This window comes from Zootoca vivipara, chromosome 9 (assembly GCF_963506605.1).
Source record: "Zootoca vivipara chromosome 9, rZooViv1.1, whole genome shotgun sequence".
NCBI lineage: Eukaryota > Metazoa > Chordata > Lepidosauria > Squamata > Lacertidae > Zootoca > Zootoca vivipara.
In genome coordinates this window covers 76,105,333-76,175,335 of record NC_083284.1, presented here as the reverse complement: position 1 = coordinate 76,175,335, position 70,003 = coordinate 76,105,333, and the positions used below count along the sequence as shown (strand labels likewise).

Sequence of the window (70,003 nt, the reverse complement as noted above, 5' to 3'; positions counted from 1 at the left end):
CAACCCTGCATTATCAGGCATATTTAGCCAGCCACTGAAAAATGTGGGGCTTTTGATCACTCAAGGTGACCCATCATTCCTTAGATTTCTGATGTTTACCCTGCGAATGCTTTTCTTGGGCAGCCCTAAGAAGCCCTGGTGTTTCCTACTTGGCAGGGGGTTGGACTGGATGGCCCTTGTGGTCTCTTCCAACTCTATGATTCTAAGAAATTAAGAAGGGGGAATTAACAGCAGGCTTGGGGGGAGGGGATTGTGAGGTTTGCAGGTGTACAAAAAGCCATTCCCAATGCTTATCAGGGATGGAATGTTGGGTGTGTTTGTGTAGGAGGAAAAGAAAGCATGCATTCACACCACATTTAAAGAACATGGCTTCCCTCAAAGCAAGCATCCTGAGAACTGTAGTATGATAAGGGTGTTGGGAACCATAGCTCTGCAAGGGATAAACTATGGTTCCCATAGATAGATGATAGATACGGTATGTAGATAGATAGATAGATAGATAGATAGATGATAGATAGATAGATAGATAGATAGATAGATAGATAGATAGATAGATAGATAGAGCAAGCAAGCAAGCAAGCAAGCAAGCACTGGGTCTAATTTTAGTGTTGTTTTTACATTTGATTTTCACATTTCTTTTTATTTCTGGTTTTATTCTATAAGTTGCATTGAGACACATAAGCACTCTAAATGAATGAATGAATGAATAAGGTATAATAGGAAGTTGCGGGGAAATTCTAAAATGCCGCTTCATTTTTCTTCTTCATTGATTAGATATGGAATGATTACAAACTGAAATGGAATCCAGAGAAGTATGGAGGTGTTCAGTGTATTCGAGTGCCATCGCAGAAGATCTGGAAGCCAGATATTGTGCTATATAACAAGTAAGATTATACAATCTGGTCTATTCTTAAAAGTTTACTTTATGTTTTAGCATCTTTCCCTTTCCAAAGGTGTGGTAAAATCCATGGTATGGAAGCTGAGTCCCACCAGCAAGACCACTGGGTGGATGGAGTTGTAATTCGCCATCATCTAAGAGTGGCTTGTTGCCCAAGACCCACATAACCAGAGACCCAAGAGCATCCACAATCAAAACACAGGTTCTTATCCCAAGGCACAGCACTCTCCTTGTTAAATGCTCATTTGGAAAGGAACGAATCCCCACATACACCTGCTCATCCTATTTCTCTGTAGAGTGAATGCATCCATAAACATAAAACCATAGAACTACAGAGTTGGAAGGGACCCCAAGAGTCATCTAGTCCAGGGGTGGGCAACTTCCAAGAGACTGCGATCTACTCACAGAGTTAAAAACTGGCAGTGATCTACCCCATTTTGGGGGGGTTCAGGTCAAAGTTGTTGAGCTTTTTTTTAAGAAGGAAAGCCCTGTTTCTGGTGGTTCAGGTCATTTTAGGGGTGCAGGGCAAAGATGTTGAGCTTTTTTTAGGGGAGCCAAAGTTTTTTAGCTTCTTTGGGGGAAGCCACTGATCTACCGGTGATCTACCACAGACATCCAGTGATCTACCGGTAGAGCACGATCTACCTGTTGGACATGCCTGATCTAGTGCAACCGCTTGCAGCGCAGGAATCTCAACTAAAGCATCCAGGACAGATTGCCATCTGACCTCTGCTTATACACCTCCAAGGAAGGAGAGTCCACCACCTTCCAAGGGAATCTGCTCCACTGTGGAACAGCCCTCAACCTCCCAAAGTTCCTCCTAATGTTTAGTTGGACTCTCCTGTCAGTTGAATCAAGTGGTTTGGGTCCTAACCTCCATAGAATCATAGAGTTGGAAGAGACCACAAGGGCCATCCAGTCCAACCCCCTACCAAGCAGGAAACACCATCAAAGCATTCCTGACAGATGGCCGTCAAGCCTCCGCTTAAAGACCTCCAAAGGAGGAGACTCCACCACACTCCTTGGCAGCAAATTCCACTGTCAAACAGCTCTTACTGTCAGGAAGTTCTTCCTAATGTTTAGGTGGAATCTTCTTTCTTGTAGCTTGAATCCATTGCTCCGTGTCCGCTTCTCTGGAGCAGCAGAAAACAACCTTTCTCCCTCCTCTATATGGCATCCTTTTATATATTTGAACATGGCTATCATATCATCTCTTAACCTTCTCTTCTCCAGGCTAAACATACCCAGCTCCCTAAGCCGTCCCTCATAAGGCATTGTTTCCAGGCCTTTGACCATTTTGGTTGCCCTCTTCTGGACATGTTCCAGCTTGTCAGTATCCTTCTTGAACTGTGACCCCACTGTTTCCTTGTTCTTCCTTTTGCTACGGACACACCCATAAAAGCCCTTTTTTGTTCCTTTTAACCTCTCTAGCAAGCCTGAGTTCATTCTGTGCTTTAGCTTTTCTGACTTTGTTTCTACACGTGCTGGCTATTTGTTTGAATTCCTCTCTGGTGGTTTCCCCCTTTTTCCATTTTTTGTACATATCCCTTTTAAATCTTAACTCAGTTAAAAGTTCTTTAGATAGCCCCCTGGCTTCTTTAGGCACCTTCCATGTTTCCGTCTCATTGGTATTGCCTGAAGTTGTGCTTTTAATATCTCCCTTTTAACAAACTCCCAACCATCATGAACTCCCTTCCCTTTTAGTATTTCTGTCCATGGGATCTCACCCAGCGTTTCCCTAAATTTTCTGAAGTCGGCTTTCTTAAAGTCTAGAATTTGAGTCTTAGTATGCTTGGTTGCTTCTTTCCGCTGGATAATAAACTCCAGAAGAGCATGGTCACGCCCACCTAATGATCCTGCCACTTCTACCCCACTAACCAGGTCATCACTATTGGTTAGGATCAGATCTAAAATGGCTGATCCTCTTGTTGCTTCTCCCACTTTCTGGGCAATGAAATTGTCTGCAAGGCCAGTGAGGAATCTGTTCAACGGTTGTTCCCCCTCCATTTAGAAGGTTGTTCCCCCTCCATTTAGAACGCTGTCTAGCTCCGCCTACCAGGGAACACCTGCCTATTATGGGAGTTATAGGTTAACCCATGATGAACCGGAATCATCATCAGGCACTATTCCGCCACAGTCAACTGTTCCAGGAAGGCTTCATCTGTGTCCTCAATTTGGCTTGGGGATCTATAGTAAACTCCCACAATGAGATCACTGTTATTTTTCTCTCTCTTAATTTTGACCCAATACTCTCAATATGGCTTTGAAGTTTTTTAAAAAATGAAAGGCACAAATACAGGATGGGAGACACCTGGCTTGAGAGCAGTACATGTGAACAGGATCTAGGAGTCTTGGTAGACTACAAACTTGACATGAGTCAACAGTGTGATGCAGCAGCTAAAAAAGCCAATGCAATTCTGGGCTGCATCAATAGGAGTATAGCATCTAGATCAGGCATCCCCAAACTTCGGCCCTCCAGATGTTTTGGACTACATCCCTGACCACTGGTCCTCTTAGCTAGGGACCATGGGAGTTGTAGGCCAAAACATCTGAAGGGCCGCAGTTTGGGGATGCCTGATCTAGATCAAGGGAAGTAACAGTACCACTGTATTCTGCTCTGGTCAGACCTCACCTGGAGTACTGTGTCCACTTCTGGGCACCACAGTTCAAGAAGGATAGTGACAAGCTGGAACGTGTCCAGAGGAGGCCAAAATGGTCAAAGGCCTGGAAACGATGCCTTATGAGGAACGGCTTAGGGAGCTGGGTATGTTTAGCCTGGAGAAGAGAAGGTTAAGGGGTGATATGATAGCCATGTTCAAATATATAAAAGGATGTCATATAGAAGACAGAGAAAGGTTTTCTGCTGCTTGCGGACACAGAGCAATGGATTCAAACTACAAGAAAGAAATCCTGGATCTCTTCACAGGTATACACATCCCTGACATATAACAGCACTCCTCCTCCTCCAGAGAAGCAGAAAACAAGCTTGCTCCCTCTTCTAAGCAACAGCCTTGTAGATGTTTGAAGATGGCTATCATATTCCTCATTCTCATCTTCTCCAGGCTAAACGTTCCCAACTCTCTCAACCATTCCTCATCAGGCAAGGTTTACAGACCAAGCCTTGGCATCACCTTTTCTCCTTCATGAAGTAATTTTGTGCAGCAGCACCCTGGCCCCCCTTGCAATTTCTTACCATTTCACACATCCCAGGGATCATCAGACTTTCCAGGGACCATAGAGCAGGATATCTGACTCACCTAAGTCACAATCACACAAGGGCCACTAGATGGGGTTCACTACAGGCTACCTGCAAAAGTCAAAATCAGGAGCAGCAAAGTGATCATCTGAATCCACTCCCTTGCTAGCTTTTTCTTCTTACATTGGACAAATCCAATCCACATCAGACTTTCTTGTCTCAGTAGTGTGTCTGTGTTATGGACTGGCACAACCTAAGCAGTCCAGACATACAGAGGTTGGATGGTCATCTGTCATGGTTGCTTTAGTTTTAATTCCAGTATTGGAGGGGGCTTGACTCTATTGGGATCCCTTCCAACTCTATGATTCCTGTAAATCAGGGGTCGGCATCCTACGGCCCATGGGCCACAAGCAGCCCATGGGGTCATTTAACCAGTCCACGGACCCCCGCCACCCACTCGATCGGCTCCTGTGTGCCGTGCTAAATCAATGCAGAGCAGAGCAGGGACCGCCTTCCGCAACGCTGCCCAGCTTCCCATTGGCTGCAGGAAGCTCCTGCAGCCAATGGGAAGCTGCGCTTGTCTCCTCCACAACGGAAATAGTGTTTGCACCCACTGCAGTGTCTGCAGGACCTTGAACCGGCCCAAGCCACAAAAACTTTCCTGATCCCTGCTGTAGATGAATCCCAGTGCCTCCCTTTCCCTTCCATTGTTTCTCTAACATGGTATCTTCTACTGAACTGAATAAATGAAATGTGTAATGAACTTTGAATAGAGTATGGCAGAAGTAGCATTACATTTCTAATCTGCTAGCTTCCCATAAAAGAACAATAATTGCTACACTGGGGCACTAATTGAATCCCATCAATATATGTTAGGAGGCATCGAGAAAGAGGCTGTACAGAACAGCCATCCCTCCAGGGCAGCATTTCCCAAACATCTGATAGATATGATGCTAATTATGTTCAAGCAATTCACTGTATTGTGTTTTTGAAAGGTAAATCGCTGCAGGATCGGGGATGTTGCATGCAGGGAGAGGGGCGACCTTTGGCCCCCTGCTTCAGTTCCAACAAGAGTCTGAAGACACTGTATGCAACGGGAGGAACACAGTTCCAGAGGGTGGGGTGGGGGTGTAAATGCAATGCAGTTGAATAATGTCTGAAACAACGTGAGAGCTGAAACACAGCCAACTTTCAACATTAAAAATTATCCAAATTTTGCAATATACCGGTAGTTCTCCAGCCAAATGAGGGGTGCAAAAATGCCCACGCTAGGGTGAAGTGTGTGTTAAAATTCATTGGTGAATATAACACTCAAAAAATGCATTAGATTAGAGGAAATTGCTTTGCAAAAATGTGTCTATTAGGAGAAATTCACACTAAAATGCTGCTGAATTTTCATGAGGCCATTTTTTAAAAAAGGAATTCAAAGTGATGTGACAATGTGGAGAACACAACTTTTGACTCTGTTGCTTCCCCCACCCCCCACCCCCTAGTGCTGTTGGAGACTTCCAGGTGGACGACAAAACCAAAGCATTGTTGAATTACACCGGGAATGTGACTTGGATGCCACCAGCTATTTTTAAGAGCTCATGTAAAATCGACGTGACATACTTTCCATTTGACTACCAGAACTGCACCATGAAGTTTGGCTCCTGGTCCTACGACAAAGCCGAGATCGACTTGGTTCTCGTTGGCTCCACTATGAACCTCAAGGACTATTGGGAGAGTGGAGAGTGGGCCATCATTAAGGCACCAGGCTACAAACATGACATCAAATACAACTGCTGTGAAGCCGTGTATCCAGATATCACCTATTCCCTTTATATCAGGCGGCTGCCCTTATTTTACACCATCAATATGATCATCCCGTGCCTCTTGATCTCCTTCTTAACCGTGTTGGTGTTTTATCTGCCTTCTGACTGCGGTGAGAAAGTGACACTGTGCATCTCAGTCCTTTTGTCCTTGACTGTTTTCCTGCTGGTGATAACAGAGACCATTCCTTCGACCTCTCTAGTGATTCCACTGATTGGGGAGTACCTCCTCTTCACCATGATATTTGTCACTCTCTCCATAGTCATTACAGTGTTTGTGCTCAATGTACACTACAGGACGCCAAGGACACACACCATGCCTGAATGGGTGAAAACCATCTTCTTGAACTTTCTCCCCAGGATCATGTTCATGACCAGGCCCACCAGTGAATCAGATGACGGTGGCCAGGACTCAAAGCCGTCTTACAACACGGAGCTCTCTCACTTGGACTGCTTTGGCGGCACAGAGACCAGGTGCTACAAAGACGGCCTCCCGTGCCAAGAAACAACCTGCGTTTGCTACCAACACCAACATATAAAATACGTCAAGGTGAACAGCAACCTGATCCAGAGCTCCAGTTCTGAATCTGTAGACGCTCTGCTTTCGTCTTTGGTAGTATCACCAGAAATGAGAGATGCAATCGAGAGCATTAAATACATTGCAGAAAATATGAGAATGCAAAATGAAGCCAAGGAGGTATGGGCAAACTTTATTAATTATTCAAGCTACATGCACCACACTTTAAATCAGGGCTAGGGAACCTTTGACCCTCCAGATCAGCCTTTCTCAACCTTGGGTCCCCAGATGTTGCTGGACTACAACTGCCATCATCCCTAGCTAGCACGACCAGTGGTCAGGGATGGTGGGAGTCATAGTCCATTAGCATCTGTCAGGTGAAAGGTTCCCAAGTCATGGTGCAGAGCAGGGCAATAAACCTGTGTACCCAGGGAACAAAACATCAGACTGCAGGGGTGAGGAACCAGAGAGACCTATCTTGTACCAGGTCAAACTATTTGTTCACCTAGCCCAGTACTGTTTCCTCTGTCAGACCAGGGCTCCTCACCACTTCAGATTCTGGGCTTCCCTATCACTTGCAACTCAGTCCACCACACACGGAGTTCACGACAAGAAGACGTACTGACTTGGATGACAAATTCGTGGATAACAGCTCATCATTGTAGTAGTAAGTAATACTACTTACAGTGATCTCTCGACTTACGAACTTAATCCGTTCTGAATGCACATTCCTAGGTCGAAAAGTTTGGAAGTCGAAACGCGGCTTCCCATAGGAAGAAAATATTCGGAAAAATTCCTAAGTCAAAAAAACCACATTTAAAGCCGCCAACAGTTTCCGTTCGGATGTAGAAAAATTCGTAAGCGTGCGGCCATTTGTCCCGTAAGTCAAAACCTACGGATGTCGAGTAATTCGTAAGTCGAGGGACCACTGTACTGTGTATTACTTACAGTAAGGACATAGGAAGAGCTTGCTGGATCAAGCCCATCTAGTCCACTATCCTGTTCTCACAGTGGCTGACCAGAGGCTTCTAGGAAACCTGCAAGCAGGACCCCAACACAAGAGCCCCCTCCCCTCCTGTGGTTTCCAGCAACTGGTATTCAGAGCACAGCCATCCTGGCTAAAAGCCATCAATAGCCCTATCTCTCCCCCATGAATTTGTCTAATCTTCTAGGTTGGTGGCCTTCACTGCCTCTTGCGGGAGCAGAAGTTCATCTTCCAACCATGGGCGTACCCAGGATCAAAACTAGGGGGGGGCAAGGGGAGGGGCCAAGGCACGGAAGGGGAGAGGCCACAAAGTGGGCGGGAACGGCGAACTCGCGCTCCGCCGGGCTGTGCCCCTCCCTAGAAGCAGGGCTGGTGGGCGGAGGCGGAGCCCAGCCCAGCGGAGCGCGAGTTCAGCGTTCCCGCCTGCCGCACCGCGCTCTCTGGTTCCCCGCCGCGCTTGGCCTTGCCAGAGGGCGCAATGGGGAGCTGGAGGGAGGGCGCAGCGCGGCGGGCGGGAACGGCGAACTCGCGCTCCGCCGGGTAGTGCCCCTCCCTAGAAGCAGGGCTGGTGGGCGGAGGCGGAGCCCAGCCCAGCGGAGCGCGAGTTCGGCGTTCCCGCCCACCGCGCCGCGCTCCCTGGTTCCCCGCCGCGCTTGGCCTTGCCTGAGGGCGCGCCGGGGAGCTGGAGGGAGGGTGTGGCGCGGCGGGAATGGCGAACTCACTCTCCGCCGGGCTGTGCTCCGCCTCTGCCCACCAGCCCTGCTTCTAGAGTAGGGCAGCTGCCCTAACTTGCCCCGTGGTGGGTACGCCCTTGCTTCCAACATTCAGCTTTGTTAGATGTTAAGTTTGAGTGTTGTGAGGTAGAAAACATTCTCTGCCTCCTTCCTCCATGTCACACATACTTGAAACACTTCCATCATGTTGCCTTTTACTCAGCTTTTCCCACGCTGCCTTTTTTCATAAGGCGGTCCCGTCCTCCCCGTCCCCCTGAACATTTTGACTGCTTTTTTCTGAACCTTCCCAGGCTGGTGGTCCTGGTGAGGAAACTTTGACACTGCAATACCAGTCCAGCCATGGAGCTCCTTCACATGGTTGATTTTGTGATATCAAATCACAAATACTGTATGGAACTTTCATACCACCACAATAGGTTTATAAAAGTTATACCTCAATTGATTAAAAAACCATATTTTTATTTTCCAGACACAAGATGACTGGAAATACGTCGCCATGGTCATTGATCGCATTTTCCTGTGGGTATTTATTCTTGTGTGCATTCTGGGAACAGCGGGACTATTCTTGCAACCGCTAATGGTTAGAGATGAAGTATAGGCAATACTCCCCTGTAAAAATCTATTTCCTGTTTGCTGTCCAAACGTCTTACCTGCTCTCTCTTTATGTTAAAGTACTTATTCCTGTGTCTTTCAGTAGTGGAGTAAAGATACTTAAACATTAGGCTAGATTCAGCCACCTTCCATTTAAATGTAAAAACACTAATGATTTGTGTAACACTGTTATGAAGTACTGTATAAGACTGGAGAATTTTAATTTCTAGGAAGACTGCCAGTTTTCTTCTTATATTCATTCCTAGAAGAAAATGAAATTTCAATACATATGAGTAAGAGGGTTCTAATGAGTGGGTGTAAAGAGCCTCAAAGTAATGCTCTTACACAAGTGGAAAAAGTGTGTTCTACTGCCCTAAGCCAACCAAAAATATTGCAGTAGCTTAACAATGTGGATCACTGCAACAACTCTAGCCATATCATTGGTGGTGTGTCAAAAGTGAAGTCCTCCTCTCTAAATTCACTGGGATACTAGGTGACTATGAAATCAATTCCTCAACTCAAAAAGGAAGGATTTCTTCAAGTAACACACAGCTAATTTATGGAAGTCCTGGCCATAAGGTATGATACACACATCTATAGGGAAGCCAATAAAAAGAGCAAAACACCAGGCAGGAAGTCATTCACTAAGATATAGTCCCTGTGACTTCTGAGCTCTCCAGCAAATGAGGAAAAGCAAATGGATTGCACCTATCTTGTTTGTTTATTTTTAAACCTACCGAAACTCCTTTCATTTCCCAAGTCAAGCATTCACAACTTCAGGTCACTTGACCAATTAGAACAGGGGTCAGCAAGCTTTTTCAGCCGTGGGCTGGACTATATTTTGGGAAAAAAATATATGAATGAATTCCTATGCCCCACAAATAACCCCGAGGTGCATTTTAAATAAAAGCACACATTCTACTCATGTAAAAACACACTGATTCCCGGACCGTCCGCGGGTCTGTTTTAGAAGGCGATTGGGCCGCATCCGGCCCCCGGGCCTTGGGTTGCCTACCCCTGAATTAGAACATGGCAAGCCATGAATGACATGAGTTATGCAGCCGACTTTCGCTTGGGCCTAGAAACAAGCTCTTTAGCCATTGAAGTGTCAGGGAAAGGAAGTTACTCTCTTCCTTAGAGGGACTCATCAGAAAAGAGGTCATTGGTTATAGATGACAAATCTATATGCACTTTCAGTTGGACTTGCTTTTCTTACTCGCACACCATTGAGTTCAGGCATTGCAAAATGAAAATAGCCACGTCAAGCAAACTGAGGACACCCAGAGGAGAGCCAGTGTGGTGTAGTGGTTAAGAGCGGTAGACTCCTAATCTGGGGAACCGGGTTCGAGTCTCCGCTCCTCCACATGCAGCTGCTGGGTGACCTTGTGCTAGCCACACTTCTTTGAAGTCTCTCAGCCCCACTCACCTCACAGAGTGTTTGTTGTAGGGGGGGGAGGGAAAGGAGAATGTTAGCCGCTTGGAGACTCCTTAGGGTAGTGATAAAGCGGGATATCAAATCCAAACTCTTCTTCTCTTCTTCTTCAGTGGCTATTAGCCATTGATAAAATGAAGGTCTTACTATTCAGGGGCAGCATACCTTTGCTGACCAGAACAGGGGGCAGCCATCTCCATGATGCCTTGCCTGTGAGCTTCACGGGGATGCCTAGCTGTACAAGATGGAACAAGGCAATTCCCCTGTTCTTAGCTGTTGCTGTTTTTACATTCATCTGGCAAATCACAGCAACAAATCCTGCTACGTAGCATAAGATGTGTGCAAAGAGGGATTATGTTTAGGCAAGATGGCAGATTAGTCAGCTAGCACCTGAAAGGCTTTTCCATCACCTCAGACCTAAAACGTTGCAGACACATCAAGACCTCTTCCACATCTCTGTTTGCCTTGCTTTTCCCTGGGAAAACATTTATGCTTTGCCGCTGAACTGGAAAAAAGAAGATACAGTACTTTGGTTTTTCACAAATTTCCGTTTGTCCCGATTCAGCGGAAAACGGTGGGGCTTCCCAGGTGAAAGCAGCAGGGCAAATGCAAAACTGCTCGAACGCATGCTTTCTAGACACAGGACAAGTGGAAGTGGGCACAAGTCCCGAGTTTAGTAATGGCTGGTATTAGAGGGAACAGATCTGCAGTTTGCAGGTAGGGTTTGGACTATCTGCACAGAGCAGAGAACTGTTTTGATGGGTATTGGCAAAAAGTAGCTATAGATGTCATCTCAACTGCAAAGGACCTTCTGATCCAAGCTACCTATGGGAATCACCAGTGGAACCAAGACTGGGAATGTGTCCCCCTGGCTTGCTTTGGAGCGCCTCTAACGGAATGTAATTCACCACTGGATACAGTGTTGTAAAGAGAACAGATGGAATAGAATCATGGCATGTACATTTTACTTCATATATTATAAAATAAACTTCATTCACCAATAATGAAAATACTCAGGGTCTTTCAAAGCCATTCTTTTGAAATCCCATATTTTGTGAAGGACGATCTTGCAGAGAGGTCAGGTAGACTGAAGCTCAGAACAGGCTTCCCCAAACTCAGCCCTCCAGATGTTTTAGGACTACAATGCCCTTCATCCCTGGCCACTGGTCCTGTTAGCTAGGGATGATGGGAGTTGTAATCCCAAAACATCTGGAGGGCCAAGTTTGAGAATGCCTGGCTTAGAATGAGCTCAGACTTGCAAGAGAAGTTAAAAATAATTGCAGCCTCATTCTCTCCAGTCCTCCAGCCTCCTGCCAGCCACAGAGCTTCAATTCTAGTTGTGATTATGTTTGGATACAGTGTTTTTGATATGGATTGGAGATAGAGCAGCAGAGAGGGCATTTAAAGGGTGCTCCCCACTGGCGTAATTTTTGTTTATGTGCACAGGGGCCAGGAACATAACCCCTGTGTAAGGGGGGAGGGGGGGGAGAGAGAATGCCTGCATTACAGATGACGGGGAATACCTGGTACTGGGGATAATGGCATCACTGATGCACAGGAAACTTGAGGGGCTCCAAAAACCTGCTAAGGGCCAGGAAACTACAAGATGGAAGCAGTTCACTCTATATTAATGAACAGAGTATGGGAAACAAGGCGAATCTGAGTTCTTAATGATGGATGGCAAATATGACCTAATAGGCTTTACTGAAACCTGGTGGGATGAGATTCATGACTGGAATGTAGAAACTGAGGGATATAACCTGTTCAAAAGGAATAGACCAAACAGGAAGGGAGGAGTAACATTATATGTAAAGGATGTGTGCACTTGTGACCTGGGGCATGGAAGGCAGATTGAGAGTATATGGGTAGAAATCATAGGAGAGAGAAACTACAGTGATGTTACTGTGGATGTCTGATACACCTCCAAGCCAGACTGAAGACTTGGATGCCTTTCTGGAACAGATTAGAGTCAACTTCCCCAATATCTGTTGAAACTCAAACTCTGCCAAGAATGTAAGATCCCACAAATTCCTCCATTGCTTCACTGACAATTTCATCTCCCAGAAGGTAGGAAAAGCAACAATGGGATCATCTATCTTGGACCTTGTCCTCACCAACGGGGAGGAACTGATTGACGAAATGGAAGTACTGGGAATCTTGGAAGGAAGTGATCATGTCCTCTTGGGTTTCATGATACAGAGGCAGGGAAAGCTGAGCGTAGTCAGACATGTACTCTAGACTTTAAGAAGGTCCATTTCAAAAAGTGAAATTCCCATGCTCAGAAATACTCAAAGAGAAGGGTGTCCAAGATGGGAGGGAGTTTCTTAAAGGTGAAATACTGAAGGCAAAAAGACAGACAATTCCAACAAGAAAGAAAAGTGGGATGCGTCTAAAGAAACCAGTGTGGCTCAGCTTGCAGATGAGATGAGAAGGGAAAGTAGAAGAAATGGAAGAAAGGGGAAATTGTGAAGGAAGATTTTGCAGAGAGGTCAGGTGGACTGAAGCTTAGAACAGACATCCCCAAACTCAGCCCTCCATATGTTTTGGGACTACAATGCCCATTATCCCTGGCCACTGGTCCTGTTAGCTAGGGATGATGGGAGTTGTAATCCCAAAACATCTGGAGGGCCAAGTTTGGGGATGCCTGGCTTAGAATGAGCTCAGGCTTGCAAGAGAAGTTAAAAATAATTTTGAAAGGTTTCTTCGGCTACTTTCAAAGCAAGAGGAACAAAAAGCAAGTGGAAGGCCCTCTGCGTGGAGAAGAGGGATAAATGCTACTGGGTGATAGAGAAAAGGTGGAACTGCTCAACATCTACTTTTTCTCTGTCTTCACCCCAAAGGAAAGCAGTGCCCAACCTGTTGAAAACAGAATAAACAATATGAAATCTGGGTCCAGCTTTGAACTTCCTGATTCAGAGAGGCTGAGCATGAAATGAAAATGAATATGAAATGGTAAAATAGATAAAAGATAAAGGACCCCTGGACAGTTATGTCCAGTCAAAGGCAACTATGGGGTGTGGTGCTCATCTCGCTTCAGACCAAGGGAGCTGGGGTCATGTGGCCAGCATGACTAAACCGCTTCTGGCACGGAAACGCTGTTTATCTTCCCACCGCAGTGGTACCTATTTATCTACTTGTACTGGTATGCTTTTGAACTGCTAGGTTGGCAGAAGCTGGGACAGAGCAATGGGAGCTCACCTGTTGTGTGGATTCGAACCGCTGACCTTCCGATCAGCAAGCCCAAGAGGCTCAGCAGTTTAGACCACAGTGCCACCTGCGTCCCTCTGCAACATGAAATGACTTCCCTGCTAAGAACAAATAATGTCAACTGTTTACACAAAAAGCAAACAAATTACTATGAGAGAAGCAAAGGGTGACAAAGGAATGAGAGTGTATAAAAACATATGCTGTGTAGGGTTCTTAATAAATTAAGAATGCTTAATTAACCCTTCATTGCATAGTAAAAATGTATTATACAACAGAGAATTTAAGTCAGATATAAACATGTTTCAGATGTTACTAAAACCCCGGACCGTTAAGTCCAGTCGCAGACAAATCTGGGTTTGCGGCACTCATCTCGCTTTACTGGCCGAGGGCACCGGCGTTTGTCCGCAGGCAGCTTCCGGGTCATGTGGCCAGCATGACTAAGCCGCTTCTGGCAAAACCAGAGCAGCACACGGAAAAGCCTCTGGGGGTTTTCCCTATAGAGATATTGAGCATCTTTTTCAATTCCTCATGAATGCAACCCCCCAAATTTTTAACTCTTCTGCAGCCCCACCATGAGTGCATCACAATACCCTCTGCCTCCTTACATTTCCAACAAAGAATGGATTTTGACTTGTATATTTTGGCAAGCTTTGTTAAATTTATTTCCTTCACCACGCAGTCCGAGGGGAGGTTACAACAATATAAAAACGCAGCCTTGAAATAAGTTAGAACAATTTACAGTTGGAAGAATAGGGCAGGCCTTAAAATAGGAAGCATCTGCTTCCTCCAGCCTATCAGGAGAGGGACGTTGACCTGCAAAGAGGGACACCTGCTATGGAGACCCTCTCTTGAAGGTAGAGGGCCTCTTGCTCTGGCTGCCCACCTAGCAGTGAGGGCATAAAGGAGCCATTCTGGGGGATTGCCAGGGGTGGAAGCAAAAGGCTTTGGTTCCACCAGTATGCACAGGAAGCCTTGGAACTGGGGTGGTTGTTTTGCTTCCATTTGGAAGGAATGGGACTTCTTGTTGAGATAGCCCCCCCCCCCTTCTGTCCTTTCGCATCCAGGGGGGGGAAGGATTTAAAAGGGGGTGGAGTGGGGAGCTCTGAGCAAATTGACATTTCAACTAATGAACCAATGAAGGCCGAGGAAGAGAAACCAGTGGAGTGCTATCCCCAAATGCCCCAAAATCTATGAGGGAATCAGTGGAGTTGGAGAAAGAACACAGTGATCGGATACTGAATCTATGCAGCTAACTGAAGAGGGATCCAAAACTCCTGCCCAATTCATCATCTCCCATGGACCAGGTGAGTGTGACGGTGGGAAAATGGCCTTGTGGGCCAAAATTAAACAGACCGCTGGAGAGGTTTACTTTGACCCACAAATTGAAGGATCCCCATTTGGTTGCCTGGGATTTGCAGCCATGTGTGTCACAATGCCTGGGTTCCGGTGTCCCTGGAGACGCCAGAGAATTCCGATGTGATGCTTCAAAAGCAAAGCTGTTGGAAGACGGTTGGGCTTTCCACCCTGTCCAGAGAAGATGGCACGCTATGTCTTTTACGGTGGAGAAACCAAAGTATATGTTGGTAATCTAGGAACTGGTGCTGGTAAAGCTGAACTTGAGAGAGCTTTCAGCTACTACGGACCATTACATAAAGTATGGATTGCGCGAAATCCTCCGGGATTTGCGTTTGTTGACTTTGAAGACCCAAAAGATGCGGAAGAAGCAGTTCGTGGGCTCGATGGAAAAGTGTTCTGTGGCTCTAGGGTTAGAGTGGAGTTTCGCCATGATCGAGCCCCAGCACGCCGGCCATTTGATCCCAATAATAGACGTCATGAGTATGGCGAGAAATACCATTATGCGTATGACTGGCATTGCTATAGGCGTCAGAGAAGAAGCAGGTCACGCTCTCGATTTTATTCAAGGTCCAGAGGAAGGAGATGTTCACGCGCACATAGCCGAAGTCGTGGCCAGAGATCCAGGTCTGTCTCTGCTCGGACATCCAGATCACTCTCCCCTCGGAGTCGTTTGCCATCAGGAAGCCCACGAAGGAGTGTGAGTCTTGAAGACTGGACTGGAATTGCAAAGAACATGATAGGAAGAATTTTGATTATGTTATTTTAAGGGATTTCTTTGGTGTTATTGACAAATGTAAGGATTTAGGTCCCTGATGGCGGACCTATGACACGTGTGTCAGGAGTGACCACGCACAGCCATTTTCAGTGGCACGGAAAGGGCGCCCAGGGCGAGATCACCTGCCCCCCCAATCATATTTCAAACACATCCAACCTGTTCCTTGTAACCATGATCTCTGCTACATGTTCCAAAGCAGTGGCAGTCCTGCTACCACAGAATAATAGTGCAGGGTGGGGAGGGAGGGGGAAGAGAGAGAGAAGGAAGACAAGGAAGGAAGGGATGAAAGAGAGAGGGAGGGAGGGGGAGGGAGGGAGGACTAGAGACCTCTGGGAGGACTAGAGACCCACAAGGTGCACACGCGCACACACACACAGCTGCATTGGTCATCTAGCCCAACCCCCTGCAATGCTGGAATCCTAGCAGCTATTCCCTGGCAGCGACTCCATTTTGGGGGACGTTTTGCTGTGGTGGTTCTCCGCCTCATTCTGTGTTGTGCCACACCTCCCCTACCCCACCCATGGCAACTAATTTGTGACTGGACCCTCCCTCCCTCCCTCCCCTGTCCCCTGTCGCCCAGGGAGGCGATCCAGAGCGCCACAGGCAGGCTCTGGGTGGCAGCTGGCCAGAGAGGACATGTCATGCCTGTTCCCAAGGATGAGGCACAGAGGAGCCTGCCAGATCCTGGGCCAGTCCATCTCCCTCAGTGCAGCCCACAGTGGTTGGCAGCAACAGCTCTCCAGCTTTCAGCCCTGCCTGGAGTTGCTGCAAGGGAATAGCTGCCAGGATTCCTTCATTGCAGGGGGTTGGGCTAAATGACCGATGCAGCTGTTTTTGTGTGTGTGCGCGCACACACAAACTTTGGAACTCCCTGCCTAGGGAAGCTGCCTAGGGAAGCTAGATGGACTCCCTCCTTGCTGGCAGATGGGAACTGACTGTGTTTTGAGGAAAGAACAACAACAACAACGTCGTTATGAAACAAAACCTGCAGGCAGCCTCTAGGACTAGGTGGTTTCTGTGACATGCGCCCAGCGCCTGTGTACCTATCAAGTCCTTCCCAGCTGCTGAGTGAAGGGAGGATTGTGATTGATGGCTGAACTGCTTGGACACCAGACTAGAGGGCTCTGGTGGCAGTGCAAACATGCCCCAAAATACTGGGAGGTGGCCTATGATGAGCTCAAAAGAATTCTTAAAATCACCTTTTTTTAAAAAAAACAACCTGAAGTTTTTCTGTTAGTGATAATTGGTGATGGGATCCCTATGAAGGTACACAACTTATTTCTTTCTGCAACAGCAGTGGCCAAAATAGCATAAATTGGATAGAAAGAGAAAGCCCAACCAAAGAGAAACAAGGGCTGCACAAATTGACAGAATTGACAGAATTTGCAAATATGGCAGCCCAAGTAAGGAATTAGAATGGGGGGAAAGACAAAGGGGAAATAGTTACAGGTAGCTTGCCGTGTTGGTCTGTGGTATGAGCTTTCGTGTGCATGCACACTTCTTCAGATACACAGGTGAAGAGGATAGTTTTGGGGAATATTTTAAAAAATATACTAAAATCAATTTGCAAGCAGGGATATTCACTGAACAACAGTTAAATACAGGGAGGGATTAGAAGAGGGAAAGTAGGGTGGACTAATAAACTTTATATGATGCAGCCAAGTTCAAAATACCATGGAAGGTCAGGTTGGGAAGTCTGCACAGAAATTATGTATGATGGTAAAGTGTGATGTGTAAATAAGAAAAATGGAAAATGCATAAACATTTTTAAAGGGCTTTCTGGAGTCCTGAAGAGCTGTTGTTTCCCCTATCCCTTTTAATGTACTTCCCCCATTAGTGTTTCATTTTCAAGGCATAAATTCCGCAAGTTAAACCTTTTCTCCCTATGGCAATGCCATTTTGGGGGACGTTTTGCCGTGGTGGTTCTCCCCCTCATTCTGTGTTGTGCCACACCTCCCCTACCCCACCCATGGTAACTAATTTGTGGCTGGACCCTCCCTCCCTCCCTTCTCTGTCTCTTCCCTCCCTCCCTCTTTCCTTCCTTCCTTCCTTCCCCCCCTCTTCCACACACACACACACACACACACACACACACACACACACACAAACAGCTGCATCGGTCATCTAGCCCAACCCCCTGCAATGCAGGAATCCTAGCAGCTATTCCCTGGCAGCAACTCCAGGCACGGCTGAAAGCTGGAGAGCTGTTTCCCTCCCTCGCGGCACACCTGGAAGAAGCCAACCATTTGGATCCCTTCCAGTCGGGATTCAGGCCTCATCATGGGACTGAAACTGCCTTGGTCGCACTGGTTGATGATCTCTGGCAGGCTAGAGACAAAGGTGAGAGCTGTTTCCTAGCCCTGCTGGATCTCTCAGTGGCTTTTGACACCATCGACCATAACATCTTTCTGGACTGTCTAGAGGGGTTGGGAGCTGGGGGCACTGTCATACAGTGGTTCTGCTCCTTCCACCTGGGCCGTGTTCAGAAAGTGGTGGTGGGGGATGAGTGCTCAGACCCCTGGGCTCTCACTTGTGGGGTGCCTCAGGGTTCCAGCCAGGCAGGCAGCAGCAGGTGTACGCTCCACTTCCTCCAGCCGTTTGCTGTTGAGGGGAGGAAGCGCGCCAATTTCAAAGTAGGAGAACTCCGCCCCCCCCTGGAGCCGTTTTGGCTCACAGAGGGGTTAGAATGACGCGGCGGCGGAGGGGAGGGGTGCCAAAATGGAGTCCTCCTAGTTCACCTCAGCTGACTCGCCTGCTGTGGGCGCCTCGTGATCTGGGCGCCTCTGCTGCGCACGGACCGGTCGCTGCGCAGCCGTCTGTGGCTGCCACTGTTGAGTGCAAGCGCAGCGCGCCTATGGGCACACCGGCGTGGCGCCCCTGGCGGTCTGGCACCCTGGTGCGCAATTGTGCCACCCAGCCTACCCTTAGAGCCGGCCCTGTGGCCATTGCTGAGTTTTCCAAACTTGCTGGCATATTGAGTGTAGCACCTTAACAGCATCATCTTTTAAAATTTTAAATAGTTCAGCTGGAATATCATCACTTCCACTGGCCTTGTTATTAGCAGTGCTTTCTAAGGCCCATTGGACCTCACTCTCCAGGATGTCTGGCTCAAGGTCAGCAACCACACTACCTGGGGTGTACGAGACCTCCATATCTTTCTGGTATAATTCCTCTGTGTATTCTTGCCACCTCTTCTTGATGTCTTCTGCTTCTATTAGGTCCTTTCCACTTTTGTCCTTTATTATGGTAATATTTGTACGAAATTTTCCTTTCATATCTCCAATTTTCTTGAACAGATCTCTGGTTTTTCCCTTTCTGTTACTTTTCCTCTATTTATTTGCATTGCTCATTTAAGAAGGCCCTCTTGTCTCTCCTTGCTATTTTTTTGAAATCTGCATTCAATTTCCACTATCTTTCACTATTAGGTTTAGGATTAAAAAGATAGTATTTGATATATGTTGGAGTTTAATAATGTTCCATAATCAAAAGGTGTTTTTTTCTTTGTTCTGTTTTCACAGGAAATTGATGAAGCACCCCCCTCCCCCCCAGACTCCCCCTCCCAAATTATCCCACCACTCCGCTCCCTCTCCCTTCAGCCCCCTCCACCCCTTCCCTCCTCCCTCACCTTGGCCCCACCACCGCTTAATCCATCCCAGGAGGCATTGCTAGGGCTAAGCAAGCCTCGTAACTCAGGGATAAAATCCCTGGGGTCTAAGGATCTGTCAGCGCTCAAGCGACTCTCCGGCTCGGAGACCAGGCCTGGGGGAAAAAGCCTGGAGGGAGCGGGATTGAAGACGCGAACGCTAAGATCCCGTCACCCCCTGAAACGCCCCCTTTCCATGTCCCCTTGCCCCCTCCTCAAGAAACCCTTCATTTCCCTTCAAGAGACCCCTGCCACCATCCCAGCTCTGTCCCCTCCCCCCCTTTATACCTCTCTTAACCTGCCCCCTCCCTCCCTCATACCTTCCCATGTGCCCCGTCCCTCCCTTAAACGACCCCATGCCCTGCCCCCTTGCCCTCTGAGCCCTCCCTCTAAAATACCCACCTTGAACCTGCCCCCTCCCCCCCCAAATCACTCCCTAGCCCTGCCCAATGGCTACACCCCAGAAATATGGAGTGAATATGACGACTAACCGGTGTGAATAACCCGAGCTGGGCCAGCATCACCTATGGAGTGTTTCTCTGCATTGACTGCTCTGGGGTTCACCGGTCCACAGAGCTTGATTTCAACTGGAGCTGGTTTCAGCAAGTGGGTAGCAATGCCAATGCGACTGCCTTTTCCCGCCAGTATGGTTGCACCACCACAGATGCCAGTGCCAAGTATAATACCCGCGCAGCCCAGATGTAATGGGAGAAGATCCGGCAGCTGCTGCAATAGCAAAGTATGGGAATGATCTCCTGATTGGTGGGATGAGTGGAACTCCAGGCTACTCCCCAGAAAAGAGTGGTGCCGATTTCTTCTTGGACCATACACAGGCTTGTAATACCTGGGATGTGGCTGAAACAGGCCAGAGCACAGTGGAGCCTTCCCTAGAATTGGAGAGAACAGCAAAGTCTCCTGAGAAGAATGAAGCTCAGCAGCCTGACCAGGGTCCACCCATCGACCTGCTGAGCACTTCTCCTAAAGGGTCTCTTGAAATAAAACCTTCACTCACCTGGAAGGAAAACTGCGTGAACAAGCTGAGAGACTGGGCATGGGATTGGTGTCCAGTTCTGTGTAAGTGCAGACGGAGGAATCAGAGGATACACTTGCCATCACGCACCAGGACAGTCTCATTCCTGCTGGCTCTCCTCCTCCCACACCCCTCTCTAAGAGAGTCCTACATGTTGCCGAGCAACAGGCCAGACAGGCCCAGAAGGGGAGCTCAATCCCACATCGCCGTCTCCATCTGTTGGGGAAGGCTCCAGGGTGAGAGGCTAGAGAGGAAAGTCCCTGCCAAAGTGGGGTATAAATAAATATTATATCTGATCCCGTAGATTTACGAAGAAACGTTTAAGCTACACAGGCACATAATACAATTCCCCAACACTGTGCTTTTGCTATTTGTCCACCTGACCCATCGGTACTTAATTGGTGTAATTGCCTCAGCAAATTAGAAGGCAAATGCAAAAGCGAATGAATGGGGAAAGCGAAAGGTGCTCCTCATATATAGATTCAAATATGTGCAGGTGTGGACTGTTTCAGTTTAATTCAAATAGGCTAAATAACGCACAATTGTGACAAGCCCAGAATCTTTTCAGGAGCCTGGACAGAGCACTATGAAAAGGGTAGGCTGGCAAGTTTTCACCCACACAATGAGAGCTGTTGCCTCAGCAGCTTGCAGACACCACCTAGGGTTCACCCTCAAGGACCTATATTTGCTCTTTAAAGGACATTGGCCAGTTCTGTGCCATTAGCTCCTACAGAGTGGGGGTGATGTGTGTCATCAGAGTCTGAAGAGTCCAACAAAGCAATATATTCCATCTTGTAAGATCTGGCAGCAAGAGGTTCCACCTCCCCTTCCACGCCATCCTCCAAGCTTGAGGAGGAGTTGAGACTGATGAACTGACACTTGACTTTAGTTGCTGATGAAAAGCCATGATGACGATTCATTCCATAGGAAGTTATGTGAAAATGGCGTGCCAGCCACAGTGCCCAGCCGAGCTTCCGATTTTTCCTTTTCCTTTTCTTTAACAGCAGGCCCAGGTGCCTCGGGCAAGATAGCACCCACAGCAACCCCAGATAAAGGCAGTAGTCACACTGGCCCTGGCCCGCAGAACTTCTTTTATAACACCAGTGGAACACTAAACAGGTGGAAGCCCATGGATTTCAATGAGTAAAAAAAAAAAAATTACTTGAGGACAGAAAAGAACTCTGCCATGCCCTGTGAAGCAAGACAAACACTTTCCTCCTTTTTCCAACTGTTCATTCTGTCCCTGGGCGCAAGTTGTTCTTGAGAACATGGCACAATAATTGTTGCTTAACCAATTAGTGTGATTTTCAATGCTTAGGTGAAAGGTGCTGCATGAGAGCAAAATATGATGATCTTTGCAAGGAAAGATTGTGGATCTTGATGAGTACTGACTGCAGTCCATTTACTCCACAGCAGCCCCAGTAACTTTAATGGAACTCCTCTCTGAAATATATGCATTGTGGGGATTGCAGCCAATAGAAATGTTGCCTACCTGCATTGTTTTTTGGTTGGTTTTTTTTTTAAGGTCAGATTTTGAATCAGCGCCTTTTTCCTTTCCGTGAATAATTAAGCCAGCAGCGTCGAATGTTTGCCAGGTCAAATGTCTTTCTGCTGGGAGACATTTTTCTGTTCTGTTTTCAAGCTTAGCACTGTTCCGAAATCCATTTATTAAACCTTCCCACGCAGCCCTTCATGTGAAAAGATGCCTAGTCATCTGTTTAGCACTGGTACTACAAGCATACTTATTATTATTATTATTATTATTATTATTATTATTATTATTATTATTTCTAGGACTGAGCGCCTGGGCATTCCTGAAAGGCCAACTAGCCCAATCCCCAGCTGGGAGTGACATTTTATTTGTTTGTTGAATGTTGCATCCTGCCATTCCTTCTAAAGGAGCCCAGGCCAGCAAACATTGAAATGGTAAAAGAGTGCAATTTAAAAATGAACTTTGAAATATTTAAATACAATTTCAAGCCATTAACAACACATTGATTGATTGATATACCGCCCTATACCTGGGGATCTCAGGGTGGTTCACAGAATAAAATCAAGATATAAAACCACAAAATATATAATAAAAATAAAAACAACAACCGAAGAGCCCTCCCCCCCAAAAAAAACATTTCAAAAGGGTATAGGACAGGGGTTCCCAGACTACAGCCCCCGGGCCGGATGCGGCCCAATTGGCCTCCCAATCCAGCCCGCGACGACCCCCGCCGCCTGCTCTTGCGGCGCGCTGTGCGGCGGCGCACTTCCAGATCTGAAAAAAATTGCCGAAAATCGTTTCTGTGCATGCGTATGGGCCTCTCCCGACCCAGAAGAGGTCATTTCCAGTGCACTTCCGGGTCGGGGGAGGCCCATACGCATGCACACAAACAATTTTCGGCGATTTTTTCGGCCTGGAAGCGCGCCACCGCGCCAGTAAATGGGTGTGCGCATGCGCACTGGCGCGCACTCCTCCGCACGATCGGCGCGGCGGGCACCGGCCCGAAGGCGGGTAAGTCTGGGGACCCCTGGTATAGGATGTTGATCAGGTCAACCAAAGGTCTGGTTAAAAAGGAACGTTTTTGCCTGACACCTAAAGGTGTATAATGAAGGCGCCAGGCGATCTTCCCTGGGGAGAGTATTCCACAGACGGGGAGCCAATGTAGAGAAGGCCCTGTTCTCATGTTGCCACCCTACTCACCTCTCAAGGAAGAGGGACGTGAAGGAAGGCCTCAGAAGATGATATCAGGGTTCGGGTAGGTTCATATGAAAAGAGGCAGTGCTTGATGTATTGCGTTCCTGAGCAGTTTAAGGCTTTATAGGTCAAAACCAGCACTTTGAATTTAAAAGCAATTGCATACCCTCACAATTTTTTCACAGTTGCTATGGACAGTATGTATTAATCATCAAATGCCTGGATAACACAGGATTGTTTTAAAAAAATATTCCAGAAATGGCATTCCACAAACTAGGGTACCACCACCAAAAAGGCTCTGTCATGCGTCAGTGCCAACTGGAAGCCAGAGGCAGTGGCACCAACGAGGCTTCCCCTGCTGATGGCAGGTCTAGAGATGGTTGATACTGAGAGAAGCACTACCTCAGGGCCTTGGGCACCAAGCCATTTAGGGCATTGCATGCTACTACTAACACAATGAATTGCACTCAGTGGCTCACTAGCAGCAAATGCAGTGGTAATTAGTGAGAACAGTGGCTCTAAACAGAACAGAAAGAAAAGGCAAATATTTGTATATCCCAGCATTTTGTGGAAGAATTACAACGAAATCACTAGTTTCTAGCAAACAAAACAAAACTCAAAACAGGCGGCTATTCAGAACATAGCTACTGTTCAGAATATTGTATAAAATAGTAACTGGAACAAAAGATCCCACCCTTTTTCATATACTGTACAGTCATACCTCAGTTTAAGTACGCCTCGTTTTGAGTATTTTCAGTTTAAGTACTCCGCGGACCCGTCTGGAACGGATTAATTCACTTTCCATTACTTTCAATGGGAAAGTTCGCTTCAGGTTCAGTTCGCTTCAGGTTAAATACAGACTTCCGGAACCAATTGTGTTTGTAAACCGAGGTACCACTGTACTGTACAATTTAACATGTCCTTCAGGCCATGGGTGTAGGCCTTTTGTTGGGGGGGGGGGCAGAATCTCAGTTAGCTATTAATTTTTATTTATTTGGGGGAACAGCTGTCCCTCCCTGCCCCCCCTTGGCTACGCCCATGCCGCAGGCCCATCTGACTCAAAACTGAATGGAAATGTGCCTCAAGCTGTACAGATAAAATCATTCCAGAGGACTCAAAAAAGCAAGCCAAGCTGCATAGTCGGGGGAGGGTCTAATGTTGTACCTAGACCATTTGAATGAACGGCTCAGAGTAAGCACAGTTTGTAAAAGTAAAGGGGGAAAGGGGAAATTATTTTGGTTTATTCCTCGGTATGGAAAATTTTGGGGGAAGGCCAATGATAAATCATCTATACGTTTTGTGCTTTCCTTTTTTTGCACGCTGCACAGCCCTCAGGAGCCTAAGTTAATGTTCCAGTAAGATGAAAAAGAGAGTTTGGGAGCTGGTGCCACCTACCCAGGAGGCTAGATTCAGCCACCTTCCATTTAAATGTAAAAACACTAATGATTTGTGTAACACTGTTACGAAGTACTGTAAAAGACTGGAGAATTTTAATTTCTAGGAAGACTGCCAGTTTTCTTCTTATTTTCATTCCTAGAAGAAAATGAAATTTCAATACATATGAGTAAGAGGGTTCTAATGAGTGGGTGTAAAGAGCCTCAAAGTAATGCTCTTACACAAGTGGAAAAAGTGTGTTCTACTGCCCTAAGCCAACCAAAAATATTGCAATAGCTTAACAATGTGGATCACTGCAACAACTCTAGCCATATCATTGGTGGTGTGTCAAAAGTGAAGTCCTCCTCTCTAAATTCACTGGGATACTAGGTGACTATGAAATCAATTCCTCAACTCAAAAAGGAAGGATTTCTTCAAGTAACACACAGCTAATTTATGGAAGTCCTGGCCATAAGGTATGATACACACATCTATAGGGAAGCCAATAAAAAGAGTAAAACACCAGGCAGCTGCCTTTCTTCACTGCATATCTTGTGACAGGATCAACCAGAACTTGAAACACAGGACAGGACATGAAGTCCTACAAGGCGGAAGTCATTCACTAAGATATAGTCCCTGTGACTTCTGAGCTCTCCAGCAAATGAGGAAAAGCAAATGGATTGCACCTATCTTGTTTGTTTATTTTTAAACGTACCGAAACTCCTTTTATTTCCCAAGTCAGGCATTCACAACTTCAGGTCACTTGACCAATTAAAACAGGGGTCAGCAACCTTTTTCAGCCGTGGGCCGGTCCACTGTCCCTCAGACCATGTGGTGGGCTGGACTATATTTTGGGGAAAAATATATGAATGAATTCCTATGCCCCACAAATAACCCAGAGATGCATTTTAAATAAAAGCACACATTCTACTCATGTAAAAACACACTGATTCCCGGACCGTCCGCGGGTCTGTTTTAGAAGGCGATTGGGCCGCATCCGGCCCCCGGGCCTTGGGTTGCCTACCCCTGAATTAGAACATGGCAAGCCATGAATGACATGAGTTATGCAGCCGACTTTCGCTTGGGCCTAGAAACAAGCTCTTTAGCCATTGAAGTGTCAGGGAAAGGAAGTTACTCTCTTCCTTAGAGGGACTCATCAGAAAAGAGGTCATTGGTTATCGATGACAAACCTATGTGCACTTTCAGATGGACTTGCTTTTCTTACTCCCACACCATTGAGTTCAGGCATTGCAAAATGAAAATAGCCACGTCAAGCAAACTGAGGACACCCAGAGGAGAGCCAGTGTGGTGTAGTGGTTAAGAGCGGTAGACTCCTAATCTGGGGAACTGGGTTCGAGTCTCCGCTCCTCCACATGCAGCTGCTGGGTGACCTTGTGCTAGCCACACTTCTTTGAAGTCTCTCAGCCCCACTCACCTCACAGAGTGTTTGTTGTAGGGGGGGAAGGGAAAGGAGAATGTTAGCCGCTTGGAGACTCCTTAGGGTAGTGATAAAGCGGGATATCAAATCCAAACTCTTCTTCTCTTCTTCTTCAGTGGCTATTAGCCATTGATAAAATGAAGGTCTTACTATTCAGGGGCAGCATACCTTTGCTGACCAGAACAGGGGGCAGCCATCTCCATGATGCCTTGCCTATGAGCTTCACGGGGATGCCTAGCTGTACAAGATGGAACAAGGCAATTCCCCTGTTCTTAGCTGTTGCTATTTTTACATTCATCTGGCAAATCACAGCAACAAATCCTGCTACGTAGCATAAGATGTGTGCAAAGAGGGATTATGTTTAGGCAAGATGGCGGATTAGTCAGCTAGCACCTGAAAGGCTTTTCCATCACCTCAGACCTAAAACGTTGCAGACACAGCAAGACCTCTTCCACATCTCTGTTTGCCTTGCTTTTCCCTGGGAAAACATTTATGCTTTGCTGCTGAACTGGAAAAAGAAGAAGATACAGTAGTTTGGTTTTTCACAAATTTCCCAGGTGAAAGCAGCAGGGCAAATGCAAAACTGCTCGAACGCATGTTTCTAGACATAGGACAAGTGGAAGTCGGCACAAGTCTCAAGTTTAGTAATGGTTGGTATTAGAGGGAATAGATCTGCAGTTTGCAGGTAGGGTTTGGACTATCTGCACAGAGCAGAGAACTGTTTTGATGGGTATTGGCAAAAAGTAGCTATAGATGTCATCCCAACTGCAAAGGACCTTCTGATCCAAGCCACCTATGGGAATCGCCAGTGGAACCAAGACTGGGAATGTGTCCCCCTGGCTTGCTTTGGAGCGCCTCTAACGGAATGTAATTCGCCACTGGATACAGTGTTGTCAAGCGAACAGATGGAATAGACTCATGGCATGTACATTATGCTTCATATATTATAAAATAAACTTCATTCACCAATAATGAAAATACTCAGGGTCTTTCAAAGCCATTCTTTTGAAATCCCAGATTTTGTGAAGGAAGATCTTGCAGAGAGGTCAGGTGGACTGAAGCTTAGAACGGACATCCCCAAACTCAGCCCTCCATATGTTTTGGGACTACAATGCCCATTATCCCTGGCCACTGGTCCTGTTAGCTAGGGATGATGGGAGTTGTAATCCCAAAACATCTGGAGGGCCAAGTTTGGGGATGCCTGGCTTAGAATGAGCTCAGACTTGCAAGAGAAGTTAAAAATAATTTTGGAAGGTTTCTTTGGCTACTTTCAAAGCAAGAGGAACAAGAAGCAAGTGGAAGGCCCTCTGCGTGGAGAAGAGGGATAAAGGCTACTGGGTGGAACTGCTCAACATCTACTTTTTCCTCTGTCTTCACCCCAAAGGAAAGCAGTGCCCAACCTGTTGAAAACAGAATAAACAATATGAAAGCTGGGTGCAGCTTTGAACTTCCTGACTCAGAGAGGCTGAGCATGAAATGAAAATGAACATGAAATGGTAAAATAGATAAAAGATAAAGGACCCCTGGACAGTTAAGTCCAGTCAAAGGTGACTATGGGGTGTGGTGCTCATCTCGCTTCAGACCAAGGGAGCTGGGGTCATGTGGCCAGCATGACTAAACCGCTTCTGGCGCAACGGGACACCGTGACTGAAGCCAGAGCGCACAGAAACGCTGTTTATCTTCCCACCGCAGTAGTACCTATTTATCTACTTGTACTGGTATGCTTTTGAACTGCTAGGTTGGCAGAAGCTGGGACAGAGCAATGGGAGCTCACCTGTTGTGTGGATTCGAACCGCTGACCTTCCGATCAGCAAGCCCAAGAGGCTCAGCAGTTTAGACCACAGTGCCACCTGCGTCCCTCTGCAACATGAAATGACTTCCCTGCTAAGAACAAATAATGTCAACTGTTTACACAAAAAGCAAACAAATTACTATGAGAGAAGCAAAGGGTGACAAAGGAATGAGAGTGTATAAAAACATATGCTGTGTAGGGTTCTTTATAAATTAAGAATGCTTAATTAACCCTTCATTGCATAGTAAAAATGTATTATACAACAGAGAATTTAAGTCAGATATAAACATGTTTCAGATGTTACTAAAACCCCGGACCGTTAAGTCCAGTCGCAGACGAATCTGGGTTTGCGGCACTCATCTCGCTTTACTGGCCAAGGGCGCCGGCGTTTGTCCGCAGACAGCTTCCGGGTCATGTGGCCAGCCTGACTAAGCTGCTTCTGGCAAGACCAGAGCAGCGCACGGAAAAGCTGTTTACCTTCCCGCCGGAGCAGTACCTATTTATCTACAGTACTTGCACTTTGACGTGCTTTCGAACTGCTAGGTTGGCAGGAGCTGGGACCCAGCAACAGGAGCTCACCCCGTCACGAGGATTCGAACTTCTGACCTTCCGATTGGCAAGCCCTAGGCTCTGTGGTTTAGACCACAGCGCCACCCGCATCCCTCAGATGTTACTAATGAGTACCAAATGCAATATTTAGTTTATTATCATTAGTGTAATATTTCTCCCAAAGTTCATTAGCATAGCTGACAAATTCTTTTAAAAAACACTTTAAAAACTGGACTCATCCAGATACTTTAATAATCCTCCTCTGCTCAGAAGACAAAACCATCAATGACCACTATCTTATGCCAAACACAAATATGAATTTTTAACATACTGCGGCCCATGGTTGATATGGTTTTCCTACTTTGTACCATATCTCTAAAGTGCTTCTAAACAGCATTAAAGTCTTTTTTTACATAACATGCAAATGTCCAGAGACTTTTTAATTTCAGTATTTGATATTTGTTAGTATGTTAAATTTAAGACCCGTTTATACAACATGTTTTTCTCCATAAGAACAGTGGAGTGTGTCCATGCCTGTAGGAAAATAACTTGTTTGCCACCATATCACAGATAAGTCTTTAGCTAAGATACCTGCATTGCAGGGGGTTGGACTAGATGACCCATGGGGTCCCTTCCAACTCTACAACTTATGTTTCTAAGTCATCTTCTGTAATTAAAAAAAACACCTCATGATTGCAGAAATATATTCATTTTCCACACCCAAGTCTACAGCTCCCCAAAAAGTATTAAAAATTGAGACTGAGGGAAGAAATGCATTTTGTTAGGTAGCCCAATATTTCCCAGTCTTCTAAGGCAATCTACTGATGAAACATTAACTTGTTTACTTGAACATTTCCATGTGTGTTGTAGAACTGAAAATAACTGCAGCCTCACACTAAATCAGATTGAGACCTTGTGGCTCTTGTGTTTCATTCTCTTCTCCACCCATCCCCTCTCCCAAATACTTAGACAAAAGTAAATATATGCTAGCATCCCCCCAACCCCATTTCATATTCAGAATCTGTTGCAAAATAAATTCCTTTGGCTCTTCAGGGTATGAAGGTTTCCTAGGCTTACATCTTGGGACCCTGCTGTGTTGTGCTATGTGTCCAAACAAGCAGTGGACATTAGAATAGACTCTAGAGAATATTAGCTAGAGAATATGGAGACTGTGGCGGAATAGTGCCTGGTGATGATTCCGGTTCACCATGGGTTAACCTATCACTCCCATGATAGGCAGGTGTTCCCTGGGAGGCGGAGCTAGAGGGCATTCTAAATGGAGGAGGAACAACCCTTGAAAGGCAGTTGGGGGTTGGCAGTGGGGAGTGGAGGGTTAGAGAGGGAGCAGTGGGTTAGGTTTGGGTGGATGGGAAGAAGAAAGGATATAACTGTTATTATCAAGATGCAGGAGATGTATTAACAAGTCTGTATTATATGAAAAGAAGATATGCACTTTTAAGAACCAGAGAAATCCATGTTTTCAAGTTAAATAATAAAGTTAAATGTGCTTAAACATTCACTGACTCGGCAGTGTCTCAGTACCTTCAGAGGTGTGACTAAGAGGCGAGAACAAAGCTTTCCTGTAGAAGAGGAAACTTGGGTTTTTCTCCTGTCATACAAAGGGCTGGTTAGTGAAGCCAAGGGAGCCACATGGTTGCCTAAGGGAGAGGCAAATTGTAGCAGCAGTAGGGATCCATGGGAGGGAGACCCCACTGGTGGCAATAGGTTTCGAACGCAGAGCCCTGAGGTACCCTGGAGACAAGTCCAATCTGGACAATGGAGGTTTTTCTCCTGTTTGTAGAGAAGCACAGGGAGAGCCTCTGTTGTTAAAGCAGTGAGGGGTGGGAAACAGGGAATCCCTCACAGAGATCTGACAGATAAAGGATCACAAGGCCAACAGAAAGGAATGATGGAGCTAGGTGAAATCACTAAACCACAGTAAATACATATTGTGGCTAAGAATATGAGCTATGAACAGGCCGGTTTCAGATCACAAACTCACTAGATTACTTTAAGCCACCCACTCTCAGCCCCCATTTGAGGATTATAATAGTGTCCTGTCTTACCAGAGCCTTGTATGGGATTAAAGGGACCCCTGACCATTCGGTCCAGTCATGACCAACTCTGGGGTTGTGGCGCTCCTCTCGCGTTATTGGCCAAGGCAGCCAGCGTACAGCTTCCAGGTCATGTGGCCAGCATGACAAAGCCGCTTCTGGTGAACCAGAGCAGCACATGGAAATGCCATCTTGGAGCCGTACCTATTTATCTACTTGCACTTTGACGTGCTTTCAAACTGCTAGGTTGGCAGGAGCTGGGACCGAGCAACGGGAGCTCACCCCGTCGTGGGGATTCGAACCACTGACCTTCTGATCAGCAAGCCCTAGGCTCTGTGGTTTAACCCACAGCGCCACCTTAGTAGGGGATTACTAAGGCTTAAAATGTTTTGCATTATTCATATATCCTACCCCTATCAATGGGGCTTACAAAACACAATACAGGAGCGGAATATAACATGGCACCCATATGGGGTGGGGTCAGGATTGTTCAGAGAGAATTTCCTCTCCTTGCCTTGTTCTTCCCTGGTGATACACCTGGCAGCAGCTCCCTCCAAAATCTTCTTGGGCTGAGCAGTTGGATCTTGTTCACCTCTGATGAAGTAGCCTTCCAATGCTGGCAGGTGGTCTTAAAAGCAGGTCTTAAAAGTGATTATTGTTAGTATTTACATTTGGAGTGTCCTTTTTACTCTACATTGCCCCTCACTTATTCCACAGGTAGTTTTAGGGCACATCAAGGCAGCAATGGCATACCAGTGAGCTCTAATAGGAAAGCAATGAACTAACACTTAAGGGGGAAAAATGCAGCTGTCCTAAGAGGTCCATGCTTAAATATAAGCATGAACTTCAACCCACACCTTCCAAGATTTCAGAACTGTAGATTAAAATGTGCCAGATAATTTCACTACTATTTTACCTCTAAGATTAATATTTCTAGAAAGATTGGTACAATTTTGTCCTCATCACACACTTATTTGTTGGTGTTTCCAATATGGACTGGTACTATTATGTTTGCCCATTTATGGATTACAGGAATAAATAGAGCCAGCGATCCAATAATCGAAACCAGAAGGAACGTCCATAAGAACACACGATCAAGCACCTGAGCTATAAATTTCCAGTCTTCAACAACCTAGAGAGAAGAGAAAGAAAAATCAGTACCTTTTCTTAAATAAAATCCAGAATATTTGTACACACACTACAACTAAAGAGTAATAATAATGGCACAAACCCTACTGTCTCTCTTATTGGGCTAGATGCAAAATTAAATTGCCCCAAACATAACTTATTGTGGCTCCCTTTATATCACAATGAAATGGTGGTTCCTAAGGAATAGCCACATATGATTTAAAATGGGGAATGGATTTAAAATTAAAAATGGGGCAGGGGGCCTATTTGTTCCACCACAAAGGCATAACATTTTAAATAGATTTTTCTGCATTATATCATTATTTTCACCTTTGAAATTATTCTCATGCAAAAGTTGCCTTGTTACTTCTATTAGAGATCATGGTGTCTGAAATTATGAGATATCTACAGTGCAAGATATATTTGAAATGAGCAGGCAAGGATTTTATTCATGATTAACTCCACAGCTGCACATGCTCCTGTTCCAGACCGCCAGCCTCAACAGTTGACTGCCATGTTAACTAATACACACACCTCACGTACTTCGTTCTCCTTGACAATGTGCCTTGTAATATATCGGATAGAATTGAGGGCAGCTTCCAAGGTAATCCGAGATGCCTCAGAACCATCCGCATTGCTGGCATCCCCCTCCTGAGTGAAATACCTGTCGACATGGCTTCTCATACAAAGCAGCTTTGGAAGTTTGTGAAGGAAGATCTTGCGGACCCAAGGTGCCATGGCGTCATGCGTAGACGAGGACCGATGATGAACGTTAATAGCAAAGACAGTTATTACAATGGATAATGTAACAAATATCATCGTGAATACCAAGTACTCGCCGATAAGAGGTATAACTTTGGAAGAGGACGGTATGATTTCTTCAATGACAAGCAGAAATACAGTTAAGGAAACCAGGACAGATGTGCACAAAGAAATTTTCTCACCTTCATAAGACGGAAGGTAAAAGACAAGGACGGTTAAGAATGACAACCCTATGCAGGGAATGATAAGGAAGAGTGTATAAAAGAGAGGCAAGCGTCTAATTATAAATGAGTAGGTAATAAATGGATACCAGCAACAGCCATCAGTTCTGTTCCCTCTGATCCCTGTTGCCATTACTATTTCCCATTCTCCATTATCAAAGAAATCTCTCTTGTCTACTTCATCATCCACTAGAATTATGTCAACTTGTGAGCCATCATATGTCCAGGATCCAAACTTCATGGAGCAGTTCTGGCGGTCAAATGGAAAGTAAGTGACGTCTATGGTGCAGGAGCTTTTGTAATTTGCTGGAGGAGTCCAAGCAATTGTGCCATCGTGTTTCACTACGGTTTTTGTGGATGTTCCTTCGAAACGACCATCTGCACTGAAAAAATATTCAATGAAAAGTTATTTTAAAATGTAACGATGAAGTTATTTTCCTCAACATTTTACTTGGTTATTTTCAGATGTTGATGTGACTCTTAACAGTAGCACCCAGTGCAGAATGAGATTAAAATAAATGGGTTTTTGTATTTTGCTTGAAAACAACAAGCAATGCACACTTGCAATCTACTAGCAAGACAATCGTTACCTTGAAGCCGTTGCTATTGTGCTCGGAAGAGAACTGATGGGAAAGGCAGAAGAAATACCCTTTGATGTGGGCAATTGGGGAATGGAGACAGGGAGTCACCCAAAACTCTAGCTTAAGAACCCATACACATTCAGACTGCAAAGAAGGAATCTATATATACAGTATATAAAAATGTAGAAGGTCCATGTTTGTTAAAGCCCATTTTTCTCCGAAATTTGCTGTATTAAAACTGGTGTGCTAAACAGGCTTTCTGCAAGCTAGAGATTTGTTTGAAGAACGATTTCACCCCTTCTTTGTTTGTTTGTAAAATATTTAATTGATTTACACCCAGTTATGCTGAAGGTTATGAATGTCAAGATCCATAATAAAGGTATTTTATTCTTTCCTGCAAATTCATGTAAGAGTTAGTTCTAGGAATCTAAGCGGCCTGCTCCATCCTGAGACTACATTGGAGGGCACCATTATGCCATGGCTGCTTAAGGGGGCATGCAAAGTTCTTCAGTTTGTATGTGGCAGCATCTCCAGCACATAGAGGAAAGCTGAGCTCCAAAACTTTCTGAGGACACCTCCTATTTCAAGGAGTCACTCCTTCATCAGCTTACACCTGTAGTAACTACTGTTCTGCTTGCATTTCACTATCTCTTATAACTCCACTTTTGCTCTTACAAAATGAATGGTTAGGGGTCCCTTTTACTTTTTACTTATTTTATCTAATGAAGACCATGAGGCTGCCATTTAGTGAGATGGCAATCACTCAAGTAGTGGTCTGTGGAATGTCTCTTTCACCACACAGCACACATAACTGCAGAATATACATCTCTCCAGCACACATAATAATATATCTCATGTTTTGAAACTATTACTCTCCTTTGAAAACGCTGCATAAATGCCATGCTATCGTGCCAAATATATCATTTCAGAAAAAAGATGCTCTCAACTCTAGAAATCTCAAAATACAACTTATTCAAATTACTTCTCTCCTTAATTTCTGGAATAGTAATAACTGTGTTAAAAAACATTAAATGCATACTTGTCATACAAAACAATATCTGGGATCCATATGGAATCTGAAGGGACACGGATAGATGTTATTCCAGCATAGTCTTTAGGGTCCCACTTCAGTTTTACATCAATCCATTCCTACAAAGGGAGTAAAGATAGTATTAATTGATAAACTAATTTATTTACTTTACAGTGCAATTATATACAAGTCTATTCAGAAATAAGCACCAGTGAATTCAATGAGATTTATTCCCAGAATAGTGTGCATAGGATTTCATCACCGCTGTAGCAACTTGGTTATTTGAGTTTACACTGAATAATACACCTCAGTCACAACTGAACGGTATAGATCAACATCCCACCCAACATTATGGTTACAGTCCAAACTTTTTCCTAATATACTACTCACCTGCTTCATCCAAACATTTGTTGTCATCAGTTGATTTTTCTCATCCTATTGGGGGGGGGAAAGCATTTTATATGAATGACAGTACACTTTTCTCACTTCCAGACAGTGGTCAATAACATATGGCATATATTCTACAGCTCTCATCAGGGCAGGCTCCATTTTTATACACCTGAATTTCCCAAAATGCCCCAGACTAACACTATGTTGTGGTTGCTTTGGGGCAATGTAGGAACTTTAATCTATTTATTATTGGCTGTAAAGTTTTTACTTTCTTTTTGAAACCTTTTTGTAATTTTTCAACACAAGAGTATGGAAAGTCATCAGAGAGATGCTTACATAATAATGGTAAGTACAATTCTACATAGGTTTATTAAACTAATATATTATTTAAGACAGGATTTCTTTTTTAGGTGCAGGTAACAAGTCATGCAGGTCATTGTTTGAAACACAAGATAAAAGTCCCAATTGTTCTACTGGTTTTTACCCTTGCATCACATGAAGCTCATGGGCTACCTTTTCAGCAGTTGTGAGGTTCAGTAAGTTTTTATACCACAACTCAGGAGACATATCATTTAAGTTATTCAATTTTTGTGCAAAAGAAAGTCTGGCAGCTACAAGAAATCAATTAGCAGTTCCTTCGAAGATAATTGTTTGAGAGAATCATCTCATACAGTGCTATTTTTCTTTTTCTTTTTTAAAAGAGGTGCCAGAACTCTCCCACTTATCATATTTTTCCATGTATAAGACTAGGTTTTTAAAACCAAAAAATAGGTTTAAAATTGGGGCTCGTCTTACACCTGGGAAGTGCTGAGGGGTGTTTTCTTAATTTGGAGTCCCCCAAAATAGGGGGGGAATATGGTATGTGTACACAAAGGGCCTCAGATGCCTGACAGAATAAGCAAGTTCCTCTTAAACCATGGCTGGATTGTGACCAATGCTCTCACTTGCTGCACAGGCTCCTGCACAACTTCTCCTCCCTGTGTACCTCAAACAAACCATACAATTGCTTGACATGTCTTCCAAACCCAGGCTTACCAAGCGGTAAGTCAGAAATAACCTGAGAATGAATGCTGGTTTATTTATAGCTTACAGCTCATTGTTTATTTGACTGGATTTAGACAACACAACAAGGCATAGTATGGCTTGTATGAGCTACAAGAGGACACAATAGGGAAAAGGCATATTCACGATTAAACCAGGGCTGGCTCTAGGGGAAGGCTGGGGGGGGGCGCGGGGGCGCGGGGGCGCCAGGGGGCTGGGTTGCCAGGGGGCGCTGCGCGGCAGCCACGCAGCGCCCGCCCACCAGCCGCAGCAAGAAACGGGGCGGGGGCGCCGGAGCGATCTCCGCACCACGGCGCCAGGGCACCCGACATGCTTAAGATGGCCCTGGATTAAACTATGCTTTAAGCAAACTCTGGCTTTTTATAACATGCAAACCAGGCCTGTGTGAACAGATAGCATATGAATGCATGGTTCCTTCCTCCTATCCCCTCAACAGCAAGTGACCAATAACACACGTACAACTTCTGCAACCCCAACACCCTGTGTGGAGGTATGGCATCCTCTTTATTGGGAGAAGAGGCTCTGGGAAAATGCCTGGGATGCTGTTCAGACTATGTGTTTCTGACAAGCAACCCACTTTACGCTACCATGCCTGTTTAAAGAGCAAACAGCAGAAATTTCCAACCTACCACGTCCACTAACTGGGAAATTGCAAGGCCAAACTTCACTTTAATTGTGTCGTTCAGACGCTCTACTGGGCGAACCCATCTTTCATAATCTTCAAATAAGTATTTAAACAGACGGTCTTCGCTTTTAGCAATAAAGGAAGGTTCAGACGTACCTGTACAGATGGAAAAGAGAGAACACAAGCATTACAATTCCCCTATTTTGTATACAGGTGGCAACCATTTTGCACGTGCTTGAATGGCACGCGACCACGGACGTGCACGCTGTTTTTGGCCCTGGAAAGGGGTGGAATGGGGTAGGCTTACACCCGCTCCACTGACACATCCGATGACAAGGAACACAACCCGGGTAAATGGGGAATTGTCTGTACAGGAGGGAGAAAGAAGCAACAATTTATGCTCTTTTTCAAATTTGACTTATGACAAGTAAGGTAAAATGGGCATGATAGTCATGTCGGTTTACATTTCTTGGTACAGAAAGTATTGATCTAATGTGTAGAGATCTTTCCTATTCAAATTCATTCAATAGGTTTCTGGAAGCTTCTGAAAGCTTCTCTGTGTGAAAGAAGCTTCATGATGTTTGGGTTCAGAGAAGCTACATACAGCTGACTTAAGCTGCTTCTCTTATCTCTTTCTGTTAAGGTCATGCTGACTATAGACATAGGCCAGAAGGAGCACGGGTCTTCCTTTTTCTTTCTATCCCTCTTCCTTCTGGTGTGGTCCTCTGTACATAGCATGCTTAGTGTTATGGTTTAGTCTTGTTATAAGTTTATAAGTTTTGGTAAGTGCTGCAACTGGATTGTTTATGGACTGTGCCAATCCTGAATGTATTGGATTTGTGACCATTATGCTCATCTGCCTTCAGTAGCAGTAAAGCTCTGCTGAATGAAATACAATTGCCACTGGTCTATTTTTTGGGGAACTCTGCACCCCACCCCCGGCTCATCCCTGTGATTCCCCCCCACCCTGTCCCGACCCATGACCTATTCCGTCCCCTCCTCCCCCAACACCCACCCACCTCCATTCAGCCTAGTTCAGCCTAGTCTGTAAAAGCGAGCCAAGGTGCTGTAGAGAGGGAAGGTTTTATGGCTGCAGTACCAGTGTAGCCGCCAATAGGGGGTGAAGGTTTTCTAGCTGCAAAAGGATATGGCATCTGTTCCTTTGTTGTCCAGTGGAGGGCGCTATGTTTTGTTTTGGTTTTGGAGAAAATTCTGTTTTTACCTGCCAAAGGTGTGGAATCTAAGGTTATGTTGGCACTCGCGTATTGGTACTGGACGCTGTGTCCAAATTTGAACACAATCGGTACAGCGGTTTCCGAGAAAAGTGGAAAGTCCCAAACATGGACCCTTTACATTTTTATATATACAGTGGAACCTCTACTTACGAATAACTCTACTTACGAATGTTTCTACTTACGAATGGAGCTCCATCCGCCATCTTGGATGCGGTTTAGATAGGATTTTTTCTATTTACGGATTTTTAGATAGGGTTGCTTCGACTTATGAATTTTTTCTCCCAATGCATTCCTATGGGATTTGACTTAAATTCGTAAGTAGAGGTACCACTGTATAGATAAATCAGGACAAAGAAAACATGTCGTCTTTCCTTCATCTCCTCAGAGTCTCGAAAGCAAAAGCTATACACAACGGAAGTTCCCAGCAATCTGTGTTGGTATGTAAATAGACATGTGACATGCAACAGTTCCATGTCTGCACTAAAGGTGGAATGGAATTTCCCAACAACAACAACATGCAAGCTTAGCAATGAACCAGTGGGAAATAGAAGTTGTACCTGGTTATTACAAGGAATGCAATTGGGTTGTATATTTATGCCTTGTTCTTTTTTAATGAAGAAATCTTATTATTTTTTTCTCTCTCACACACACACACACAAAATCTTAACATGTTTTAACATAAAATGTAAATTGCTTTATCTGTTGACTTCCCATCCTCCCCTTCCATGGTTTCCATATTTACCCTTACATACTGCATCTTTCACCCATCGTCCTCCTATACTATTCAATATGCTGGTGGCTGTTATAGCTTTCCTTCCCCTCTGTGCAGCAGCAATCTCAGATTAAGAGCTTAACAGAGCAGAGAAATATTCCCTTCTGAATTATTTGGAAAGCAGTTGGCATTTTGTAGACATTAATGTAAGAACAATTATTCAAGTTGTGGCCCCACAAGCTGTCTGGCAAAGCCACTGGCCATAGCAATAATGCTGATGTCGGCTGTCAAACAGGCAAGCTTTAGAAAGGTCCCCTTGGGAATTTCACCAGCCATCTGTTAAGAGGTGCTGAAATCATGCCTAAATTTTAGTAAACAGACTGATCCAGTGCATGCTGACTCAGATGTAAGTCCCACTGAATTCATAGGGAATTCAGTGCATGGGATTAAACCCCAAAATGGCATGCATAAATACATATGAACATTTTTATACCAAGCTGTTGAGTTTTAATCACTGTGCTCAGAAGGCCATTGTTATGGGGGCAAAGAGGTCAAAGGAGACAATATGAAAAAAGAAAGAAGGAATTGTGGTACGCAAAGTAAGATGGCTGTAAGGTATTCCTATTATAGCCACACATAGTTTATTTTGTGAAGTTTGTGAATGCAAATTGACATTTTATGTAAATGTACTGTATATGCAAATTAGGCACAGCAGAGAGCTGCAAAATCAAGTCTCCAATGCAGCAAGGCTTGTGCAGGTACATAATTAATCTGTTATAGCTGCACTGTACGTACTGTAAAACAACTATTTTCCAGCGCCAGCTACACAGAATTGTATTGCCACACAACTCCACTGGCTTTCACAGTGATCATTGCCAACATATCCATATTAGCATTCTCATTTGGGGAGTTACATAAGCACTCCTCTTGCTCTAATTTCTCTGTAGCCTACTTTAAAAATTGCATTATTAGAAGCAGACCATAAGACAATCAAAGAAAAACCACAGGAGAAAAGCATTCCTATTTGAAAGTAGCAGGTGCATCTCCTTTCTCAAAAACGTTTAATACTCTTGCTCAAGCATCTACAAACATCTGTAGAGAACCATAATCACTTATGGTTTAATCAGACAGTTTGTAAACCGAATTTCAAAGCCAGTTATATATGAAGCAGTTCTGCAGTATTGCAGCACACCAACCCGATGCCCGTTTAGATTAAAGCAATTCCTTACAAATGGAATTTCCAGCAGAGTCCTCTGTGATGTTCTAGTCCAGTGGTCCCTTGGTTCTCAAACGCCTTGGTACTCAAACAACTTGGAACCCAAACACTGCAAACCCAGAAGTTAGTGTTTTGTGAACTTTTTTTGGAAGCCAAACGTGCTCCGTTTTGAGTGTTACGCTTCCGATTTGAGTGCCACACTTCCATTTTGAGTGTTACACCGATGTCTGTTTCTGCTATTTATTTTGTGTTTTTGCGGCTTTTTTGTTTTGTTTTTGTGACTGTGTAGAACCCAGTTCAGCTACTGATTGATTGTGTGACTACAGCACATTGTTTATTGCTTTCATTTTATGGATCAATGATCTCGTAAAATACCATGTTAAATTCATGCTAAATTGTTGTTTTAGGGGTTGTTTTTAAAAGCATTACTTTCTATGGGAAAGCACGCCTTGGTTTTGGAACGGACTTCCGGAACGGATTAAGTTTGAGAACCAAGGTACAACTGCATATTCTACTGAGTTCATCTGGGCTTATACTGAGATTGCAACCTCATTTTAACAGCCTTCCTGTCCCCAAATGTGATAAATATAATTTTAATTTTCTTTAAAAAAATAAAGTACTGGGTAACTTCTCCACACCACTTAGTATGCTAGGGCATTGACATTCTATTTAGCATGTTCAGCACTTTTGGAGTGGAAAACACCATGCAAAGGAGTTCATTGAATCCAATGCACTGTGGGACCTATGGCTGAGGTTGTACTCATGATTAACAGGGATTGGGGCCTAAGTCCAAGTAAACAGGTCACAGGACCTCAGCCCCTCTCAGCTCAGCAGGAAGCAGAAAACTCCCACCTGTTGCCTCATAGCTAGAGAGTTAGGTTGAAATCCTACACACAGGTATTCAGGAGAAAGTCCCATCTGCTGGTCTTAACACACAAGAGGGTCAAGTCTGTATGGAAAGGCGTTTTTTTTTTTCCAAATATTAAGTCATTTAGGGATTATGGCAGCTTCATTTTGGACCAATGGAAGTTTCTACGTCCTCTTCCAGAGCAGCCCCTTATACAGCACGTTAGTAAATTGCAGATTGGAATACTGCAGAGTATGAAATAGAATGGCCAAGTCATCTCTATCAAGCCCATCTCCACCTCTAAGCACCAGTGTAGTTCTACTGTCTCTCCCGGTTCACATGGAACAGAAAGACAAACCACCAGATTTATACTACAGTTGTAACTGATGTCATGAAACAGAAGTTTGACTAGAAGCATCACTGCATTTCTTCCATTGCAATATTCAGTCTCCAGCTTGGCATTTTTTAAAATTAAAATGTTAAAATGCTCAACTTTTTCTTCAGATCACACCAAGCGTTAAAACTGAACAAACGTTTTGAGGCAGTATTTTCATACCACCCCGCACAGAAAGGAAGCTTAAATACTGCATTCCCGCAATTTAGCTATTATGACTCAAAATGCATACTTCGTTTTTATTTTTATTTATTAAACGTCTTTCCTATCTACTTGGCAAGAATACCAGGCAGTTCAAATACATTCAATAAAACAATTTTTTTACTAAGCTGGAGTCTACAGGATTCTATAGCCTGTCTTTCCACTGTAATCCAAATGCTTTCAATTTATGCATACATTTTTGTTTCGCTTTATTGTGCATTTCTAAACTAACTTCTGTTCTACTTATTTCTGGAAGTTTAGTTATTTAGAGATCCATTCTGTGTACCTCCTAAAGAAGGTTCCCATGCCCCATATAAATATACAGTGGTGCCTCGCTAGACGAATTTAATTCGTTCCACGGGTCTTTTCTTATAACGAAAACATTCGTCTAGCGAATCCCATAGGAATGCATTGAATTTTTTTTTAAAAAAATTTGCCCATAGGAACACATTAATTGAATTTCAATGCATTCCTATGGGGAACCGCAATTCGCTAGACGAAAACGAATTCGTCTAGCGAGGCAACCTCCGCTAGAAAAAACCTTTCGTTAAGCGAAAATTTTGTTAATCAGGGCATTCGTTAAGCGAGGCACCACTGTATAGGAAGCAGCATCAGAACAGTAGCAACAAAATGTGTATAAGGAAGCAAGAAAGTATGTCAAATCTAAGGGATAAGCGATATGCTTATAAGAACAAATTTGCTTGATTGTGTTTAACGAGGTAAAGGAAGGGACATATATATGTACCAGAGCAGAGAATGTTCAATATATGAACATACATGGATAAAATAGGTAAGAGGGATTATGTATGAATAAAAACCAGAATGAAGTGTAGCCACAGCATCATCAGTTTTTTTCTGCAGAACAGAATTGCAAATCCACTTCCACATTGTCTCCCTAGGGTTACAATACCAATGTTCAAAGCCCTCAATTGTCCTTCAAATAAGCCTTAAATCATCAGAAATCTCTCCAAAGCAAGGAAACATTCAGCAAAAAACATATCACAAGCCTGTATCCATTTAAATGCCTGCAGGATTCTCATCCCCAACCAAAACCACCACCTCCAACTATTAGTTTTAAATTCCAGTATCCAACATCATCCAACAGTATCCAAAATACAGGCTTCTGCATCTTTTCTGGACAGCCCACTGTAAAAGTTAGCCTAGAAAAGTCAGATTGACAAGTCTTTGCAGGGCAAGCGCCCTGCCCAAAATGGGGGGTGGGGTGGGGTGGGGCAGTTATGGATAGGGGAAAGTCAAAGAGATCACATACTCCCCTGCTAAAATCCTACTTTAATAATAATAATAATAATAAATAATTTTTTATTTATACCCTGCCCTCCCCAGTCAAAAACCGGGCTCAGGGCGGTTTATCATAATTCTGAGCAAAATGACCCATGAGGCTTGCTTGAATGATATGAAACTGTACAAAATGCTCTTCCTTTCCTCTCACAAGTTAGCAACCAATTTACGGCAGTTATGTGCATATTGACCCAGAAGGCTTTTAAAGATGTAATTGGACCAACAAAGATCTCTGCATTTTGGTCGTAATTCCAAGGGATATGAATGCTGCCAACCCACTACATACTATAGCCTACATACTATAGCCTGGGAGCAAGTACCATTTGAACTCAACTCGGTTTACTTCTGCGTAGACATATAGAGAAATGCCCTTACCTGGGATTCAATCCTTTGGAAAGCCAGGATGGCTTCCTTCCCAGTGGACAAATATAGGATGAGGCCATTCAGTACCGATTACGGTGTCTCCCACAAAACAGAAATACGTACAGTATTTACATAAAAGTTACTTTATCCGTTTTTACTATTACCACGGGCTCTGAAATCGCCACATACACACACACACACACACACACACACACACACAGTGAGGGGAATACTGTACATCCATATTTCCCAGAGGGATAGGAGAGCGGTCTGCACCAAAAAACAACCAAGTGTCTGGAGGCACCTTGGAGACTTAATGAATTTAACTCGACCTACGATTCCCGGGTCCAGCCCATCCGATGCAGGGATCGCTTTGCTATGAATATCGCCAACACGATGGCCGGCGGCGTCTTTAGAAGCACTTCAGAGAAAAGCAAATGCATGCATCAATCCTATGCGCCGCGACGCGTGTTCTGTTGTTTTCCTAGTGCATTCCCACAAGCCCCTCTCTCTCATTCAAGGTTTCAAAAAGGCATTCCCTTCTCCCACCTCGGGGCGCAGCAGGCGCAGCCAGGAGACGAGGCGGCGGCGGAGCAGCACCTGCCTCCCCGGGGACCCCACCCCGCTTACCCGGAGAAGGCGCCCCTCCTGCGCCGCTCTGCGCGCCCGTCCCCGCCAGCAGGGGCAGCAGGAGCACCAGGAGGCCGGCGGGCACCGGGGCGCTTCGCCGCAGGGACCCCGCCATGGCTCGGCTCAGCGAGGACGGAGTGGCAGCGCCGGCGGCGCCTCAGGAGCATCTGGAGGCTGAAAGCGCGGGGCCCCCTCCCCGGCGGCAGGGGAGGCTCCGCCCCCGAATGGGAGGGGCGAAAGGGCGCGTTGGGGGGGGGCGCCCTGGCCTGACGCGCCGCCCCTTCGCTCCGACTCTGCGGCCGCTTTGAGCCGAGAAGCAGAAGGGCGAAGGGGCGCTTCCCTTAGTTCTTTATTAAATCCACGAGAGGGAAGCACAAAGGGAAGCTGTACAAAGAAAACACCTATTGCAAGAATCCATAGTATACCCACCCAAACAAGCACAGTTAGCACACACCCCAAAATAATTATTTGCGGATTTCTTTCTTTTCCTCTTAGGTATTTTTATTGGGTTTAGTAATATAGGGTTGCCATAAAGTAAAAACCAGGACACCCCGAAAGTTGTTGAGCTTTTTTAAGGAACAACCCCCCCAACCCCCAATTCTTAAATTGACTTGTCCAAAACGCTCCCCAGAAAACCCGGTAATGATCTTGAAGGAGAAAACAAGCTTCCTCCCTCCTGCATGGTGTGGCTCTCATATCAATGTCCTGAGGGGGAGAGAGCAAAACGTCTCTCTCTCCCCTTTCTCCACCCCATGCAGAATGGCAAAGGGTCTGTGCACCCGGCTGGTAAGAAGATGGTTGGAGTTTGGAGCCCAGCCAGGGGCTGGCTGTGGGCAGGATCCTTGCATTGCCGGGGGTTGGACTAGATGACCCTTGGCATCCCTTCCAACTCTACCATGCTATGATTCTCTCAAGCAGCTAAAGGAACGGGCGGGGGAGCAAGATGCAGAACAAGGAGAGGCACAACCACACACCCCAACCACACCCTCTGGCCTGACCCACGGTGGCCTCATCCCAGCAGACTTTGACCCCCCTGATTTTATCTTTCTTAATTCAGCTGCCTGGCAACCCAGCACCCTGGACCCTGTTTGCCAGCTGAGGTCACAAAGTGCTGCTTTTCAAGCAAGCCTTAAAATGCCCTGCAAGGGGGATGCCTCTCAGATGTCAGTGAGAGACTGAAAAATGAATTCTGAAGGTAGGAGGCCCAGAGGAGATGAGTGCTATAAAATTATTATTATTATTTGCCTCTCAGCAATGCAGCTCTGCAGACTTAGCCCCTTTTCCTGAGCCAGGAGTCCCAAATGGAAGGTGTTTTAAGGGAAAGGCTTCTAGCGGGCTTCAGCTTGCACGGGGCAGGAGCCTAGTGAGATTTATTTTATATTATTTCTTTGCACCATCGCTGCATGTGACCCTTGATCAAAAGGTCCTTGCCCCAAGGGGCTTACAATCTTTAGTATGCCACAGGGAGGGAACAGAGCAAGGTTGAGGTCCAGGGTGGATCCTGAGTCCTCCTGCGAGACATAAGCCAAGGGCTCTGAGATTAGACTTTGGGATTCCTGGACATTTCCTGAACATTTCCCTCTTCCTCTGTTTTTATTTTCCTTTCTGTCTCCTAGGTCCTAAGAGCCTATTGTGGCGCCGGAAGGAGAATGAAACTTTGGCCGTTGTGGTAGGTTAATTCCATGGGGAATCCATTCCCCACATGTGCAGGGAGGTCGTGGCACCGACCTGAGTGAAACAGGGCAGGGTTGGGGGGTTGCAGGCCTGTCTCGCCCCAGCCCCTCGCCCCCCTCCTTCCAAGCCAGGGGTGGGGCCATCATGTGCCCAGGCAGGAGCAGTGGTGACGTGGGCATGGGCAGCCTGGCAGGGGTGCTTGTTCTGTCCCCTCCTTCCCTGGGTCAGCTGGCCAGACCCCCTCGCCAGAGCTCAGGCTGTCCCTACAGAAGTTTGGGGGCTGCCCCCCCAGGGGCCCTATGTCTCCCCCGCAGGAGGGCCCTGCCTCCACTGGCTTGCCTGGCATGGGCTGATGCTTGTCCGCTCTTTGCCGCGCAGGAGAAGGAGGGATGTGTCTGGGGGGAGGCAGCAGAGGGAGGGAGGGAGCTGGGAAGGCAGACAGGAGGGGGGGAGAGAAAAGATGGGGGGAATAGGGAGGGCACTGTGCCCCCGATGAAAATGACTGGGGAGTGGGGACGGCCCACAGGACCCCTGTCCCCTAGAGAGTACAATGTCCTTCTTCCTTCTCAGGGCCATGGTTTGGGAAAGGCGGCAGCAGCAGCAGCAGCAGCCCAGCAGCAGCCCAGCGGTGCAGCAAAATCCAGCAAAATGTGGAGGTATGCTGTGACCTTCCTTCCGTGGCAGCAGGGGAAGTCTTGCTAGCTGGAGGAGGAAGGCCTGATTTAGATATCCCTATACTGTAGTTTTATGGAGAGGGTTTCTCTCTGGTCCACCTGGACAGGGCAAGGGTCGTGATCCACTCCCAAGGCTGGGCTGGGGCAGTTTTAGGATGGCATGACCGGGGCGCTCACGCTGGGCTAAAACAATGCGGAAGAACAAGAGGGGTGGGTGCCAAAATGTAGGGTGGTACAGGCAGGGTCGTAGCTAGGGAGTGGTGAGGTGGGCCCCCGCCAGGGGCACATGTGAGGGGGGGGGAATACAAAATGGGCTTTAAAATAGGTCCATAAATATGTCTATAATTAAAGATTTATGTGGGAGGCAGTGGAAGACAGGAGTGCCTGGCATGCTCTGGTACATGGGGTCACGAAGTGTCGGACTAGACAATAATTTCAAAAAGAATGGGGGAAATGCAGAGAATCCTTTACCAAAGAGTGCCCCCAAATATACACCTGGAGTTGTTGCGATTGATTTCTACAGGAGACTGCGGTTTTTAAAAGTCATAATTAGGAAAATTCGTAAAAATCACATACAAAAGAAACAGTATACAAGAAGTAAATAAGGAGGCCATTTACAGGATAAAGGAAGTTTTTTGTTTTTATGTTATGCTTTCTTTGTATAAGGGGATAGGAGTTGAATTTAGATAATTAAATTGTCAGTGGTGGTGGGTTTGTATGTATGAGTTGTTGTGGACTCTGTTGTAAATAAAGTAAAAAATAATAATTAAAAAAAGATCACCTAGCTACGGCTCTGTGTACAGGGTGCCTTTGACATTTGAAAGAGCAGCAAAGTTGGCTCTTGGTTGGGCACAGTTCCAGATTAAAACCTGTGGAGGCCTCTAGGCAGTCAAAATATCGCTAGGCTCCTCGCAATGATCTCCTGATACATTTTTTATTTTACCAACCAACAATATTAATCAACCAATTTTATTACGCAAAACAAACGGTATTTATTTTGATCCAATATTGCCTGGCCCATAGGCTGGTGCCTGCTCTGCCCATTGGGCAATCCAGCTGTGGTTGGGAATGCTTCTGCGGAAATGAATCCCAGAATTCCCCCCCCCCTTCCCGGTCATTCCTTCCTTCAGACAGAAGCAGAAATGGTGTGTGGAACTGGACCAGGGGAAGAAGTGGCTCTCCTTGTCTTCTTAGCCCATATTTTTCTGTAATTTCTGCATCCCATGAATATGTCCTTCCTGAGATCCTAGCCAACCTCAACTAGTGATCTCAGTTACCATAATGAACCTTGGAATAAACTATATACATAAAGGTAAAGGGACCCCTGACCATTAGGTCCAGTCGTGACCGACTCTGGGGTTGCGGCGCTCATCTCGCGTTATTGGCTGAGGGAGCCGGCATACAGCTTCCAGGTCATGTGGCCAGCATGACAAAGCCGCTTCTGGCAAACCAGAGCAGCACACGGAAACGCCGTTTACCTTCCTGCTGCAGCAGTACCTATTTATCTACTTGCACTTTGATGTGCTTTCAAACTGCTAGGTTGGCAGGAGCTGGGACCGAGCAACGGGAGCTCACCCCGTCGTGGGGATTCGGACCGCCGACCTTCTGATCGGCAAGCCCTAGGCTCAGTGGTTTAACCACAGCGCCACCTGGGTCCCAAACTATATACATATTATCATCATCTATATATATGTTTCTGGAACTCCTCCAACAAGTCAGACTAACTGAGCTTGTTTCTTCCTTAGGCGAGAGGCCAGCCAGAACAAGGGGGGGAAGGCTCCAACTTCAGGTAAGTGGAAATGCCAATTGAGTGCCCTATATTATAGGGATGCTTCCTTCCCATGTCCCATGCACCAGGCTGGTGCTAGCATGGCTGGGAGCCAGGCGCTTCCTCATTCCTCCATTTTCTTTCCAGGGAGGGAGCCTTTCCCCAAGGTTTACATCGTTCTGGCCAAATCCCTGGAGAGACGTGGCGACTCTCAGGTAATGGGACTGGGACAGAAGGGAGGGAGGGAGGGGTCCTTGTGAAACTTGGTTTGGGGGTCATAGGAACACTCTCCCCGCCTGTGGCTTCCAGGAAGTGCTTTTCATAAGCATTATTCCCTCCAACCGGGTTGCCTTGCAATAACCCTCTCCACTACGCAATTGTCTCACCCTCTTTGAAAGCCACCTCATCCCAGGTGCTTTTGGGGGGGGTCTGATTCCCCTGGGCTTCCTTATTCCCACAAGGAGGCGGCTCTTGCGAGATCGGCAGTGTGATCTTGTTCACAGACCTTACAAAGTCCCCACTGGTCCACAATTGCATGTGTCCCTCATTCCTTGACGATGACAGAAAGCCTGGAACTTTGGCGCATCTAACTGGTGTCCATTTAGCTTTGTGTTCTTGGCCCAAAAATCTATCAGAAAGGGGGCAGAAAGCAGGCGGGTGTCCGGGAAAAGAGACTTTGTCAATCCCCCCCAGCCCTGAACCCCAGGTGTTTTGACCCTATGAGATTCTGGTTTGAGGTGCGATACCCAGAACACAATCCCCATGAAAGTGGCAGGCTTCCTGTTGAGAGCATCCACCACACCAGACCTTCAAAGGCCTCTTCCACCACTTTCACAGTCTTGGCTTCCACCAAGGAATCCTGGGAGCTGTCCTTTGTCAAGGACCTGCCATTGCCGACAGCTCCCATTCCCATTCCCAGCACCCTGAACACACTACAGGATTGCCAGGATTCTCCAGGACGCTGAAAGTGGAGAGAGAAGCCTTTCAATATTTGGTGCGACCAAGACAGCTGGATGGGCTTCTGAGTTGACCTTCTGTCCATAGTTTTTGGCCCGTCCGTCCCAGCCCCTTCTTCTAAGATGTCCTGCTTTCTCCACAGAGCCACGCCTCCAGGGATGAGGCTCCAGCGCCGGCTCCCAGGATGAAGGGCGAGAGACCACCCCGGCGGTTCCCGGCCCCTGACCCTTGCATGGCTACCCCACTGCCCCCTCTCCGTACGGGCATGGCTCCGTCCCGGCCCTACTTGGCACAGAAGCAGCAGCCAAGGTTTCCTCCCATTAAAACCACCTCGAGAGTTATTTCGGTGAGGGAGGAGACTTTGGCTGCTCCCTCTGTGCCAGGCCGGTCGGGACACAGCCATGATGCCCGTATGGAGGAGGACAAGTGGGGGAAGCTCATAAGATCAGGTAGGAGGAAATGCCCCCTTCCCAGCTCCCCACCCTCCTGGCCCAGACTGGGGCTAGCGTGGCTGGGAGCCAAGCGTCTGCTGATGTCTCCGTTTGTTTTGCAGCGAGGGAAAGGTTCAGCCTGGGAGCCGCCGCATCCTGGGAGGGACTGGAGCCGAGACGAGGGCCTCTCGCCTCAAAGGTACAGTAATGGGACAGGAGGAAGGAGGGGGGCCTTAGGAAACACACAAGGAAGGCCTGCAGAAGCATGCTAAGGGCCCATCTGGCCCAGCCGCCTCTTCTCCCAGGGGCCACCCAGATGCCCGTGGGAAAGCCACAAACAGTGGCAGAGCTAGGGGCTTTGGCACCCGGAGCGAGGGGGTGTGTGCCACGTGACTTTTCCTGCATCCTACCCGCCTTTCGTTGGGGTGCAGAGGGCGAGATGCTCCGCTCAGGTCTCCTCCACCTTTTTGTGGGGGGTCTTTACGCTTGGAAACCCAAAACTCACCTGGGGCCCTCTGAGCCTGTGCAAAGGGCATGTCCTTCACCCCAAGCAACCGAAAGGACTGTCTTTCTGCATAGAACCCTGCCTAAGCGTGATCCTCCTGGCTAGGCATGATTTTATTGCTTTATCTGAAGCACCGTCCCTGGTGTTTGGTCTGTGACAGACCATTCACCTGTTAAGGGATTCTTCCCTCAAAGCAGCGTGTAGCATTGAGGTCTCCCCCTGCCTCAAATATACCTTCTTTCTTGCAGGATTTCGCTCCTGCACCGCTGTGGCTGCTGCCAAAACCACCCCCCAAATAAAACAGGTAAGAGGAAATTTCTACAGAGCGGGGAGAACACCCTACAAGTTGAGAGTCCGTGTTCATGCTGTGGAGGCATTTTTGTAAAAAGGCTTATGCTGATGTTAAGAACAATTAATTTCTCATTAATTCCCTGTTTTCCGTAAGGGTTCAGGGACCATATAAGACCCCATGAGGTTCCCTGGCCGGAGATAAAATGACAGAGACCAATCAGATGTATTTCAAAGCAAAGCGGTGGTTACACCCGATCCTTTATTGCAAAATATAGAAGATATTGGCTTTACTGGCCAAGGGAGCCAGTGTACAGCTTCCAGGTCATGTGGCCAGCATGACTAAGTCGCTTCTGCCGAACCCAGAGCAGCGCACGGAATTGCCGTTTACCTTCCCGCTGGAGTGGTACCTATTCATCTGTTTACACTTTGACGTGCTTTCGAACTGCTAGTGGGCAGGAGCAGGGACCGAGCAACGGGAGCTCACCCCGTCGCCGACCTTCTGATCAGCAAGCCCTAGGCTCTGTGGTTTAGACCACAGCGCCACCCTTCTCCCATTATATGTAATTAGTGTTGTTCATAATTAGATCAACAGTTTTCAAGCACATCATTCCATAAAATTAATAACCTTAGATCTTCTCTTTAAATAAAAAAATGGCATTCAGGTTGTGTAAGTGAGTGGATATAATGCAAGCAGATAACCATTTTAGAGGAATCTGCTTATATAGTACTTTCCTCTCCACAGATCATGCACTGGCTGGAGATATTGATTAGAAAGCTCCGCCATAAACCCCTGGCACTTGATTTATTTGACTTTTATCTATTTTCTTCATTGCAGGGTGCTTCATATACACCAGAATCATTGCACACAAGCAAATTGCAAAGAATGTTACATGCCTTTGTTTTACAATGTGTGCTCAACCCAAAGAATTAGATGAAGCAATATATTATCTTCCTACAGCAAAAAAATTAAAACTGCATTCAGCAATCAAGCTTTATTTGTGGAGCCATTTCCTGAATCGGCTGTATTGTTCCAGCTTTATGGCACTATTTTTATCACCAAGTGGATCTAATGTCCTGCTGCAAACTTAATTGTAATAAATGAGCATATCCACTGAAAGTGGGTGGTTGCTGAACAACTCCAAGTACGCCTGGAAGATGCGGACCATTTGGATCCCTTCCAGTCGGGATTCAGGCCTCACCATGGGACTGAAACGGCCTTGGTTGCGCTGTTCGATGATCTCCAGTGAGAGCTGTTTCCTAGTTCTGCTGGATCTCTCAGCAGCCTTTGACACCATCGACCATAACATCCTTCTGGACCGTCTAGAGGGGTTGGGAGCTGGGGGCACTGTGTCCAGAAAGTGGTGCTGGGGGATGAGTGTTCGGACCCCTGGGCTCTCACTTGTGGGGTGCCTCAGGGTTCCGTTCTCTCCCCCATGCTTTTTAACATCTACATGCAGCCGCTGGGAGAGATCATCAGGGGGTTTGGGCTGGGTGTTCATCAGTATGCGGATGATACTCAGCTCTACCTCTCTTTTAAATCAGAACCAGTGAAGGCGGTGAAGGTTCTGTGTGAGTGCCTGGAGGATGTTGGAGGATGGATGGGGGCTAACAGATTGAGGTTGAATCCTGACAATACTGTTTCTGTGGGACAGGGGTCGGGCGGGTGTGGGGGACTCCCTGGTCCTGAGTGGGGTAACTGTGCCCTTGAAGAACCAGGTGTTCAGCCTGGGAGTCATTTTGGACTCACAGCTGCCCAGGGAGGCACTGGTTAATTCTGTGTCCAAGGTGGCTGTCTACCAGCTCCATCTGGTACCCTACCTGCCCACAGTGTCTCACCAGAGTGGTGCATGCTCTGGTTATCTCCCGCTTGGACTACTGCAATGCGCTCTACGTGGGGCTACCTTTGAAGGTGACCCGGAAACTACAACTAATCCAGAATGCGGCAGCTAGACTGGTGATTGGGAGTGGCCGCCAGGACCACATAACACCAATCCTAAGAGACCTTCAATGGCTTCCAGTACGTTTCCGAGCACAATTCAAAGTGTTGGTACTGACCTTTAAAGCCCTAAATGGCCTCGGTCCTGTATACCTGAAGGAGCGTCTCCACCTTCATCGTTCTGCCCGGACACTGAGGTCCAGCGCCGAGGGTCTTCTGGCGGTTCCCTCATTGCAAGAAGCCAGGTTGCAGGGAACCAGGCAGAGGGCCTTCTGTTTGATGCTTTATTGTTTCTAATATTTGGTTGGAAGCCGCCCAGAGTGGCTGGGGAAACCCAGTCAGATGGGCGGGGTATAAATAAATAAATATTATTATTATTATTATTATTATTATTATTATTATTATTATTTCAGCTCTATTCTTTACCATTAATTTATTAGGCCAAACGTCTAGAACTTTCCCTGTGTGGACAACTTGGAGAATCTTGACCCTTGGTTTCCTTTTTCTAGGTGTTATGACAAATGATTGTATGTTTTCATGAAACAAGCTGTGTTATACTGTTGTTGTTGTTTAGTCGTTTAGTCGTGTCCGACTCTTCGTGACCCCATGGACCATAGCACGCCAGGCACTCCTGTCTTGCACTGCCTCCCGCAGTTTGGTCAAACTCATGTTCGTAGCTTCGAGAACACTGTCCAACCATCTTGTCCTCTGTCGTCCCCTTCTCCTAGTGCCCTCAATCTTTCCCAACATCAGGGTCTTTTCCAAGGATTCTTCTCTTCTCATGAGGTGGCCAAAGTATTGGAGCCTCAGCTTCAGGATCTGTCCTTCCAGTGAGCACTCAGGGCTGATTTCCTTAAGAATGGATAGGTTTGATCTTCTTGCAGTCCATGGGACTCTCAAGAGTCTCCACCAGCACCATAATTCAAAAGCATCAATTCTTCGGCGCTCAGCCTTCTTGATGGTCCAGCTCTCACTTCCATACATCACTACTGGGAAAACCATAGCTTTAACTATACGGACCTTTGTCGGCAATGTGATGTCTCTGCTTTTTAAGATGCTGCCTAGGTTTGTCATTGCTTTTCTCCCAAGAAGCAGGCGTCTTTTAATTTCGTGACTGCTGTCACCATCTGCAGTGATCAAGGAGCCCAAGAAAGTAAAATCTCTCACTGCCTCCATTTCTTCCCCTTCTATTTGCCAGGAGGTGTTATACTAGGCCACACTATTTGTCTGCCTACTCTAGGATCACACCCTTAGTGCCTCCATCTCTTGCAGGCCACTCTGACAAGGGGGTGAGGCCACCCACTTGCCAATCCCCTGCCAATCAGATAACATTTAGGTGGGGCTGGGGGGCACTCTTTAGCCCATTATTCTGAATAAAGTATTAATCTCCTGCCCAGTGGCGGGCTTTGGTAATATGGTGTCCTGAACGAGTACAAAATCTGGAAGCCCCCAAAATTTGAGTAGACACCTGTAAATATAACCTTTAGGTATTATTATTCATATTAATATTATGAGTCCCCTTGGCTGTGGGGGTGGGGGAATGACCTGCACCACCTTAAGAAGGATACTGACAAGCTGGAACGTGTCCAGAGGAGGGCAACCAAAATGGTCAAGGGCCTGGAAACGATGCCATATGAGGAATGGCTTAGGGAGCTGGGTATGTTTAGCCTGGAGAAGAGAAGGTTAAGGGGCGATATGATAGCCATGTTCAAATATATAAAAGGATGCCATATAGAGGAGGGAGAAGGGTTGTTTTCTGCTGCTCCAGAGAAGTGGACACGGAGCAATGGATTCAAACTACAAGAAAGAAGATTCCACCTAAACATTAGGAAGAACTTCCTGACAGTAAGAGCTGTTCGACAGTGGAATTTGCTGCCAAGAAGTGTGGTGGAGTCTCCTTTGGAGGTCTTTAAGCAGAGGCTTGACAGCCATCTGTCAGGAATGCTTTGATGGTGTTTCCTGCTTGGCAGGGGGTTGGATTGGATGGCCCTTGTGGTCTCTTCCAACTCTATGATTCTAATTATTATAGAGTTGAAAGAGGCCCCCAGGGCCATACAGTCCGAGCCCCTGCAATGCAGGAATCACAGCTGAAGAAGAATCCCTGACAGGTGGCCATGCAACCTCTACTTAGCATCCTCCAAGGAAGAAGAGTCCATTCCTTTTATATATATATTTATATAATAATGTTTTTATTATACTTTTCAAAAAAACAACAATAGTAAAGCAGAAAGAAGAAAAAGAAAAAACAAATACATATAAAACACAAATTCTTATATCACTTCACATTGTATATTGGGATCTCCTCGGGTTCCCCTCCCTGTGGTTCTTTAGCACAATTATACTTAGCAAATTCTATACCATTTTAATCACCTTGTATAATCTTATTTTCTTCCTTTCATATAACATATTCATAAATTCCACAGTCTATTTACAACTTAATTTCTGATCTATTACTTTAGCATGATTTTTTAAATACAGTTTGAAATCTTTCCATTCTTCTTCCATCGCTTCCTCCCCCTGCTTGCGGATTCTTCCGGTCATCTCAGCTAATTCCATAAACTCCATCATCTTCATCTGCCAATCATCAATCGTTGGTAGTGTTTTTAATTTCCAGTTCTTAGCAATCAAAAGTCTAGCCGTCATCGTAGCATACATAAAAAAAGATACATTTTTCTTTGGAATCTCCTTCCCGACAATGCCCACTAGAAATGCTTCTGGTTTCTTAACAAATGTGTTTTTCAACACTTTCTTGAGTTCATTATAAATCTTGTTCCAGAAGTCACTTACTAGTGGACATGTCCACCACATGTGGTAAAATGAACCTTCTTCTTTCTTACATCTCCAACATTTATTATCATGGTTATGGTAAATCTTTGCTAATTTTACTGGTGTAAGATACCACCTATACATCATTTTCATTATATTTTCTCTCCAAAGACTACACGCAGTAAACTTGATATTCTCTTGCCACAGTTTTTCCCATTCCTCAATCATGATATTATGACCAACATCCTTTGCCCACAAAATCATAACATTTTTTGTTTGTTCATCTTTCGTATGCCACTCAAGCAACAGTTTATACATTCTGGAAAGTATTTTTGTCTTAGGTTCTAACAAGAAGAGTCCATTCCACTGTTGAACAACTCTTACCATGTTCGGTCAGAATCTCCTTTCTTGTCATTTGATTTTTTTTTTAAAAAAATATTTTTTATTGATTTTACAAGATAAACATAGAAAACACATGTCAAATTCATTCCATCCTCTTCCACCACCCCCCACGAGCCCCCTCCTGCCACGAGAAGGTCCCGTGCCGGGTGGATAGCTGAAGGTGGTCCATTTTATAGTTGAGTTTATCCCCCTCCCCCTCCTCCCTCCCCCAGAGTCCTCTTCTGCCACCAGTGGGCCCTGAGTTACGAGGCAGGACAGAAAAGAGTGTCTGCCCAACTATCTATCCATACATGTCTACTAAAAAGAAAAAAGAAGAAAAAGCAGGAAAAAAACCCATCCCACCCTCCTCCTCCCCCCCAAAAGAAAAATAATCCCCTCCCCCCACAAAAGAAAAAAGCTAAAAAGAAGGAAAAAAAGAAAAAAGAGAAAGATATATATATATATATATATATATATATATATATATATATATATATATATATATATATCTGTTCATTCTTCATAAACATTTTTATGTATATGGGCTTCCCCTACCTCCCCCCTTCCATATTCGCATTTTTAAAACTCAGTTGAGCAGTTTTCTATTCATAATCCCCATTCTATTTTCAAACTTCCCAATCTTATTTTTGACATACTGTCCATCTTTTCTCTCTACTGAATTCTCTTTTAGTATTATTTCGTCCCCCCACCTCACCCCCGGGACCCATCCTGCCACGATGGGTCCCTGGGGGCAAGGAAGGGTCCGGAATAATTCTTTTTCCAATTGGACTCCCTCCTCCCCCACCACCCCCACCCCCGGGACCCCCCCTGCCACCAGGAGTCCCCAGAAAGCAAGGGCGAAACGAGAGGGGCGAAGAGCCCAATCGTCCCTTCTATTGTTCCATCCTTATTTTAATTAATTATTACTCCTAACTTCCCATAAAATTAACTATCCTTTCCTCCGTTGCCGCAATTTCTTTCCAAGTACTATACCTCCATACATCTAAATCCTTTTTACCTTCCCAATTTTTAATTTTTCCATTTATTCTCGGTTTTTTCTCCCCCCCCCGTCCCAGCCAGTCCCTTCCATTCCAGCAAGATCCAAAGTCCGCAGTCCAGTTTTTCCATCCTTTTTAATCCGTCATAATAGCAGAAACATCTTTCCTTTTTCATCCCACCCCCTTCCTAACATGTTTTACCACCCAAACAGTTCTGTTCCCCTGGATTTCTCCCTTTCTTTGAGCACTTGTTGCTTTGCAAATGCTCTGGTGTCCAAAAAAGTTCTGTTTTTTCCTCAATGCTGGAACTCTAGTCCCAAACCTTGGTATCTTCCTCTGACGTTTCCGTCTTAACTCTACTATCCTCAGTCTGTAAAATGTCACTGTCGTTCAGTTCATTGGCCTTAATGTCTTCTTCTAATGTTGAATTGTTGATAATATTGTCCTCCACTTGTGAATGTTGTTCCCCTTCTCGCTGTTGTAGTATGTCATGACACACTCTCAATTCCCAGAGCAGTTTCAGAACATCCTGCTGAAATCCAGGTGCATAAACTTTTGTTGACATTTTTAGACCGTATCAAGGTCAGCGCTTTCCTGAGAGAACGGGGATGGTTGCTACATAATTCCTCCATGAACCTTTAGCACAAACTGGCTGCATTGTTTCTTCTTAAATACTGTTATAATCTCCTCTAAAAACTTTTAAACAAAGTAGCTCACAAAGTCAGTTCAGTCTTTTCCTTTTCATTTCCCAACCCCTTTAACTCGCTGGTCTGTCAGGACCGCCGTCTCCGGAGAGGGATAAGGCTTTTCCCACTTTTAAATCCCGTCGTAGCAGGGGATTTTTTACCCTGCCTCAAGGGGAGAGTCTTTTTTTTAAGTCCTTGGAAGTTTCTTAATAGAAAATATATTTCTTTTCCCGGCTACGGCTATTTTTCGGCTGCTTCTTAAATCGATCTGTGGGAGGAGATAGCTTCCATTTTTTTAGGTCTCACTCCCGTTCCGAATTATAAACTAATAAAATACAACTTCAGTCCTTTACTCACGGAGTCCAATTTTTCCGGATCTTGTGTTTTGGAAGAATCTGCCGCTCACCACCTCCGGCTCGAAGCTTCACTTCACTAGGGTAACACTGACGTTCAAAATGGCCCCCGCGACTGCAACCCTTCGCTCTGGGGCTCTTATTAGAGCTCTCCGAAGACTTGGGGAATCGCCAAAATTGGGGCGTCCGCTGAACACTTTGTTCCCAGAACGCTCTTTCTGGGACTCTTTTGGGGCGCTGCGGCGCTTACGCAGCCTCCCCCCCCCCTAGCAAAGCTGGGCTGTCTCGGAGCTCGAGACAAACCCTGCCGGTCAGATCGGGCGACAAACCAGAAGCCTCCTTTCTTGTCATTTGAATCCATTGAATCCTACCCTCTGAGCAACAGAAAGCAAGCTTGTCCCATCTTTGAGGTGACAGCCCTTCAAGTATTTGAAGATGACCATCATATCACTGCTCATCCTTCTCTTCTCCAAGCAAAGCATATCCAACACCCTCAACTATTCCTCATACGGCCTTCTTGCAACTTTCAATATAACTAAAAAACAAAATGTAAAAATATCCCTGATCAATGAAGCCCAGGGTCCATCTATTACACAAAGTATGCGCAACTCTCTGGATGTTGGGCTCATAGCTCCAGCCAACATGATCAATAAGGATGATGGAAATTGTAGTCTAACAAGACTGGGAGGGCTTTTCCCTATCCTTGCATTGCAGTCTCCAGTATCCAACAGTAAATAGCCAAACTGTTTTGGGAAGTGCAGAACCAGGGTGTGAAGGTAGAAGCTCAGGCTGTTCTTTACTTTTTAAACTAAGTTATGTTTTACTGATTATAAAACCCCAGGATGATTGTTCTTTTGATCTAGCAAAAGGCCCCCGGCACTCTTGTGAAGTTGGTTTAACCCTTTTAACAGAATAGATGCAAGGAACTTGAAATTACCAATTAGTCGTAAGACTCCAGTTAATTCTTTTCCAGGAAGGACAAACTATTTAAGGGCGCTAAAGCAATTAAAACTTGAAAGAATAACCACTGTAAAGTTTTAATGGATATTTATGGCTGAAATCCTGTACAGTTATCTGGGAGTCTCATAGGACTTACTTCTGAGGGGTCATGCATAGGACTGTTTTGTGCCTGATCAAAAAAATTGATTCAACTCAGATGATTAGGGAATTGGCCTCAATGGACAAAAAAGAATTTATGCTATTTAGATTCATGTGCTTTCAGGTTACAAGGGTACATTTTCAGGAGTGCTCCAGATGTCACCGGACGACTAAAAATAGGAAAATGGCAAGATACTTGTCAATAACCCGGAAAGGCTTGCCATGCCAATCTTTTTTAAAAACTTCTGCAAATTGAAAAATAAAATATTTAAAATATTGAACTGGAAAGTAGACTCTATATTAGGGAAGGGGAATTTACCAGAAGTTAACTTTTGCCCTTGACCCTTCCTCCCCGACATGTTGATCGCACAGTGAATGTGTCCTTCCCCTGGCCAAGTTAATAACTCTTCAGGATGGTTCAGCTGATGTAACCAGCAATGTGATTACCTGGGGAAGGGGAGCTGCAACTGAGATACAATTGGTTCAGGTGGAAGTGCATTTTGTGTGAATTAGTGCCTCCATGTGCAGATGCTTCCCACACTGGTAGCAGGTGGAACTATGGCATGCATCCACAATGGATGCACAAGGTCACCTCTTGACCCACCTGTCCACATCCTAAGCTAGTGAGATCTAGTAACATGGAGGTGCAACGAAAGTTAATGTTCTTCAAACTATCTTTTTCTATCGTAGAAAAGACAGACCAAAAAACAAAACAAACCTCACAAATTAAGTCCATTTCACTGTCCAGCATGTACCAAAGGAAACTGCTTCAGCAAAATGGAGGCAGTGTCTGAGGTTCTTGGATACAAAAGGTGACCTGACAAAAAGATGTTTCACTGTGATCAGTGCTTTTTTTCTAAAAAGAATGTTGAGGGGTACTCTCGTTTTGACTCAAGAAAATCACCATTTTCTAGTTCAAATTGGGAGAAAATAAATATAGTAAATAGACAAAAGTACAAAGATTCACAAAATGTTTAGGGGTATCCATCCCCCCAGAAAAAAAGCACTGGCTGTGATTATTGATTTTCAGAAGGATTGGGCTACGTGTTGCTGTGATGTACTGTTATTTAGGGCAGCTGCATCTTTGTGGAATTAGAAGGACATGGTAGACAGGACAAAATGCTTCCAGCTGTTAATAATTCACTAAGGGAGTAAGGAAAGGTGTGTTTCCCTAGGCGTGGAAGCCACAGCCCATGAAGTGTGGGTAAGGACACATATTTCAGAGCAACCCACAAATCCACTGAAGGTAGATGGCAGGGCAGGGACGGATTTAAGGTGGTGCAGGTCATTGCCTCACACAGGACTTCCGAGCCAAGGGGAATCATAATATTAATATTAATAATAATACCCTGTTTCTCATATTTTAAGACATACCCATAAAATAAGCCATAGCAGGATTTTTAAGCATTCAAGGAATATAAGCCATACCCCGAAAATAAGACATAGTGATAGGCGCAGCAGCAATGCCGGGCGCGGCAGGAGGAGGAGGAAAAAAATAAGACATCCCTTGAAAATAAGCCATAGTGTGTTTTTTTTGAGGAAAAAATAAATATAAGACATGTCTTATAATATGAGAAACACGGTACCTGTAAGAGGCAGGGAGTACAGGAACCCCCCGCCTCTAATCAGGAGCAGCTCATCGACCAGCAGTCGTGAGAGCGCAGACTCAGCAGAGGCTAAGCAGGAAATAGGAAGAGGATTCAGGGCTCTGATACCTTGGAAGAGCCTGAGCACCACAGCCAGGAAATGAGGGAGAGGAGCAGGGGGAAAGGGAAAACATGGAGAGCAGATCTTTGCCCCCGGTTCCGGAATTGAGGAGACGACGGAAAGGGAGGAGACTGTCAGTTCCGCGTCTTTTATGTTGGAAAAGGGGGCGGAGAGGGGCAGTCCCGGATTCTGGATCGGACTGAGAAGACTTGTTTTCTGACACCACTTTACACTGTACATAGCATGCACCAATAAAGACTGTTTAAAGACAAGCGGGTGCAGAGTCGATACTCCAGAGTAGCCGTAATAACCTCTGACAATACCTAAGGGTTATATTTACAGGTGTCTACTCCAATTTTGGGGGCTTCCAGATTTTGGCGCTGTGGGTTAAACCACAGAGTCTAGGGCTTGCTGATCAGAAGGTCGGCAGTTCGAATCCCCACGACGGGGTGAGCTCCCGTTGCTCGGTCCCAGCTCCTGCCAACCTAGCAGTTCAAAAGCACGATAAATAGGTACAGCTACAGCGGGAAGGTAAACGGCATTTCCGTGTGCTGCTCTGGTTCGCCAGAAGCGGCTTTGTTATGCTGGCCACATGACCCGGAAACTGTCTGCGGACAAACGCCGGCTCCCTCGGCCTATAGAGCGAGATGAGCGCCTCAACCCCAGAGTCGGACATGACTGGACCTGATGGTCAGGGGCCCCTTTACCTTTACCTTTACTCAAATTTTGGGGGCTTCCAGATTTTGTCCTCGTTCAGGACACCATATTACCAAAGCCCGCCACTGGGCAGGAGATTAATACTTTATTCAGAATAATGGGCTAAATAGTGCCCCCCACCCCACCTAAATGTTATCTGATTGGCAGGGGATTGGCAAGTGGGTGGCCTCACCCCCTTGTCAGAGTGGCCTGCAAGAGATGGAGGCACTAAGGGTGTGATCCTAGAGTCTAGGCAGACAAATAGTGTGGCCTAGTATAACACAGCTTGTTTCATGAAAACATACAATCATTTGTCATAACACCTAGAAAAAGGAAACCAAGGGTCAAGATTCTCCAAGTTGTGCACACAGGGAAAGTTCTAGACGTTTGGCCTAATAATGGTAAAGAATAGAGCTGAAATATAATAATAATAATAATAATACCGGTAATAATAATAATAATAATAATAATAATAATTTATTTATACCCCGCCCATCTGACTGGGTTTCCCCAGCCACTCTGGGCGGCTTCCAACCAAATTTTAGAAACAATACAGCATCAAACAGAAGGCCCTCTGCCTGGTTCCCTGCAACCTGGCTTCTTGCAATGAGGGAACCGCCAGAAGACCCTCGGCGCTGGACCTCAGTGTCTGGGCTGCACGATGGGGGTGGAGACGCTCCTTCAGGTATACAGGACCGAGGCCATTTAGGGCTTTAAAGGTCAGTACCAACACTTTGAATTGTGCTCGGAAAGATACTGGGAGCCAGTGTAGATCTCTCAGGATTGGTGTTATGTTGTCCCAGCGGCCACTCCCAGTCACCAGTCTAGCTGCCGCATTCTGGATTAGTTCTAGTTTCCGGGTCACCTTCAAAGGTAGCCCCACATAGAGCGCATTGCAGTAGTCCAAGCGGGAGATAACCAGAGCATGCACCACTCTGGTGAGACACTGTGGGCAGGTAGGGTACCAGATGGAGCTGGTAGACAGCCACCCTGGACACAGAATTAACCTGTGCCTCCCTGGGCAGCTGTGAGTCCAAAATGACTCCCAGGCTGAGCACCTGGTCCTTCAGGGGCACAGTTATCCCATTCAGGACCAGGGAGTCCCCCACACCTGCCCGCCTCCTGTCCCCCACAAACAGTACTTCTGTCTTGTCAGGATTCAATCTCAATCTGTTAGCCGCCATCCATCCTCCAACCGCCTCCAGACACTCACACAGGACCTTCACCGCCTTCACTGGTTCTGATTTGAAAGAGAGGTAGAGCTGAGTATCATCTGCATACTGATGGACACCCAGCCCAAACCCCCTGGTGATCTCTCCCAGCGGCTTCATATAGATATTAAAAAGCATGGGGGAGAGAACAGAACCCTGAGGCACCCCACAAGTGAGTCTGAACACTCATCCCCCACCACCACTTTCTGAACACGGCCCAGAAGGAAGGAGCGGAACCACTGTATAACAGTGCCCCCAGCTCCCAGTCCCTAGAGTCTAGATGGTCCAGAAGGATGTTATGGTCAAGGGTGTCAAAGGCCGCTGAGAGATCCAGCAGAACTAGGAAAGCGTGCGCACGCACTTTCGCCGGCGACCTCCACTGCCGCGCACCGTCAACGGCATTTTGAAGAGGCGTGCGCGCTTTACCCAGCCGGCGTTTTACCCAGCCGCCCACTTCGCCCGCTCTGCCTTTCCCCCCTCCTTTTGGCGCACGCACGATGCTCTTCCTTTGGTCGTGCTTTGCGAGGTTCCCTGGCACTGACGTGGCCGCCGGGAGCCGCTATCTTGTGTGCCTGGGCGCAGTGAGGGAAAGAGAAGGTAGAGTGTGTGTGTAGGGGAGTTACAATAAAAACTTAGTTGGTCTTTAAGGTGCTACTGAAGGAATTTTTTAATTTTGTGTAGGGGAGGTGCAGGTAATTACGACTGCGGTGTGTACAGAGCACTGTGTGTCACGTGAATGTTCCCCCACTTCACTCTGCACCAACTGCACTCCTGGAAATCTGTTCCTGAGGGTTGGTGGACCTTGGAAATGATATGAGTTATAGTGCAGATGGAGGGAGTAGTTGGCAAAAATTGTTATTCCCCCCCTCCCAATCCTTGCATAAACAGAATAGAAGCTTAGGATTCAAATCATTGCATGGAAGAGTCACTCCATTAAAGTACAAGTTGGTGGCTCAATGGCCTGAAATTACTCTTAACACAGAAATAGAGCAGTGTCTGTTTTATTGCCACGTCAGACCTATAAATGACTCACTCTGAGACATGTATAATTGAGCAGTGTTATCAATGCCAAGGTATGCTTCAAATTTGCTAAGGAAATATGTGGCTAAATGGCAAAGTTGCTTTTTCTCACCAAATGAGTACCATAAAAAAAATATCTGGAAGGGATTTAGGCTACAATCCTAAACACACAGGGAATAACCTCTGCTGATCACAGTGAGACTTCCAAATGCATAGAATTGCACTATTAATTTCAATTGAAAGCAGGCACCATACTTATTTTTAAACCAGATTGTAAGTCAGTTACCACTGTCTGACTTTTGAAACCCTGTAAATATGAGATAACTAAAATCACTGGCTAACAAGGGGGGGGGTCTTAAAAATGCTTTTATTTATCCAGATTAATCCACAACCCATAATCTAATCGGTCCTTTGCTCTGATTAATTAGGTTATGGATTGTGGCTTGATCCAGATAAAGTCACGCATTTTAAGACTCCCTTGTTAGCCATTGATTTTAGGCATCTCATTTTAGGTGTTGCGGCTCCCAGTGTTTTTTTTTCCTTCGGAAACGGGTCCAAGTGGCTCTTTTCGTCTTAAAGGTTGCAGCCCCCTGTTCTAGACGGTCCAGAAGGATGTTATGGTCAATAGTGTCAAAGTCCGCTGAGAGATCCAGCAGAACTAGGAAACAGCTCTCACTGGAGATCATCGAACAGCGCGACCAAGGCAGTTTCAGTCCCATGGTGAGGCCTGAATCCCGATTGGAAGGGATCCAAATGGTCCGCATCTTCCAGGCGTACTTGGAGTTGTTCAGCAACCACCCACTTTCAGTGGATATGCTCATTTATTACAATTAAGTTTGCAGCAGGATATTAGATCCACTTGGTGATAAAAATAGTGCCATAAATCTGGAACAATACAGCCGATTCAGGAAATGGTTGGCTCCACAAATAAAGCTTGATTGCTGAATGCAGTTTTAATTTTTTTGCTGTAGGAAGATAATATATTGCTTCATCTAATTCTTTGGGTTGAGCACACATTGTAAAACAAAGGCATGTAACATTCTTTGCAATTTGCTTGTGTGCAATGATTCTGGTGTATATGAAGCACCCTGCAATGAAGAAAATAGATAAAAGTCAAATAAATCAAGTGCCAGGGGTTTATGGCGGAGCTTTCTAATCAATATCTCCAGCCAGTGCATGATCTGTGGAGAGGAAAGTACTATATAAGCAGATTCCTCTAAAATGGTTATCTGCTTGCATTATATCCACTCACTTACACAACCTGAATGCCATTTTTTTATTTAAAGAGAAGATCTAAGGTTATTAATTTTATGGAATGATGTGCTTGAAAACTGTTGATCTAATTATGAACAACACTAATTACATATAATGGGAGAAGGGTGGCGCTGTGGTCTAAACCACAGAGCCTAGGGCTTGCTGATCAGAAGGTCGGCGACGGGGTGAGCTCCCGTTGCTCGGTCCCTGCTCCTGCCCACTAGCAGTTCGAAAGCACGTCAAAGTGTAAACAGATGAATAGGTACCACTCCAGCGGGAAGGTAAATGGCAATTCCGTGCGCTGCTCTGGGTTCGGCAGAAGCGACTTAGTCATGCTGGCCACATGACCTGGAAGCTGTACACTGGCTCCCTTGGCCAGTAAAGCCAATATCTTCTATATTTTGCAATAAAGGATCGGGTGTAACCACCGCTTTGCTTTGAAATACATCTGATTGGTCTCTGTCATTTTATCTCCAGCCAGGGAACCTCATGGGGTCTTATATGGTCCCTGAACCCTTACGGAAAACAGGGAATTAATGAGAAATTAATTGTTCTTAACATCAGCATAAGCCTTTTTACAAAAATGCCTCCACAGCATGAACACGGACTCTCAACTTGTAGGGTGTTCTCCCCGCTCTGTAGAAATTTCCTCTTACCTGTTTTATTTGGGGGGTGGTTTTGGCAGCAGCCACAGCGGTGCAGGAGCGAAATCCTGCAAGAAAGAAGGTATATTTGAGGCAGGGGGAGACCTCAATGCTACACGCTGCTTTGAGGGAAGAATCCCTTAACAGGTGAATGGTCTGTCACAGACCAAACACCAGGGACGGTGCTTCAGATAAAGCAATAAAATCATGCCTAGCCAGGAGGATCACGCTTAGGCAGGGTTCTATGCAGAAAGACAGTCCTTTCGGTTGCTTGGGGTGAAGGACATGCCCTTTGCACAGGCTCAGAGGGCCCCAGGTGAGTTTTGGGTTTCCAAGCGTAAAGACCCCCCACAAAAAGGTGGAGGAGACCTGAGCGGAGCATCTCGCCCTCTGCACCCCAACGAAAGGCGGGTAGGATGCAGGAAAAGTCACGTGGCACACACCCCCTCGCTCCGGGTGCCAAAGCCCCTAGCTCTGCCACTGTTTGTGGCTTTCCCACGGGCATCTGGGTGGCCCCTGGGAGAAGAGGCGGCTGGGCCAGATGGGCCCTTAGCATGCTTCTGCAGGCCTTCCTTGTGTGTTTCCTAAGGCCCCCCTCCTTCCTCCTGTCCCATTACTGTACCTTTGAGGCGAGAGGCCCTCGTCTCGGCTCCAGTCCCTCCCAGGATGCGGCGGCTCCCAGGCTGAACCTTTCCCTCGCTGCAAAACAAACGGAGACATCAGCAGACGCTTGGCTCCCAGCCACGCTAGCCCCAGTCTGGGCCAGGAGGGTGGGGAGCTGGGAAGGGGGCATTTCCTCCTACCTGATCTTATGAGCTTCCCCCACTTGTCCTCCTCCATACGGGCATCATGGCTGTGTCCCGACCGGCCTGGCACAGAGGGAGCAGCCAAAGTCTCCTCCCTCACCGAAATAACTCTTGAGGTGGTTTTAATGGGAGGAAACCTTGGCTGCTGCTTCTGTGCCAAGTAGGGCCGGGACGGAGCCATGCCCGTACGGAGAGGGGGCAGTGGGGTAGCCATGCAAGGGTCAGGGGCCGGGAACCGCCGGGGTGGTCTCTCGCCCTTCATCCTGGGAGCCGGCGCTGGAGCCTCATCCCTGGAGGCGTGGCTCTGTGGAGAAAGCAGGACATCTTAGAAGAAGGGGCTGGGACGGACGGGCCAAAAACTATGGACAGAAGGTCAACTCAGAAGCCCATCCAGCTGTCTTGGTCGCACCAAATATTGAAAGGCTTCTCTCTCCACTTTCAGCGTCCTGGAGAATCCTGGCAATCCTGTAGTGTGTTCAGGGTGCTGGGAATGGGAATGGGAGCTGTCGGCAATGGCAGGTCCTTGACAAAGGACAGCTCCCAGGATTCCTTGGTGGAAGCCAAGACTGTGAAAGTGGTGGAAGAGGCCTTTGAAGGTCTGGTGTGGTGGATGCTCTCAACAGGAAGCCTGCCACTTTCATGGGGATTGTGTTCTGGGTATCGCACCTCAAATCAGAATCTCATAGGGTCAAAACACCTGGGGTTCAGGGCTGGGGGGGATTGACAAAGTCTCTTTTCCCGGACACCCGCCTGCTTTCTGCCCCCTTTCTGATAGATTTTTGGGCCAAGAACACAAAGCTAAATGGACACCAGTTAGATGCGCCAAAGTTCCAGGCTTTCTGTCATCGTCAAGGAATGAGGGACACATGCAATTGTGGACCAGTGGGGACTTTGTAAGGTCTGTGAACAAGATCACACTGCCGATCTCGCAAGAGCCGCCTCCTTGTGGGAATAAGGAAGCCCAGGGGAATCAGACCCCCCCAAAAGCACCTGGGATGAGGTGGCTTTCAAAGAGGGTGAGACAATTGCGTAGTGGAGAGGGTTATTGCAAGGCAACCCGGTTGGAGGGAGGAATGCTTATGAAAAGCACTTCCTGGAAGCCACAGGCGGGGAGAGTGTTCCTATGACCCCCAAACCAAGTTTCACAAGGACCCCTTCCTCCCTCCCTTCTGTCCCAGTCCCATTACCTGAGAGTCGCCACGTCTCTCCAGGGATTTGGCCAGAACGATGTAAACCTTGGGGAAAGGCTCCCTCCCTGGAAAGAAAATGGAGGAATGAGGAAGCGCCTGGCTCCCAGCCATGCTAGCACCAGCCTGGTGCATGGGACATGGGAAGGAAGCATCCCTATAATATAGGGCACTCAATTGGCATTTCCACTTACCTGAAGTTGGAGCCTTCCCCCCCTTGTTCTGGCTGGCCTCTCGCCTAAGGAAGAAACAAGCTCAGTTAGTCTGACTTGTTGGAGGAGTTCCAGAAACATATATATAGATGATGATAATATGTATATAGTTTGGGACCCAGGTGGTGCTGTGGTTAAACCACTGAGCCTCGGTGGTTCAAATCCCTGCGATGGGGTGAGCTCCCGTTGCTTGGTCCCAGCTCCTGCCAACCTAGCAGTTTGAAAGCACATCAAAGTGCAAGTAGATAAATAGGTACTGCTGCAGCAGGAAGGTAAACGGCGTTTCCGTGTGCTGCTCTGGTTTGCCAGAAGCGGCTTTGTCATGCTGGCCACATGACCTGGAAGCTGTATGCCGGCTCCCTCTGCCAATAACGTGAGATGAGCGCCGCAACCCCAGTTACGACTGGACCTAATGGTCAGGGGTCCCTTTACCTTTATGTATATAGTTTATTCCAAGGTTCATTATGGTAACTGAGATCACTAGTTGAGGTTGGCTAGGATCTCAGGAAGGACATATTCATGGGATGCAGAAATTACAGAAAAATATGGGCTAAGAAGACAAGGAGAGCCACTTCTTCCCCTGGTCCAGTTCCACACACCATTTCTGCTTCTGTCTGAAGGAAGGAATGACCGGGAAAGGGGGGGGGAATTCTGGGATTCATTTCCGCAGAAGCATTCCCAACCACAGCTGGATTGCCCAATGGGCAGAGCAGGCACCGGCCTATGGGCCAGGCAATATTGGATCAAAATAAATACCGTTTGTTTTGCGTAATAAAATTGGTTGATTAATATTGTTGGTTGGTAAAATAAAAAATGTATCAGGAGATCATTGCGAGGAGCCTAGCGATATTTTGACTGCCTAGAGGCCTCCACAGGTTTTAATCTGGAACTGTGCCCAACCAAGAGCCAACTTTGCTGCTCTTTCAAATGTCAAAGGCACCCTGTACACAGAGCCGTAGCTAGGTGATCTTTTTTTAATTATTATTTTTTACTTTATTTACAACAGAGTCCACAACAACTCATACATACAAACCCACCACCACTGACAATTTAATTATCTAAATTCAACTCCTATCCCCTTATACAAAGAAAGCATAACATAAAAACAAAAAACTTCCTTTATCCTGTAAATGGCCTCCTTATTTACTTCTTGTATACTGTTTCTTTTGTATGTGATTTTTACGAATTTTCCTAATTATGACTTTTAAAAACCGCAGTCTCCTGTAGAAATCAATCGCAACAACTCCAGGTGTATATTTGGGGGCACTCTTTGGTAAAGGATTCTCTGCATTTCCCCCATTCTTTTTGAAATTATTGTCTAGTCCGACACTTCGTGACCCCATGTACCAGAGCATGCCAGGCACTCCTGTCTTCCACTGCCTCCCACATAAATCTTTAATTATAGACATATTTATGGACCTATTTTAAAGCCCATTTTGTATTCCCCCCCCTCACATGTGCCCCTGGCGGGGGCCCACCTCACCACTCCCTAGCTACGACCCTGCCTGTACCACCCTACATTTTGGCACCCACCCCTCTTGTTCTTCCGCATTGTTTTAGCCCAGCGTGAGCGCCCCGGTCATGCCATCCTAAAACTGCCCCAGCCCAGCCTTGGGAGTGGATCACGACCCTTGCCCTGTCCAGGTGGACCAGAGAGAAACCCTCTCCATAAAACTACAGTATAGGGATATCTAAATCAGGCCTTCCTCCTCCAGCTAGCAAGACTTCCCCTGCTGCCACGGAAGGAAGGTCACAGCATACCTCCACATTTTGCTGGATTTTGCTGCACCGCTGGGCTGCTGCTGGGCTGCTGCTGCTGCTGCTGCCGCCTTTCCCAAACCATGGCCCTGAGAAGGAAGAAGGACATTGTACTCTCTAGGGGACAGGGGTCCTGTGGGCCGTCCCCACTCCCCAGTCATTTTCATCGGGGGCACAGTGCCCTCCCTATTCCCCCATCTTTTCTCTTCCCCCCTCCTGTCTGCCTTCCCAGCTCCCTCCCTCCCTCTGCTGCCTCCCCCCAGACACATCCCTCCTTCTCCTGCGCGGCAAAGAGCGGACAAGCATCAGCCCATGCCAGGCAAGCCAGTGGAGGCAGGGCCCTCCTGCGGGGGAGACATAGGGCCCCTGGGGGGGCAGCCCCCAAACTTCTGTAGGGACAGCCTGAGCTCTGGCGAGGGGGTCTGGCCAGCTGACCCAGGGAAGGAGGGGACAGAACAAGCACCCCTGCCAGGCTGCCCATGCCCACGTCACCACTGCTCCTGCCTGGGCACATGATGGCCCCACCCCTGGCTTGGAAGGAGGGGGGCGAGGGGCTGGGGCGAGACAGGCCTGCAACCCCCCAACCCTGCCCTGTTTCACTCAGGTCGGTGCCACGACCTCCCTGCACATGTGGGGAATGGATTCCCCATGGAATTAACCTACCACAACGGCCAAAGTTTCATTCTCCTTCCGGCGCCACAATAGGCTCTTAGGACCTAGGAGACAGAAAGGAAAATAAAAACAGAGGAAGAGGGAAATGTTCAGGAAATGTCCAGGAATCCCAAAGTCTAATCTCAGAGCCCCTGGCTTATGTCTCGCAGGAGGACTCAGGATCCACCCTGGACCTCAACCTTGCTCTGTTCCCTCCCTGTGGCATACTAAAGATTGTAAGCCCCTTGGGGAAAGGACCTTTTGATCAAGGGTCACATGCAGCAATGGTGCAAAGAAATAATATAAAATAAATCTCACTAGGCTCCTGCCCCGTGCAAGCTGAAGCCCGCTAGAAGCCTTTCCCTTAAAACACCTTCCATTTGGGACTCCTGGCTCAGGAAAAGGGGCTAAGTCTGCAGAGCTGCATTGCTGAGAGGCAAATAATAATAATAATTTTATAGCACTCATCTCCTCTGGGCCTCCTACCTTCAGAATTCATTTTTCAGTCTCTCACTGACATCTGAGAGGCATCCCCCTTGCAGGGCATTTTAAGGCTTGCTTGAAAAGCAGCACTTTGTGACCTCAGCTGGCAAACAGGGGCCAGGGTGCTGGGTTGCCAGGCAGCTGAATTAAGAAAGATAAAATCAGGGGGGTCAAAGTCTGCTGGGATGAGGCCACCGTGGGTCAGGCCAGAGGGTGTGGTTGGGGTGTGTGGTTGTGCCTCTCCTTGTTCTGCATCTTGCTCCCCCGCCCGTTCCTTTAGCTGCTTGAGAGAATCATAGCATGGTAGAGTTGGAAGGGATGCCAAGGGCCATCTAGTCCAACCCCCGGCAATGCAAGGATCCTGCCCACAGCCAGCCCCTGGCTGGGCTCCAAACTCCAACCATCTTCTTACCAGCCGGGTGCACAGACCCTTTGCCATTCTGCATGGGGTGGAGAAACATCTCTCTCCCCCTCAGGACATTGATATGAGAGCCACACCATGCAGGAGGGAGGAAGCTTGTTTTCTCCTGTTCCAGAGGCCCTCAGGACCTGAAGTCATAGCTTCAAGCTACGAGAAAGGAGATTCCGACTCCAGGAAGAACTTTCTGACAGCAAGAGCAGTTTGACAGTGGGAGGAAATCCCTCGGAAGGCGGTAGACTCTCCTTCCTTGGAGGTTTTTCAGCAGAGGTTGGGTGGCCACCTGCCATGGGTTCTTTAGCTGAGATTCCTGCATTGCAGGGGGTTGGACTAGATGATCCTTGGGGTCCCTCCCAACTCTACCATTCTATGATCCTATTATTTAAAGTGCATCCAATGAGCATTTGAAGCACAGGACATCCCCCAATTGATCCTGGGCATTGCAGCTTCCCTCTCACAGACCTACAAATCCCAGAACCCCAAACAAGCTACAATTCCCAGGATCCTCTGGGGGGAAGACACATGCTTTTTAGAACAGAGAGAAGAACCTGCAACTCACTTCCCCCAATTTCCAAGGAACCAGAAATGGGAAACTCAAGTGCTTCTAACAAAATGACTTCACAGAGCAGGGTGGATAAAATATTGCTCCAAAAGTTGGGTGCCTCCCCTGGATG

General features: G+C 46.3%; 3 protein-coding genes and 3 long non-coding RNA genes across 12 annotated transcripts in view; 3 read left to right on the top strand and 3 right to left on the bottom strand.

Moving 5' to 3' along the window:
* CHRNA3 (cholinergic receptor nicotinic alpha 3 subunit) overlaps positions 1-9,389 on the top strand; it is an 11,389-nt gene extending 2,000 nt beyond the window's left edge. Inside the window, exons 3-6 of one of the 2 annotated variants that reach the window (XM_060279095.1) lie at positions 775-884; positions 5,588-6,340; positions 6,539-6,602; positions 8,611-9,389. In XM_060279095.1, coding sequence (XP_060135078.1) covers positions 775-884; positions 5,588-6,340; positions 6,539-6,602; positions 8,611-8,739 — 1,056 coding nt within the window. In that variant the 3' untranslated portion in view covers positions 8,740-9,389. Of the gene's footprint in view, positions 1-774; positions 885-5,587; positions 6,603-8,610 lie in introns of both variants that reach the window. The other variant, XM_060279094.1, reaches the window with a different exon arrangement.
* A 5,519-nt stretch (positions 9,390-14,908) lies between these two features.
* LOC132592610 (serine/arginine-rich splicing factor 7-like) lies at positions 14,909-16,163 on the top strand. The gene is made up of 2 exons (XM_060278269.1): positions 14,909-15,424; positions 16,083-16,163. The coding sequence occupies exons 1-2, from the start codon at positions 14,909-14,911 to the stop codon at positions 16,161-16,163; spliced, it is 597 nt and encodes a 198-aa protein (XP_060134252.1).
* A 6,943-nt stretch (positions 16,164-23,106) lies between these two features.
* On the bottom strand, positions 23,107-42,942 carry CHRNA5 (cholinergic receptor nicotinic alpha 5 subunit). Of its 6 annotated transcripts, none has more exons than XR_009558207.1 (7): positions 42,765-42,942; positions 35,872-36,023; positions 34,181-34,225; positions 33,800-33,909; positions 31,731-32,562; positions 24,951-31,200; positions 23,107-24,394 (listed from the first exon to the last, which is right to left on the bottom strand). XR_009558207.1 is itself a non-coding variant. In XM_060279092.1 (6 exons), exons 1-6 carry the CDS (start codon positions 42,877-42,879, stop codon positions 31,039-31,041), a joined length of 1,416 nt encoding a protein of 471 aa, XP_060135075.1. In that variant the 5' UTR covers positions 42,880-42,942; the 3' UTR covers positions 23,107-31,038. The 6 variants fall into 6 exon arrangements, 3 of the variants coding, with proteins under 3 accessions (XP_060135075.1, XP_060135076.1, XP_034959132.1); XR_009558206.1 differs by having other exon boundaries at positions 23,107-25,079; positions 27,448-31,200; XR_009558208.1 differs by having other exon boundaries at positions 23,107-27,557; positions 28,606-31,200.
* Positions 42,943-43,850: 908 nt separating this feature from the next.
* On the top strand, positions 43,851-46,882 carry LOC132592692 (uncharacterized). The gene is made up of 4 exons (XR_009558223.1): positions 43,851-43,959; positions 44,381-44,433; positions 45,009-45,094; positions 46,858-46,882. It is a non-coding gene; the product is annotated as an uncharacterized LOC132592692 (long non-coding RNA).
* Positions 46,883-61,611: 14,729 nt separating this feature from the next.
* Positions 61,612-64,745, bottom strand: LOC132592691 (uncharacterized). The gene is made up of 4 exons (XR_009558222.1): positions 64,618-64,745; positions 64,437-64,513; positions 63,827-63,882; positions 61,612-63,004 (listed from the first exon to the last, which is right to left on the bottom strand). It is a non-coding gene; the product is annotated as an uncharacterized LOC132592691 (long non-coding RNA).
* Positions 64,746-66,020: 1,275 nt separating this feature from the next.
* LOC132592690 (uncharacterized) lies at positions 66,021-69,341 on the bottom strand. The gene is made up of 4 exons (XR_009558221.1): positions 68,915-69,341; positions 68,441-68,493; positions 67,781-67,866; positions 66,021-66,045 (listed from the first exon to the last, which is right to left on the bottom strand). It is a non-coding gene; the product is annotated as an uncharacterized LOC132592690 (long non-coding RNA).
* Positions 69,342-70,003: the final 662 nt, after the last annotated feature.

What these genes read in the sequence shown, in the direction of transcription:
- LOC132592610 (XM_060278269.1), top strand. Translation starts at nt 14,909, where the DNA reads ATGGCACGCTATGTCTTTTACGGTGGAGAAACCAAAGTATATGTTGGT. An exon ending in CAGGAAGCCCACGAAGGAGT is followed by an intron (nt 15,425 to 16,082) that starts GTGAGTCTTGAA and finishes CCTGTCGCCCAG; the next exon opens with GGAGGCGATCCAGAGCGCCA.
- CHRNA5 (XM_060279092.1), bottom strand. Translation starts at nt 42,879, where the DNA reads ATGGCGGGGTCCCTGCGGCGAAGCGCCCCGGTGCCCGCCGGCCTCCTG. An exon ending in AGGAGGGGCGCCTTCTCCGG is followed by an intron (nt 36,024 to 42,764) that starts GTAAGCGGGGTG and finishes CCATCTGTACAG; the next exon opens with GTACGTCTGAACCTTCCTTT. An exon ending in TTTCCCAGTTAGTGGACGTG is followed by an intron (nt 34,226 to 35,871) that starts GTAGGTTGGAAA and finishes CCCCCCCAATAG; the next exon opens with GATGAGAAAAATCAACTGAT.